This window comes from Lissotriton vulgaris, chromosome 10 (assembly GCF_964263255.1).
Source record: "Lissotriton vulgaris chromosome 10, aLisVul1.2, whole genome shotgun sequence".
Taxonomy (NCBI): domain Eukaryota; kingdom Metazoa; phylum Chordata; class Amphibia; order Caudata; family Salamandridae; genus Lissotriton; species Lissotriton vulgaris.
In genome coordinates, this window is record NC_141698.1 from 306,184,602 (window position 1) to 306,256,690 (window position 72,089).

Below are 72,089 nucleotides of genomic sequence, written 5' to 3' on the forward strand. Positions count from 1 at the left end.
CGTTCGATTCGAAGGAAATCAGGAAGTGTTGACCGCCATTTTGTCACTGCGAGTAAATATATTGTTAAAAATAATTGTTATAAATTAATCCGTATTTATAAACATTGTCTGCGCCATCTTGCCTTTTTTCCAATGCCACACTTTTGTCGTGCACGGCAGCCATTTTAGATGCCTTGACCAGACCCACTCTCTGCACGCCGCTGGTCCTCAGCATGGCCCCCCACCCTCGCAAGCATCTCCCCCACGCACTGGTCACCCCGCTCTCTCTCTCATGCATGGGCCATAAACCTCACCCCATCTGCGCTGCTCTTCCCTGAGAATCACACCCTGTGCCCGCCCGACACCTCCCTTTCACCTTATTCACTACCGCACCCTCTGACACTCCTCTTCTTCTGTGTCCGATTGCCCAGGCCGGTCCCAGGCTATCACCTAGCCCTGCGGATGTAGTTTATGGCCCCAACTGTATAGAATCACCCCTCTTCAAAGGAGTTACAGTAGATCAAGGCCCTCACTCCATGAGATCCGTTACACCACACGCGTTCCTACTATCTGATAACGATCCTGTATTGTGATTGGGGAGGGGATTCTCACTGTAAGGGTGTGTGGGACCGAGCCTGAAGCGGAAGATTCCAGGGATGCCTTTTTGTACATCAAAGTCTTCACAATTATGTGTCACATTAAAAATATATAGCACTCCAACAAAGTAGTAGGATTATAACACTTTAATAACTTATAAATATATACAACGTTCCAACAAAGTAAACACGTTAAAAAAAACATTTTAAACAACTATTTACATGGCAGCCTGCTGCAACATCCATCTCAAAGCAACAATGGGCTGCTTTTGTCTGTCTTTTAGTCGACAAAATCCGTCGGCCTGTGAGGTGGCGTCAGTAGCGGTCCGTTGTGCGAATAGGCCGAAGGCAGCAAAACGCGCCAGGATCCGGACGGCACCCAGGTGGTGTCCAGAAAGTTGCCGCAGTGGTCTGGCCATCCTACAATGCTGCGCCGAAAAACGGCGTGGGGCGCCCCGGGGGGGGGGGGGAGGTGGCGCGAACGGGCCTCCCCCGTCTCCCCAGGTGGAGGCTCCTCTGCTGCAGTGGGGCGCCCCTTAGCGTTTCAGTCGCCATTCAGCTGAATTGCGCCCGCTCTTGCGGCACAGTGCCTCATCCGCCATTCAGCTGAGTTGCGCCCACTCTTGCGGCACAGTGCCTCACCCGCCATCCAGCTGAGTCGCGCCCGCTCTTGCGGCTACAGCGTCTGTCCACCATCCAGCTGAATTGCGCCCACTCTTGCGGTGCAGCAATAGGCGGCTGCAACAGGACTCTCAAAATGGCGGCTGGCTCTTCGGATTTGGGCCTGGTCCACTAAAATGGCCCTGGGACACATTTGAACTCGGACATTTGCCTGCTAGGGCTTGGGCCCCATTCCCGAAAGCGTACCCTCAGCCTTGAAGATTCTACAAAAGTCATCGGGGCCCCCGACTCCCGCAGGCTTCCGGTGGGGAGCGGCTGCCATGATTGCTTGCGGAATGGCCACGACGGAGCCACAAGATGGTGGTGCTCTCATGCTGACGCCAGCTTCAGTCTGAAACATCCAGAAACACTGTAGACTACCAATTCGATGACTTCCGGTGGAGCCCCAACGTGACCCGGTAGGGAAGAACTTCCCCTCTTTTGACTGATGGTTCTTGTTGCCTGTCCCCTCTGTTGTTATCTAACGGAACCTTTTTGGACTGCCGAGTAAGAAAAAAAAAGGTGGGGCTTTCATTATTTGGGGAAAAAAATGTTTCAATCCAATGAAAAGTGTTATTTTTAGGTCATATGATCAAGCCTTCCATCATTAGGAAACCAAAAGTAAAATGAACCAATGAAAAGTTTTATAAACAAGTCACATGACCTGTTATGCGTCTTTGGGCTATAAAAAGCCTACAAAATCCGTTGGCCTGTGAGGCGGCGTCAGTAGCGGACCGATGTGCGAATAGGCCGAAGGCAGCACAACGCGCCGAGATCCGGATGGCACCGAGGTGGTGTCCAGCAAGTTTCACTGGTGTGGCCATCCTACAATGCTGCGCCGAAAGACGGCGTGGGGTGCCCGGGGGGTGGGGGAGGCGGCGGGAACGGGCCTTTCCCGCCTCCCCAGGTGAAGGCACCTCATCTGCAGTGGCGCGCCCCTTAGCGTTTCACTCGCTGTCCAGCTGAGTTGCGCCCGCACTTGCTGCTACAGTAGGCCGAAGGCAGCACAACGCGCCAAGATCCGGATGGCACCCAGGTGGTGTCCAGCAAGTTGCCGCACTGGTGTGGCCATCCTACAATGCTGCGCCGAAAGACGGCGTGGGGTGCCCCGGGGGGGGAGGCGGCGCGAACGGGCCTCCCCCACCTCCCCAGGTGGAGGCTCCTCAGCTGCAGTGGGGCACCCCTTGGTGTTTCACTCGCTATCCAGCTGAGTTCCATCCGCTCTTGCGGCTACAGCGTCTCGCCCAGCATCCAGCTGAATTGCGCCCACTCTTGCGGTGCAGCGATAGGCGGCTGCAACAGGACTCTCAAAATGGCGGCCGGCTCTTTGGATTTGGGCCTGGTCCACTAAAATGGCCCTGGGACACCTTGGAACTCGGACGCTTGCCTGCTAGGGCATGGGCCCCATTCCCGAAAGCGTCCCCTCTTTTGACTGATGGTTCTTGTTGCCTATCTCTTCTGTTGTTATTTAACGGAACCTTTTTGGACTGCCGAAAGGGGTTCTGGTCCGACCGCTGGTTGGTGGAGACATTTTGACTATATCCTGGACCTGCCCGGGCTCGCCCAAAATGGCGCCGGTATAAATGGGACTCGTAACTCCTTGTTGTGTACTGGTTGCCCAACCTTGATATCACGAGATACGTATGCAGTTTTGAAGCACATGGCGGGCGGGGACAAGTACTGATTGAACATTTGGACATCCCTACTGATATTAAGTTTTGATGTGTTATTCATTACTGTACTATTGAAAGTTCGAATTAACGTCACCCATGGTACTTGCCCGCAAATGTATATCTAGATAATTTTATTGTAACTGGCCCTGTCGTACTTTAATTATAAAATGTACGTCCACCGATTCCGCAACTGTTAGACACTTTAGTTCTTGCAACCTAATGGCTTGCCCGTTACGTTCTTCTACAGTGTAAATGTCCCCTCATCATATTTGATTACAGTATGCTCCGTGGCCGGCCCACGTGGTTATAGGCCCGTATTTGTATACTGACATTTTCACAATAAAGGTTTTTAAAACAAAACATGGTAGTAGTACCTAGATTGGTAAAGTTTTGAATAATAGCCACTGTTTTCGAATCAGTAAAAGGCAAGTGAAATAAAGCAGCCCGATTACATGACGGTTAAAAGGTATAATACGCAGGAAAGCAGTAAAGATAAATGGTCAAGGGCTGTTGTGTTTTCCACTCCTGCAACATAAAGTGATCGATAAGAATCCGATATTCATGCCTATCAGCGACTAAGACAGCAGGTCGAGCCTCTTTTGTTCAACGGCTCCCTCATGGGACGAAGAAACGCCCTTTTTTCTCGAAATAGGAATATTTTACTTGCAGGACAGTTGTAAATTTCCCGGGAAAATACATTAGCCTGGAACATTGTTAGTGATAAACTGTAAATGCATCTGGGTCCTTTGCTTTACAAGTCAGAGTGAGAAAAAAAAAGGTGGGGCTTTCATCATTTGGGAAAAAAAATGTTCTAAACCAATGAAAAGTGTTATTTTTAGGCCATATGACCAAGCCTTCCATCATTAGAAAAACAAAAGTAAAATGAACCAATGAAAAGTTTTATTAACAAGTCACATGACCTGTTATGCTTACGTTAAGCGCTGCGCGCCGCGCCCTGGATCGCTTTCGGGAAGCTGCGCCTCGCGCACCGGAGCACTTCCGGGTGCGCTAACGCGGTGCATCATATGACGCATTACGCGACAACGCAGGTCCAGAATATAGTCAAAATGTCTCCACCAACCAGCGGTCGGAACACAACCCCTTTCAGCAGTCCAAAAAGTTCTGTTAAATGACAACAGAAGGGACAGGCAACAAGAACCATCAGTCAAAGAGGGGAGGGCAAGTTCTTCTCTACCGGGTCACGTTGGGGCTCCACCGGAACTGATCGAATTGGTAGTCTACAGTGTTTCTGGATGTTTCAGACTGAAGCTGGCGTCCGCATGAGAGCACCACCATCTCGTGGCTACGTCGTGGCCATTCCGCGAGCAATCATGGCAGTCGCTCCCCACCGGAAGTCTGCGGGAGTCGGGGTTCCCGGTGACTGTTGTAGAATCTTCAAGGCTGAGGGCACTCTTTTGGGAATGGGGCCCATGCCCTAGCAGTCAAGCGTCCGAGTTCCACGGTTGCCCAGAGCCATCCTTGCAGGCCAGGCCCAAGTCTGTGGAGCCGACCGCCATTTCGTGAGCTGCGTAGCAGCCGCCTGTCGCTGTACCGCAAGATTGGGTGCAATTCCGTTGGATGGTGGGTGAGACGTGTTAATAGCAAGAGCAGGCGCAATTCAGCTGGCCGAGCGTGGCACTGTGTCGCAAGAGCGGGCGCAAGTCAGCTGGTCGAGTGAAGCGCTGGGGTGTAGCTGAGAAACCTCCACCTGGGGAGGTGGGGGAGGCTCGTTCGCGCCGCCTCTCCCTTCTAGTGCACCCCACGCCGTCTCCTGGCGCAGGTATATGTGATGGTCGGACAAGGGCACCGCAGGACGTGTCTTCAGGTCAAACGGATTGTGGGACAAGTTGTGGAGCAGGCGCAGTTATCTCGGGGGCCTCCGTCAAGCGGTTCAGGGAGGCACCGTATCACATTGTTTTCCAATGCAGTCAGGTCTACAAACAGCCCCCACTTACTTTGAGAATAGTGAAGCTGCAGCAGGTGCAAATAAGCTTCAGATTGTGTTACAAGCGCTGCTCGGAACCCTCAACTATGGCACCCAACATCCAGGACTTATGCCATTTGTGCAAGGCAGTGGCATCGAAGCATCTCAGGGACCAAGCAACATACTATATCCAGAGTCCTTCCCAAAACCTCTGCCTTCCTTCTTACCTTGTTATTGTTCTTTCACTCCCACTCCAGGCTTTTAGTCTGTGGATGGAAAACCATGAACCTACACTCACCTATGAAAATCTTAATATTGATGGTTGATTTTGAGCCACAAACACAAAGGCTTGTTTGGATCGATGTTGCAGCAGGCTGCCATGTAAATAGTTATTTATTAAAACGTTTTACCCTGTTACTTGTTGATTTTGAGCCCCAAATACAAAGGCTTGTTTGGATCGATGTTGCAGCAGGCTGCCATGTTAATAGTTATTTAATAAAACATTTTACCCTGTTACTTTGCTGCTGTGTTGTATATATTTATAATATTTGCATAGGGTTTGTCGTTATTTTGGGTGGGGTGGGCGGCGGAGCCGAGCTGTCTTGCAGCCATCATGGTGTCGAGCTCAGTTCCTCTCACTAGTTTCGTATTTCTCATGAGGGGTTGTTCATAATGTTTCTATTTTAGCGAGGTCAAAAAGAGATCCCATTAGTGGCCTACTGATTTTGCTTGATTCCTTTTGTTTTTTTAACGATTTTTCACTATCTGCAAAGACTAAACAGAGTATTGCGACTCTGTGCTTGTTTGTAAATAGAGAATGAACGAAAGAGAACCAATTCCAAAACAATAAATGCTAGGATAACAATCAATCAAATGGAGAGGGAAGCAGGCACGACGGATTACAACGGGTCAAAGGCCTGCGTTACCTACCCTTCACTATCTGCAAAGAGAGAATACTCCTAAAAGAAAAGAGAAGGGGGGGGGCAGCGTTCAAAGCACATCAGCGTGCATAAACACGAAAATGTTTTTACCTACCACGTACTTGACATTTTAAAGCTTTTGATATTTGCTATTAAAAAACCATTGAAATTCACTGAAAAAACCATAGGTTATAGACCATATATAGTTAGGAATTAGCATTTACAAAACCTTGAAAATTCACTGAAAAAACCATGGGTTATAGACCATATATAGTTAGGAATTAGCATTTACAAAACCTTATTATACTCACACAAAACCATTTAAATTTCATATATAGTTAGTTGCACTAACTATATATCGTGCACCCGCAATCCACTGCTGATCATGTCACATATTACATCATTCATGACATGATCAGTGACATCACTGATGACATCACTGATGACATCTCAAATGACATCACTGATGACATCACTGATGACATCTCATTTGACATTACTGATCATATCACTGATGACATCATTCATGTGATAATACGGTGAACCTCTTCAGACTCTAATATAATCTTAGATACACTCTGATTAAATAGACACTCACAGACTGTCACTCATCCATGGAGTTACTCACACACCTAGTCAGTCATGCAAAGAATCAATCACACTTACATTTCCTCAACTATACAGTTATACACACCTTACTTATTCAAACATATACTAACACATATTTACTCTCTTATACAATCCCTGATACAAGTTCACAATGATCCATACAGCCACTCACAAATTCACTGGCTCTTATGCACAGTTATTTATATATGTCAACTCTCACATGTACTGTGTTTTACATATGTACTTACTTTGACATGTAGCACTGAGATATCCATTCACTCACCAATACACTCATGCACACAGTCAACCGCCCATACAGCTGTTTCCACATGCACTTTTGAACCCATACATCTAGTGAATCAACTGCTCACACATCTATGCACAGAGTCATACACCTCCCAGCCACCCACACACACACTCAGTCTCCCATACAAATACTTGGGCAACCAATCAATAACCCATATACTTAATTATAAAGCTACTGATCAACACATGCAGCAGTTTACAGAACAACAGACATAATGATGCACAAATTAAGACAGTTTAGTCACTAACCCATGCACTCAGTGAGAGACATTTAATCACTCACTCATACAGTCAGTCATGCACCTACTAAATCCTTCATCCAGACACTTATACATCCACTCATTCTTCAATATGTAAGACATATTTTGACTTTTCAGAAACATACAGTCACTGGATGTTGTCATCAGTGATGTCATCAGTGATGTCATTTGAGATGTCATCAGTGATGTCATCAATGATTTCACTGATCATGTCATGAATGATGTAATATGTGACATGATCAGCAGTGGATTGCTGGTGCGCGATATATAGTTAGTGCAACTAACTATATATGAAATTTCAATGGTTTTGTGTGAGTAAAATAAGGTTTTGTAAATGCTAATTCCTAACTATATATGGTCTATAACCCATGGTTTTTTCAGTGAATATATATATTATATTACCTACTGGCGGTCGCCAGTAGGTATATATAGTTAGGATTTTTTCTCTATGGGATTTTTGAAAATTCTATGTCTAATAACTTTGGCGTTTGTGGACGGAATTGGCTGAAATTTTCAGGAAAATGGAACATTTTGTTTCTGAGCAGCCCCTGACAATTTGGGGGGGTTTCATCAAGGGGGGGCCGAGAAAAAAGGGGGGTCCCAAAACGCATTTTTCCCATGTTAATTTCCATAGGGCGGTTGGCCTCACTTTTAGCTCGAACGGCTGAATGGATTTGCACGAAACTTGGCAAAATTGTAGGGACTGTTAGCCTGATGTGCCTTTGCTAGGTCTCAATATATGTGCTCCAGTGGATTTTGAGTAATTTAGGTTCAAAAAAATATATATATCTGGGCGGAGCCTAACCACACATCTGATCTGATTGGCTGTCAGCACTTCATCCAAGAAGTGTTGGCAGCCATCTTGGGACCAATATACATGATAGCACCTCATTAAAAAGCATTGTAGTTAATAGAGGGTTTTAGGACTTTAGTTACATTATAAATCATTTGTTGATGGTACCATACTCGTTTTAGGAATTGTGGTGGGTTCTAAGGTGATTTTACCATGTGAAAAAACCTTCTGCTGTGATATCATGAATATTGTTTGAAAGAAAACTAATATCTCATGATTTTCCCACAGTGGTTTGGAAGGGGATCTATAAGCTAAACTGAAAGCATATTTTCTGTAAATTCACATTATCTTTCTCAGTCATGTGAAAATGAAGTCTGACATTCTCAGTAAAACATGTACATCCAACAAGGACAGAGACTGTCAGTTGATTCCTGTGTGTTCTACTGCAGCCTCCTAGAGTGTTCTAAAGAACAACTAGAGCGCTAACAGTCCTACTTATTACAAAGGTATGGCACACCTGAAGCCATCTTGATTGGAATAAAGTGGTAACTCTTAAAACATTTAATTTAAAAAGAAACAACATGAGGGGGTATATTTTGCCATAGAAAGTATGATTAGTGCTGCAGAATGAAAAATTAGGGCACATTTTGAGTGACTTCTCAAATCCTTTTCTATTTCATTAAAACATTCTGACATGCAGTCTCCCAAAATGGCCACCAGAGACAAAAGAGCCCAAATGTAGCCCAAATATCACCCAGATGTAGCCCAAGTATAGCCCAATGACAGAATGTCCCAGAGTGTTCTAAAGAACAACTAGAGCGCTAACAGTCCTACTTATTACAAAGGTATGGCACACCTGAAGCCATCTTGATTGGAATAAAGTGGTAACTCTTAAAACATTTAATTTAAAAAGAAACAACATGAGGGGTATATTTTGCCATAGAAAGTATGATTAGTGCTGCAGAATGAAAAATTAGGGCACATTTTGAGTGACTTCTCAAATCCTTTTCTATTTCATTAAAACATTCTGACATGCAGTCTCCCAAAATGGCCACCAGAGACAAAAGAGCCCAAATGTAGCCCAAATATCACCCAGATGTAGCCCAAGTATAGCCCAATGACAGAATGTCCCAGAGTGTTCTAAAGAACAACTAGAGCGCTAACAGTCCTACTTATTACAAAGGTATAGCACACCTGGAGCCATCGTGATGGGAATAAAGTGGTAACTCTTAAGACATTTAATTTAAAAAGGAACAAAATGAGGGGGTATATTATGCAATAGAAGGTATTATTAGAGCTGCAGAAAGAAAAATTAGGGCACATTTTGAGTGACTTTTCAAATCCTCTTCTATTTCATTAAAAAATTCTGACATGCAGTCTCCCAAAATGGCCACCAGAGACAAAAGAGCCCAAATGTAGCCCAAATATCACCCAGATGTAGCCCAAGTATAGCCCAATGACAGAATGTCCCAGAGTGTTCTAAAGAACAACTAGAGCGCTAACAGTCCTACTTATTACAAAGGTATGGCACACCTGAAGCCATCTTGATTGGAATAAAGTGGTAACTCTTAAAACATTTAATTTAAAAAGGAACAAAATGAGGGGGTATATTTTGCCATATGAATTATGATTAGTGCTGCAGAAAGAAAAATTAGGGCACATTTTGAGTGACTTCTCAAACCCTCTTCAATTTCATTAAAAAATTCTGACATAGTCTCGCAAGATGGCCACCAGAGACAAAAGAGCCTAAATGTAGCCCAAATATCACCCAGATGTACCCCAAGTATAGCCCAATGACAGAATGTCCCAGAGTGTTCTAAAGAACAACTAGAGCGCTAACAGTCTTACTTATGACAAAAGTATGGCACACCAGAAGCCATCTTGATTGGAATGAAGTGGTAAGTCTGAAGACACTCAATTTAAAAAGGAACAACATGAGGGGGTTAATTTTGCCATAGAAAGTATGATTAGTGCTTCAGAAAGAAAAATTAGGGATCATTTTGAGTGACTTCTCAAATCCTCTTCTATTTCATTAAAAAAATTCTGACATGCAGACTGAAACATGCACTTTGAATACCAGCAGCAGACGTCCCTGGTGAGCAGTAGCTTTACTACAGTGATCTAATGTGCAACTAGAGTGCTAACATTCAGAATTTATGGCAAATGTGTGACACATCTGAATGCCTTCTTGATGGAACCAAAGTAAACAAGCATTGAAAATGCAATAGATCTCGCCCTCGTTTAAGTTAAAGCCATTCTGTTTGTAATGAGATGGCTTTTTAGCTTTGCTTTTATTAGTGTTTTTTCAACTTTCATGTAAATAACGCACCGTTTTCACCAAATCGACTTTGCCCAATCACACCCTTCCCTTCGGCCAACAAATCCCAAAAATTCGGCACACCTGCCGATCCACTCTCCCTACAGCTCACCCAAGCCCCGTCCCTCTAGCGTAACTGGAACACCCCAAATTCACCTTCTCCATGCGCACCAAAAACTCCCTTTGAATAACATGACAATTCGCTACTCCGCACAAAAATTGCTCTTTAAAGCACTTCCACTGCTCCGATCCGCTTCAAACTTGGCTGGAAACTAGTTCCAGCGATTCCCTAACATCTCACCAAAAATCAGCCCAATCCATCCACTGGAACGGGGACGAATTTCAACCCGAATACGCGCCCCCCGCAAACACAAAAAAAGCCATAAAACGGCCAAATCTCGACCAAAAACCGCCAAAATCCCTCAAAACCTTGCCAACACCAATACGCACGAAACTGAACCGGCCCCTCAGCCCTAGGCTCCGGGAACCCTACTTAATTGACCCAAAAGCCCTAAAAAAGCAACATAATACACACGAAAACGCCCTAACAACCCTAAAATGCATATAAGTATATGTATGCATGCATTTATGTTTGTATTTATATAGATATACAGATGATATATGTTTATATATGTATGTATATATATATATTCACTGAAAAAACCATAGGCTATAGACCATATATAGTTAGGAATTAGCATTTACAAAACCTTGAAAATTCACTGAAAAAACCATAGGTTATAGACCATATATAGTTAGGAATTAGCATTTACAAAACCTTGAAAATTCACTAAAAAAACCATAGGTTATAGACCATATATAGTTAGGAATTCGCATTTACAAAACCTTATTTTACTCACACAAAACCATTGAAATTCCATATATAGTTAGTTGCACTAACTATATATCGCGCACCCGCAATCCACTGCTGATGATGTCACATATTACATCATTCATGACATGGTCAGTGACATCACTGATGACATCACTGATGACATCTCAAATGACATCACTGATGACATCACTGATGACAACATCCAGTGACTGTATGTTTCTGTAAAGTTAAAATATGTCTTACATATTGAAGAATGAGTGGATGTATAAGTGTCTGGATGAAGGATTTAGTAGGTGCATGACTGACTGTATGAGTGAGTGATTAAATGTGTCTCACTGAGTGCATGGGTTAGTGACTAAACTGTCTTAATTTGTGCATCATTATGTCTGTTGTTCTGTAAACTGTTGCATGTGTTGATAAGTAGCTATATGAGTAACTATATGGGTTATTGATTGGTTGCCCAAGTATTTGTATGGGAGACTGAGTGTGTGTGTGGGTGGCTGGGAGGTGTATGACTCTGTGCATAGATGTGTGAGCAGTTGATTCACTAGATGTATGGTTTCAAAAGTGCATGTGGAAACAGCTGTATGGGCGGTTGACTGTGTGCAGGAGTGTATTGGTGAGTGAATGGATATCTCAGTGCTACATGTCAAAGTAAGTACATATGTAAAACACAGTACATGTGAGAATTGACATATATAAATAACTGTGCATAAGAGCCAGTGAATGTGTGAGTGGCTGTATGGATCATTGTGAACTTGTATCAGGGATTGTATAAGAGAGTTAATATGTGTTAGTATATGTTTGAATAAGTAAAGTTTGTATAACTGTATAGTTGAGGAAATGGAGGTGTGATTGATTCTTTGATTGACTGACTAGGTGTGTGAGTAACTCCATGGATGAGTGACAGTCTGTGAGTGTCTGTTTACACTGATTGTATCTAAGGTTATATTAGAGTCTGAAGAGGTTCATCGTATTATCACATGAATGATATCATCAGTGATGTGATCAGTAATGTCAAATGAGATGTCATCAGTGATGTCATCAGTGATGTCATTTGAGATGTCATCAGTGATGTCATTTGAGATGTCATCAGTGATGTCATCAGTGATGTCACTGACCATGTCATGAATGATGTAATATGTGACATCATCAGCAGTGGATTGCGGGTGCGCGATATATAGTTAGTGCAACTAACTATATATGGAATTTCAATGGTTTTGTGTGAGTAAAATAAGGTTTTGTAAATGCGAATTCCTAACTATATATGGTCTATAACCTATGGTTTTTTCAGTGAATATATATATATATATATATATATATATATATATATATATATATATATATATATATATATATATATATATATATATATATATATATATATATATATATATATATATATATATATATATATATATATATATATATGCATATTACCTACTGGCGATAGCCAATAGGTATATATAGTTAGGATTGTTTTCCATAGGAAATCCGCAACATTCTATTGGGAATAACTTTGGCCCTGGTTGATGAATCTTCGCAAATTTCTCAAAGAAGATGGCTCGCTCTGCTCCGCTCCTTCCCTGAAAATTTGGGGGGGATTCGTCAAGTGGGGGCTGAGAAAAAAGGGGGGTCCCAAAACGTGTTTTCCCCATGTTAATTTCCATAGGACCTTTAGACTCGGCTACAGCCCGAACGGCTGAACGGAATTACTTGAAATTTGGCAAAATGGAAGAGACTGGTTCGCAGATTACGCTTTTCTTTAAATGGTGTAAATCCGTCCAGTATTTGCTGAGAAAATTGCATTTAAATTCAATTATATATCTATAAGCGCGCACGCGTGCGCGCACTGTCCCCGCCTGCCTGCCTGAAATTGGGCCGCCGCGCTGCCCGCGGCGACCCGGAAGTGCTGCGCGGCCGGCTGGAAAATGTCCGCCCCCGCCGCGAGGGGGAAGAAGGATGATGGCGGCTGACTCTGCAGGGCTCCCGTGATGGGAGGGAGCCCTGCCATCGGCAAGAGAAGCGGCTAAGTGCCCACCTCGTTTTTGTCTCCGCCTGCCTGCCTAAAATCGGGCCGCCGCGCTGCCCGCGGCGACCCGGAAGTGCTGGGGCCGGCCGGCCAATCCCAGCGCGGCCGGCCGGGAATGCCCGCCCCCGCCGCGAGGGGAGAAGAAGGAAGACGGCGGCTGACTCTGCAGGGCTCCCGTGCACGGTACCGAGGCCGGAGCTGCTGAGCCAGTGGCGGTTCGTCCAAACCCTCAGGCACGTTTACTTTTATAATTTTTTATGCTGATAAATTTGTATTCGGGTCGTGGGTGGGAGGGGGCCTCGCAGCTGATGGAGCCCTGAGATGCAGAGCCAGGCTCCTGTTCCCGAGCGCCCATCAGACGGAGTCCGCTTCCTGCAGCGCTTTTCTTTGTTCTTTCTTAACTTCTTCCTGTCTCCGCGGGTCTGCTCGCTAAACGGGGGGGTCCGCGCCGGGTGGGAGGGGGCCTCGCAGCTGATGGAGCCCTGAGATGTTCCCGAGCGCCCATCAGACGGGGTCTGTCTTCTCCTACAATGGACGTGCCTAAAATATCATCAGAAACGTGTGATCCTGAACAAACTGTGCACTTCTCTCAGTGACCCACTGCCTGCTTCTGAGAGGACCTCGGAGGTGACCGTGCGCCTGTAACACCCAGCGCATCCACCCTTGCCCCCCGTATCTGCTCGCTGCCCCCCTCTTGCTTGTACCACCAGTCCTGACCCTGCGCACCGGTCCCTGTGCCTGCACCCTGCTGCTGCTTTCAGGGTTCCCAGGTCCATGAGAGGAGGTCAGCGTCCTTGCTTTCTAGGTCTCTGATCACACCCTTATTAAATCAGGACTACAAGACAATCAAAGCGATGTAAAGCAGAGCGAGCAAAATAAGAAACTGCACAGAAAAAAAGTTCAGGTAAAGAGTAGTAGGGAAGAGAGAAAGACAGAGGGATTAAGAGTAGAAAGAGAATAGTGCTATAAAGTCAAAAGAGCCTCTACAGAGCAAGAGAGGTGAGGTTTACACAGTGATAGAAAAGTGCGAGAAAAAGAGATGGAGAGCTAGTGAGATCTATAAAGAGAGAGTGTGAGAGAGATAGTTGAGGTGGAGAGGGTGAGTTGAAATGGAGAAGGTAGTCCTATGAGAGATACGTGTATATATATGAGTGAAAAAGAGAGACAGCATTAGAGGAGGTGATGATGGGGAAAAGGTGCATAGGTGGAGAAATAGCGCTAGCCAGATAGGAGTATAACACTCACCCACCATTTACTACGCACAGTCTTCCTGACATTGTGCAGGCAGTCTGATACTGCTCACCCACCACTCACACAGTCCACCATCCAGCCACCCATCCATCCAGCCTCCCATCTAGCCACCCATCCAGCCATCATACATCCATCTATTATTCATTCATTCATGCATGCATGCATCCACCTATCCATCCAGCTATCCACCCAACATGCATCCACCCATGCATCCATCCATCCACCCTGCATCCAACCATCATGCATCCACCCAGCATTCATTCATCCACCCACCCACCCATCATGCATTCACCCATCATGCATCCACCCAACAATCATTCATCCATCATACATCCACCAGCCATCCATCCATCTTCCAGCTACAATCATGCATCCATCTAACACCCAGCCACCCTCCCACTCACCATTCATGCACCCCATCCATCCACCCACCCATCCATCCATCCTGCATCCATCCATCATTCATGCATCCATTCACCCATCTATCATGCATGCATCCATCCATGCATCCACCCAACAATCATTCATCCATCATGCATCCAACCATCGTTCATGCATCAAAAATCTGATCCCTAGGGCTGCTCAGGTGGTCCCACAAGGATATTAACATATTTAAACGTTATCCGCTAATAGAATTAGCATTTTCAAAACCTTGCAAATTCACTGAAAAAACCATAGGTTTCTGGCCTTATATATATATATATTAGCTTTTAAAAAACCAATGAAATTCACTGAAAAAACCATAGGTTATACACTATATATAGTTAGGAATTAGCCTTTAAAAAACCAAAGACATTCACTAAAAAAACCATAGGTTTTAGGCCTTATATAGTTAGGAATTAACATATAAAAACCATTGAAATTCCTCCTATATAGTTAGCTGGACATTTTATTGACATAAAACCCAATGAAATTCCATATATAGTTAGTTGCAATAACTATATATCGCGCACCCGCAATCCACTGCTGATGATGTCACATATTACATCATTCATGACATGGTCAGTGACATCACTGATGACATCACTGATGACATCTCAAATGACATCACTGATGATATAACTGATGACATCTCAAATGACATCACTGATGACATCATGACACACCAATACCAGTTACTACATATGCACTCACTGATTCCTACGTCTACGCACACATTCACTCATTCACCCATACAATCACTCGTACATACAGTCACTCATTTTTACAACACTGTCATATGCACTCATACACCTATGCAGACACTCACACACAGCCACTCATCCATGGAGTTACTCACACACCTAGTCAGTCCTGTAAAGAATCAATCACACTTCAATTTCCTCATCTATACAGTTAAACACAGAACACCTTACTTTTCCAAACATATACTAACACATACTTACTCTCTTATACAATTACTGATACAAGTACACATTGATCTGCACATAGTCACTCGCCTCCCAGCCAGTTACACACACACTCAGTCTTCCATACAAATACTTGGGCAACCAATCAATAAGCTATATAGCCACTCATATAGCTACTGATCAACACATGCAGCAGCTTGCAGAACAACAGACATATTGATGCACACTTTCAGACAGTTTAGTCATTAACCCATGCATTCAGTAAGACACATTCATTCACTCGCTCAGTCAGTCACGCACCTACTAAATCCTTCATCCACACACTTATACATCCACTCATTCTTCAATATGTAAAACATATTTAAACTTTACAGAAACACACAGTCACTGGATGATGTCATCAGTGATGTCATCAGTGATGTCACTGACCATGTCATGAATGATGTAATATGTGACATCATCAGCAGTGGATTGCGGGTGCGCGATATATAGTTATTGCAACTAACTATATATGGAATTTCATTGGGTTTTATGTCAATAAAATGTCCAGCTAACTATATAGGAGGAATTTCAATGGTTTTTTATATGTTAATTCCTAACTATATAAGGCCTAAAACCTATGTTTTTTTTAGTGAATATTATATAAAAGTGGTTATTTTGGCAGTGTGGGTACAAGTCATAGGCTAACATAAAGAATACTGAGAAAGAAGTATTCTCTATTGCTGTATTAAATAGTGTACAAATAGTGCAGGGATGAGATCTACGCTCATTATTGAGGTGTAGGGGTCAAACATATTCCTTTAAACCCCATAGGATCAGATCCATAAATGCTGAATAAAAATGGGGCTATCTGTCCATATACTTAGACATCCATTCACATTCTCAGGCAAACCCACATTTCAATTTTTACTGATGTCACTTAAGCAAAACCGTGGGGAGTTCCAGTTTCTGAAGTTTGACTCACATAAGACCAATATCTGGCTCCCCACTTACCTTACAGAAAAGCTTACCATGTCTGGTGGTAACCAGGACACTATCAGACTGCAGACTAAGAAGCAAAAAAAAGAAAACACAAGACAACAGATCTTTTCCATCTATGCACCCAGGATCTGGAACAACACCCCCATATCCATCAGTACACACCAGAGATGCTCCAATTAAAGAAAGAGTTGCAGACTCACCTCTTTAAAGAAAGCAATTTTTCAATGTTCAGCCATCCACAAACCGGCTTCCAGTCAGTTTTTCAGCTAGGCCCCAAGACCCCACAGGGTTGGCCAAGTCAGAAGGCGCATGTTTCACTTATGTCCATAGTCGCTTTGCTAAAAGACTAAAATTGTCTTAAGATAAGTTCCCACTGTGGCCTTAAAATGCTTTAAAAAACATGTGGTCTTAAACATGGCATGCTGCCATTTAGCAGCATCAACAATTTGATAAAATATGTATTACTGTAAAGGACAATTTCATTTTAAGCTCAAAAGACTCCTTATTACTTTGTTATGAAGGAGGTCAATAATGCCAAACACTTGCAAGAAGACGCAAAACTTCATGGATAGTGTCCATCATAGAGCAGAGACAGACAATAAAAGGGGGCTCCATCCAAGACTAGTCTTTAGTCAATGAGCATTTCCCCTCGCAGTACTTGTGTGTTGAAAGAGTGTCCTTGAAATCTTCTAGTTCCGGCATAGAAGGTACCTTGGTGAACAAAGGTGAAAGTTAATTGCAGCGTGGAACACCTCCATCATTAAGGTGCACCTCGGCTGGCATGGAGCATCACATCTCAGCTCATAGGTTCCTACAGGTACCTGAACTCTAAAAATGACAGCAACCTTAGACCAGAAGCGTTTGATTGACAAAATCATTGTTGTGCATCAAAGATAATACTTACCTTGTTTTTTTTAACAATACCTGTTTCAATCAAAAGGAGCAACAGGGTTTGGTTCAAGATAGAATGCAGGGGCATATTAGCAATAACCTTGTTAACATTATCCAATAGAAGCCCAGGTATGAGGTCCTGCACATCTAACCTGCGTTTCTATTAGAAATCTATAACGCATATTAGCAAGCCCATTATCGCCATTTTAGTGGCAGTTTCCTGCCGTTAAAACCCTGATAATTTTAACAAGGTTCTTGCTAATATGCCCGCAGTGATTATGCAAAAAAAAGTTTGAGGCTATTTATGGGACAAGACCTAGAAATAGTCTGCAAGAAACATTATTGTTGAATGCAGTGCTCTTTTCAGCCATTCTCAAGTCAAGCTGAACAGCACAGTACAAAATTAATTGCGATTCTCCTATTACCATGACTAGAGAATCTGGATTTCATTAAAGACACGGAGGCTGACATTATGCATATTTCTTTCAATACAGTCCAAGCAGCCACATACATCACAATATTAAAAGGTTGCAGAACAGAACATTATAAACACATAAAAGGCATGAGCCATCAACAATCTGTCTCTTTTAAATGCGACTCCGAGAAGATAAGTTTACTTTATTTTTACTTCAATATACGGTTCCTTATGCTACTCTTTCTTGGTACCTTTCACCCCCCTCACTCCTGCCTCAATAAAAATCCAAATTTATCCAATAAATCCAATTTATGGAGATTTCCTTTGTGTTCTTTCCCTAACGTGGGCACCCCCACCCTTCCTTCTGTTAACTTGTATTGTTTTACCCTTTTTAACATGTCACTCTCTTTACCTCATATTCGCCGTCTTATCGATTTATGGTACTATTGCATTTATTACATTGTTTAAATGCTCCTTTTGCGCATACCTATTTCTTCATCATAACCCCAGTTTTGCCCGATCCCCACCATCGAGTTCATTTTGACTTGATTTCAATGTGGGGAGCTGCCTCTTCGCTTCCGATGCAGTTCGCCTGCTCCAGCCCGGCCCTGCATCCTGTGAGGTATTAGTGGAAGGCGCCTTGGCAACGGGGGCGTCACGTCCTCCTTGCCAAGAGCCTTTCTTCCCCGCTCCCAGAATCAGCCTCCATGCTGCTCGCGTAGACGAACAGCTCGAGGCCTCAAGTCTCCATAGTAACAGGCGATTGCACACGAGCATCAGTTGCTCGATCTACTGCCATCATGAGTTTTATTAATAATTACTGCTGCATAAAAAAAGGCTAATTTCTAGCCCATTTTAACTTGGCTTCTCTAATAATTATAAAGGTGACCTTTCTGTGACTTGCCTTTCTCTTTCTAACGCTCAGACCTGAATACTGCTAACTTTATTCATAAAGTGTGACATTGTCCAACTCCTCATCTTAAGGTCTCGACTTGCGCCATGTCTGACTATGAATCAGATGACTCTACCGCCCAACCCTTAACACAGAAAACAAAGCCTTTAAAAAATCCTACACAAGGAAATTAGGTCCTGTATGATGAAGACCTTGAGTCAGGTCATGTCCTCCAAAAGGTCACTGCCCACTGAGGAGGACAAGCTTACTGAATTCACCAACGATGATACCATTGAAATAAGGGGTAAAAGAGTAAAGAAAAGTAAGAACATTAATGAAATAACCCCTAAGAGCACTTTGGCAGGTCCAAGCACCTCATCGAATCCGGGAGGTCTTAGCACCTCAACTAATAATGGAGGTCGCATCACCTCGAACTCCCTGGGTGTCCTTGGCGGCACAACTTATTTGGGTGTCCTTGGCGGCACAAAACATCTGGTTGTCCCTAGTGGTACGAAATAGCATAGTGCTCACTGCAGCATGGGAGATAACAAGTTCAATGAGGATGACTCATCAGATATACCTGACAAATACATCCTTGATTTAGACGAGGACAACCAAGAATTCTACAGTCATGAGGAAGAACTCCTATCATCCTCAAAGGACAATATCCTTGACCTCTTGGTGGAAAAAATGTTTTTGCTATTAAACCTCAAACACCCCAGAAGCTCTGAGTGGTGGCCGCAGGACCACGTTGCCAAGTTCATCAGAAAATGGATAAGGAACCTCCTGGAGAGGGACACTCGGAACATTCTTAGAGCTGAGTGCTCAAGACCATCAATGGAGGACAAAACCTGCCACACTCCCAACCTGGACCCGGAGCTGAATAAATTACTTTTCAAGCTCGGACGGGATCCAAGGAAAGGGATGGAAGTGGTGCCAAGACCGCCTTCTCAACGTCCTGGGACCCCTAGCAAGAATCATAGACTCTGCTGACTAAAGCCACATCAATGGCACACCACTTATTACTGAGCTAATTAGGGCTGGATTCAGAGAGCTCTAATTCTACTAGGTAATGTCAACGCAAGCCTTAATGCCGCGAGACGAAGAGTAATACACACAAAAATCAATCCTAAACTCAGCGATAAGGCGGACAGAGAGCCTTCACAAAACCCCAAAGGGTTACTTTTCGGTGAGGATCTTAATAAATCATTGGGAAAATATGCATCGACATTTACGGCCTCGGACAAGGCCCAACAAAATATGCAAAAAGTGTTTAACCCCAGCCTTTTTGACCGACCCGGAAGAAGGGGCCTCTCTTGCGGCTGCTTCAATCAAAGGCCCTACGCAAGATCCTGTGGCTACGGCAGGGGTTACCAGCAGTACAACATTCCCCAATTTTACCCCAGAGAGGTAGAGTACCCCTTAACAGAGGATTTAGATCTCGCAGACCATCCAACAACAGCAATACTTTTATCAGAATTGGAGGCTAAACATCGTTAGGAGATTTATGATAGATTTTACGCAAACACCTACGCAAACCTCTTTCCCGAAAGACATGTCTCTCTCTCTAGATAAGCAAAAATAGTAGAGGAGGAGATCTCCTCCATGCTTCAGAAGGGAGCGATAAAAGAGGTCCTCTTAGAAGCTTTGAGATTTATAAGCATACTCTTTCTTGTGGGAAAAAAGGACAAGGGCTGGAGACCGGGATCTACTATTAGAGGGAGGCTGGCTAGTCAAACTGGACCTAAAAGATGCTTACTTCACCATTCCATGGCTTAAATCCACAAACCCTTTCTTCAATTTGTGTGGAAAAAACACCTATACCAATTTCAGGTACTCTCCTTCGGACTTTCTTCTGCCCCTTGGTGTTTCACCAAGGCCATGAGAACCAGCGTCTCATCCCTAAGAGAAAGGGGCATTCGTCTAATTATATACCTAGACAACATTCTTATATTGTAACAAGACCTTTCAAGATCTGAAGACTGTAATGGATCTCCTAGAAAGTTTAGGTTTCATCATAAATAAAGAAAAATCAATCTTGACTCCTTCAAGAACTCTGGAGTTCCTAGGTTTCACCCTAGATACATCAAGATGTCTCCTTCTACTCCCTTCCAAGAAAATTGCCAAAATCAGGAAGGAAATAAGACATGTCCTGAAACAACGAGATTTATCTCTGAGGGAGCTAACCAAATTACTGGGTCTCCTCTTCTCCTCCATCCAAGCCATCTTTACCGGCCCCCTAAACTATTGTGCCCTCCAAAGGGAAAAAGTGAGAGCCCTAAGATCTGGCCTCTGGTACGGAGATCGGAATACTCTGGATCAGGAAGCCCAATCGGAACTAGCCTGGTGGCTCGAGAACCTAGATGCGTGGAATGACAAAGCGATCTTTGGGTCAAAACCAGAATTTGTTTTAGAGTCAGACGCGAGCCTTTAAAGCTGGGGAACTTGCCTTCTCGATCAGAACACAGGTGGTATTTGGTCACAAGAGGAATCCTCTCACCAAATAAATTATTTGGAGCTAACAGCTGGTCTTTATTCCTTGATGAGCTTCAAACACTCTCTCAAGGGCTGGTCAGTCATCTCAAAGATGGATAACATGTCCACGGTAGCCTATATAAATCGGCTGGGAGGTACCAAATCAGCGGACCTCTTGAACTTAGTCAAGAAACTCTGAAAGTTCTGTCTGGAGGACAAGATCGCTCTCAAAGCAGAATACCTCTTGGGAAAAATGAACATCTCTGCGGACTGGAACTCCAGATTCCTGTTAGATCACAGTGATTGGAAACTCAATGTTTCCGTGTTCAGGACCCTGAACAGGATTTGGGGTCCCCTAGAGATTGACCTATTTGCGAGCAGACTAACGTTTCATTTGGAAAAATATTTCAGCTGGATGCCCGACCTGGGGTGCTCTGGTAGTGAACGCCTTTCTCCAGTCTTGGAAAGGAGTCAAAGCATATGCCTTTCCTCCCTTTGCCATGGTCCAAAGAGTTTTACAGAAAGTGAGACAGGACCAGTGCTCCCTTGTCCTAATAACTCCCTTCTGGCCATCTCAGGTCTGGTTCCCCACCACTCTGGAACTAGCTTTCAACCCCGCCTTCTTAGTTCTTACCCCAGAGAATCTTCTAACAGACATGGATGGAGGAGGTCACCCCCTAATTCAAACAGGGAGTTTGAGCCTTCTTGCTTGGAGAGTGTCAGGAGATCGAATGAAATCTTAGGGATTTTGTTGACAGCTGCAACTCTACTCTTAGAGTCTTGGGCCCCAGGCACTCACTACAGATATAACAACATTTGAAAAGCTGGGTTCGTTGGTAAATGGAAAGGTACTTGGATCCCTTGGAGGCACCTATTGTTGACATTGTAAACTTCCTTGTTGAACAGTTTGAAAGTGGTCTCAGCTATAGATCTATCAATTGCTATAGATCGGCTACCTCTGCTGGCCATGTCCTCGTCAACGGTAAAATGGTAGGTAAAAACGTCATTGTTTGCACAGGGATGAAAAGTATTTGTTTAAGAAGGCCTCCTCAACCCAAATACGAAAGTATCTAGGACGTTAAGCTAATTCTAGATCTTTTCAATAACTGGCCGGATAATTCTCTCCTGAATAGGAAAAATCTTTCGATTAAGCTTGCAACTCTGCTATGCCCAATTTCCTGCAGAAGGGTCTCAGATGTCTAAGCCTTGGAGGTTTCAAATAGATCCTTTAACATATTCTGTGTCAAATCCGAGATTTATAAAAGAACGAAAACTATGTCTGATTCAATCTTTTATCCACGTTTTGATTTATGCCCCAAACTTTGTGAAGTGAACTGTATGAGAGAGTTTGATCGCAGAATGTTTGATCTTCGTGCCTAGGGTGTGAACCAATTACCTATATCCTTTGTTAAACCCATTGAGTGGTATAACCTCAATCTCTATTGCTAGATGGGTTAAAACCGTCATGAGCTTAGCAGGTATTGACTTCAGGACATTTCAAACTCACTCTATTAGAGGTGCTATGGCCAGTAAATCTCTCTGGTCTGGAGGTAAGTTGGATAACATTCTCAAAGCTGCTGACTGGTCGAATGCTGGCACTTTTACACAAAATGATTGCAAACCTATCAAACATATGTCTGATGTAGTCTTACAAAGCTATCCACATGCATAATGTAGCCTTCGTTCTTGTAATGAAATTGCGAGTCTCCTATTAACATAAGTAGAGAATCTGGATTTCATTAAAGACACGGAGGCTGACATTATCCCACCCATCCCACCCCTTGGATGACTGGGCGTACAGTGAATAAGTGCTCATTTAATTAACAGTGCTCAGTACTAGTAATTTCTCATATCTCACTTATTAGCTTGTTAGGTTTTATACTATGTGTTACGTTCAGAAGGTATTTACTTCGCTCTCTTTTCAGGTAACCCTTCATAACTGCGAGGCGTCTGGCCCCTGGTTCCTCCTTCGTTTCCTTTTCTCCTTATATATGACCACCTGAGGATTGTTTAGAAGCTTAGAAGTTTAGAATTTTTAAAATCCATGGACTTATTATCTTCTCCACATTTAAAAGAGGCAGCCTGTTGATGGCTCATGCTTTTTATGTGTTTCTAATGTTCTGTTCTGTTACATTTTTATTTAGTGATGTATGCCTCTGCTTGGACTGCATTAAAAGAAATATGCATAATGTCAGCCTCCTTGTCTTTAATGAAATCCAGATTGTCTCAGGAGAATAAAATCACAGTATAGAGTAAGAATGGAGTCATGCTGATTGATAACACTGTTTCTTCTTACTGAGTACTATTCATGGTGTAAAATACAGCCATTTCACCACCTCTGGGAAATCCACACAACCCATTACGATCTCATGGTGCATCTTCTATAATACAAAGCTACCCCTGTTGAGAGGTAGACCCCCTAGTGCACAGCGTTGAAAAGACACACAGGTCTAATGATTTGAAGCAGAATTCACAAATGTTCAATCCATATGATTTACTGGTTCATCAAAATTCAGTGCGTATACATTAAATTCCATGTATCAAACATCGTGATCCAAATTCAAAAGAAGTTTATCATCAACAGAATGAAGATCAGCAATTTATGAATCCCAATGCATTTCGGGCTAAACCAAAAGCCCTTCCTCAGGGGATCACTCTACAAACAAAAGAAATAGCCATCATCAAATCCAATTCAAGTGTCATCAATAACCTGCATAAGCAACCATATGCCATCTTACAAACAAACAAAAATAGAAACAAAAATAGAAACAAAGTGTGCTCAATAGAACAGCCAGATTTCCCAAGAAGCATGTAATCACAATAAACGGTGAAAACACGAGTGTGAAAACGGACAGCCAAGTGAACTCAAAGGATGAAAAATCCCAAAGAATGGAAAGGCTCAAACCAGCTAAGTGACAACAGAATGTCAGACCCAGTGAATATTGTGCGCTGTCTTTTATACCTTTACTGTTCCGGCACGTTTGCTTCGTGATCCGGCTCCTTCAACAGGGTTTGCGTTTTCCAAACACCCACTGTAAGTACCTCTGTCCGGGGGACTCATTTACTTGTAATGAAACAACCTTGACGGTCTTTCCGACCGCGTGCGTTACAGTGTGGCTATTCTGGCGTTTAACGCTCTGGTTAGCGGGATCTTGGTAAATTTTTCCTCACGCCCACTTAACATGATTTATCACCGCTCCGTTTTCGTACGGTGATTCACTGGGTCTGACATTCTGTTGTCACTTAGCTGGTTTGAGCCTTTCCATTCTTTGGGATTTTTCATCCTTTGAGTTCACTTGGCTGTCCGTTTTCACACTCGTGTTTTCACCGTTTATTGTGATTACATGCTTCTTGGGAAATCTGGCTGTTCTATTGAGCACACTTTGTTTCTATTTTTGTTTGTTTGTAAGATGGCATATGGTTGCTTATGCAGGTTATTGATGACACTTGAATTGGATTTGATGATGGCTATTTCTTTTGTTTGTAGAGTGATCCCCTGAGGAAGGGCTTTTGGTTTAGCCCGAAATGCATTGGGATTCATAAATTGCTGATCTTCATTCTGTTGATGATAAACTTCTTTTGAATTTGGATCACGATGTTTGATACATGGAATTTAATGTATACGCACTGAATTTTGATGAACCAGTAAATCATATGGATTGAACATTTGTGAATTCTGCTTCAAATCATTAGACCTGTGTGTCTTTTCAACGCTGTGCACTAGGGGGTCTACCTCTCAACAGGGGTAGCTTTGTATTAGTCCTTAACCTCACGCTGACCGGTCCAGACAGCGTCCACCCCTGGTTGCACGCTTCACCGCTCAACCTCATTGGACATCTGATTACTAACAGCTGTGCAAACACCCATCTTTCATACTTTGTGAGCATCTTCTATAATCTCAGGAGCCAGGTAGGAGAGTTTACAATCCCTATTCAGAAGATGTCTGAGTTTATGGTTAATTTTGGTGTTTCATCATTTACCGGAACTATTCCCAGTTGTCTCCTTCCAAATTCCCTCCACTTTCATCTTACCATGGTTGGCAACATTTTTAAACCATGGCTACGGCATCAAGCTAGAGGCAGTGATTGATACCTTTTTGCTAGACCATGAATACACTAATCTGACACTTTAAGCCTCCCTTTGACCATGTAAAATGGTCTGCTCACTTGTGGATAGATTTGCCATGTATAAGTACCATATACATTCCTACATGAAGTTGGTTGTAAAATGTATAAAAGTGCACTGAAGTGGCAAGGATTTAATTGATAGCTGCATTTCTATGCAGACTCTCCATGACTAAACACATAAGAATTGTTGATAAGAAACCTTTTCACTGGAGTTAATGGGAGAAACAATAGGTTTCATGGCTAAATAGAAATGCTCTTGAACTTACTTTTTTCTCAGAGGGGGAGTTGAAGAGTTTTAGGAATGGAGCAACCAGATTTTACTCCCTTGCAGAGATTATGTTATGTTATGTTATGTTATGTTATGTTAATTGTACTTATAAAGCGCACTGTTACCCTGGGGTATCCTGGCGCTAAGTACTGATTACCTGGTGAGCGATAGCCGGTTAAAGAGAGAAAAAACATGTTTTCAGATCCTTGCGAAAGGAGGCAAGGTTTGGCGCATTTCTAAGATGGAAGGAAAGTTCATTCCAGGCTTTGGAGGCACAGTAGAGAAAACTTCTAACTCCCCAATTCATTTTCTTGAAGGTGGAGGTTTGGACTAGTTTAGATCCGGAGAAACGCAGAATTATACTAGGAACATACCATGTGAGCCTAGATTGAAGAAACTTTGGGCCAACCCCATTAACAGCCTTAAAGACAACACATAGGGCCAGATGTAGGTAAATTAGATTTACCGATTTTTAATTACCGAATTTTACCGATTCGGTAATTAAAAATCAGTAAATCTAAAGTGTGGATATGTAGGTATATCCAGATGTTGAAATACCGAATCTTTAACAATCGGTATTTACCGATTCTGTAAATACAGAATCGGTAATGCCCATTTATTCCTATGGGCTTCAAAGCCCATAGGAATGAATGGGCATTACCGATTCGGTATTTACAGAATCGGTAAATACCGATTCACACAAGGGTGCAGGGGGTGTCACTTTGACACCCTCTGGCACCCCCAAAACAGGCACGGGTGCCATGTGGCAGGCATACCTGCCCTAAGGGCAGGTCTGCCTGTCACATGGCATAGGTGTGCATGCACACATGTGCATGCACACCTGAATTGGTATTTTACCATCAAATTGGATTTGATGGTAAAATACCGATTCGTTAAGGCTCCTGGGACTCTGAAGAGTGCCACCTACATTGGAGAATTACCGAATCGGTATAAATACCGATTCGGTATTTTACAGAATCTGTAAATTTACCGAATCGGTAAATTTACCGATTCTGTAAAATTGAGCCCCTACATACCATTTCAGGTATACCGGTCGGTAACGGCCGAAAATACCGATTTTCATCCGTTACCGACCGACCTACATCGGGCCCATAGTGCCTTAAAGCGCGATCTAAGTGGGACTGGGAGCCAATGCGGTTTCTTGAGTTCTCCTTTAATCGAAACAAACCTAGGGGTTCCCATCAGCATTCTTGCTGCTGCATTCTAGACCAATTTCAACTTGTTCATATGTTGTTTCTGAACATTGAGATAGAGACTGTTGCAATAGTCCAGACGGGACGTAATAAGAGCAGTGATGACCGTCCTTAGGTTATCTGCTGAGAGAAGGAATTTGATTTTTTAAATAATTCTAAGGACCATGAAGCATGCTGAGGTTACCTGATTGACTTGGTCCCCCATGGAAAGTTTGATGTCCACCAGAATTCCCAAATTCTTACCTTTCGTGATAGTAATGGGCAAGATCCCAGGTCCTCCGGCCATCAGTCAGGAGTCTAGATTTGCGGATTATTTCCAAATTGCAGCACCTCAGTTTTGGCTGAGTTGAGTTTTAAGCAATTGGACGACATCCAGGTAGAAATCGTGCTCATACAGTCATGGAACCTTGTCCCTGCCTCCCTTTCTGCTCCCTCCATCAGCGACAACACAATTTGTGTGTCATCAGTGTAGGAGGTGAGCTGGAAACCAAAGGACTGGATGGCACTTGCCAGGGGTGCCACACAGATGTTAAAAAGCGTGGGGCTCAAAGCCGAGCCTTGTGGCACCCAGCAGGGGAGTGAAAAAGGTTCCGAGATGTTCCCATCTAAATCCTCTGAACTCTATCAGATAAGAAGGAATGTAACAGTTTCCCGGCAACACACCTCATTCCAATATCCGAGAGCCTATTCAACAGAACCTTGTGGTGAACCAAATCAAAGGCCACGGATAGGACAAGGAGGATTAAGATGGCATTTCTTCCCCTATCCACAGCTTCTCTGATTTCCTCGGTTGATTTAATTAACGCCAGTTCCGTGCTGTGAAAGGCTCTAAACCTATTTTGTGATGGGTCCAAGGAGTTATTGACAGAGATGAAATTGCTTATTTGAACGTTCATCTCCTTCTCCAGAATTTTGACCGGTAAGGGGAGCCTGGAAATGGGACGGTAGCGATTCACCTCCTCAGGGTCAAGGGATTGCTTCTTTAGGAGAGGAAGCACCGAGGCCTTCTTCCAGTATTTAGGAAAGATACCTGCCCGTAGCACTGCATTAAGCAAAGGTGTAAGAACCCTTCCAATATATGATCCATACTTAGTGAGAGGAGTGAATTCTCAGCCACACTGATAAGTTGTAGCACAATTCATCCAATCCCTAATTGTTGAGGCTCTCTGACTACATATACAACAAAATAGTAACCATAAAGAAGCAAGTAAATGTTTTGCATATAGTGTATAAGTTATAGAAAGTACTTCACTTCCTTTGAGGACTACGCTACTCTTGGTGCCACTGGTATTGATGTTAGGCTGAGTTACTGTATGATCCTTATTTTGGGCTCCCCACCTACTTACTCGTGACTTTTCCACGGGGTCAACATTTTACAATGAAATAGTAAAATAACTTTAAACATATGCCACAAATCTGCCACTCACAGAGATCTTTATTGACTAGTCACTGAACTTAGGTATAAATTAGGGGAAGTCATAACCCGCGTAAACAGCTGCAGAATGGTTTATGAAAATGACAGAAAAATTATGCAAGATTACACAGAATTATGAGAAGAGCATAGCCAGCATTTGATGATATTTTCTTAGCGCAAAATGCACCTTTGCATCCAAAATATATCAAAGAACGCATTTTGCACTTGGAAAATAGTGCAGAATGAAACAGAACATGAACAGCAGGAGCCAACAGATGCTCATGCTACCTAAGTGTGTTTCTCCTGTGAGCCTGCTCTAGGATCATTGCTCCAAATTACTCCTAGTTACACAAATGAGAGGGAGAGGTTGTGACCTTATGGCCAGAGCTGCTGACTTTGGGGCTGGGGAACCAGGTTCAAGCCTTGCTGTCGGCTCAGCTTCCTATGATTCTGGACAAATCACTTAATCTCTCCTTGCCTACCAAAAAATGAATGTGTGCTTATATAAAATAATTGCTGCTCTTGTAAAGGACTCCAATACCTTTGGGTCGAGTTCGCGCTATCTAAATTACCATAAAAAACTAGCATAATTGCATCATTTTCAGTAATTTCGTTAAAAGGAGTAACACAACGTTTCCGAAATTACTCTGCATAATTAAAATTTCACCTTGGTCTAGTATAGCTCAAATATGCGTCCTGGTTCCTAAAAACTTTCATGATCAAGAGAAATCTGACCTCTACACCCTGTTTCAAAATTGCCCACAAGGACATGTTTTGCGATTATTACACTTTCTCCAATTTTCGGCTCCTATGATTAAAAGAAAATGAACTAGGGGACGTTCTTTCGATTATCAAGCTCTAAACTTTTAGAACTGGCTGGCACTAGAAATCAGGCAATGACCAAACTGCATGCCTTTTTGGAGGCAAGTAAAGCTTACGCTTTTTTGCTACATTTTTTCTGCTAGAGTTTCTTTGTGTTTTAGTTGTCATGGCACTTTTGTTTTCCTCCTATCTTCATGCCATGAACCCGCCAAGGTGCCTGTGTGCTACATACGAGCTGAACAGAAATTGAACTAAAACTTGACTTACATAATGTTTAACCAACAGTCAGTAGTCATTGGATGATGGAAGCTGTCAGTCATGGTGTAGGGTATTTTTCCTCTTCACCAGCTTATAGCCATTTCCTTGAAACTGTAGTTACATAAGTCCACATAGTGAAATGCCCAATCATTTTCCTTTGTCTTGTGCAGTTAGAGTGACAACTTGTAAAGAATTTATAAGGAAGAGGGAACTTTTGTTATTTGTTATTATACCAATACAGGACATCTGTAAAAAAATTGAGTTGGTCTGTTAAATCCGTGTACAAAAGGTTATGACAACAGTTCCACCTTACTCAATTGAAGTTAAACAACAAGTGTTGCTATGTATATCTTTCAATCAAGCTGCAATAACCCATTAATCCATGTACTGACTTATCAGCTTACCCTTTCATCCAAACCTATGCTCATGCACGTATCAATTCATGAACACCTTCACCTATTCCCAAATACATGTAATCATTAATTCGTGTAGCCATCTAGCCATGCACTTACCAATTCATCTATGCACCCATGTACTGATCTTTCCAGATTTACACTCATCCATACATTCACTCATACTTGCATACATTCTACCAACCATTGACTCATTCATCCACTCACACTTTCCAATCAATAAAGAAGCACATTAGCTTTAAAAATAGACTCATTGGTCTTGTCAGTGCCTGTGGTTTTCTTCTAATGAATGCTCAATGGCAAGAATATAGATGTCAATACTGGTCTGACAAACATAATTGATTAGGTTTTCTAATGCAGTTGTCTCTTAACATTTACAAGTTACATGCATTGATTTATTTACTAATGAAAGTGAGTGGATTTGAACGATTACTGTGTGGGCTGTTTTAATTTACAGTAGATTGGAAAGAACACTCTCCAAATCAATTACAAAATGTTTTTCTTTCTGGCTTGGGAAGAAAGTGACCCGGTCCTGAGCTTTTAAATGTTGCAGCTCACTCGTGTTCCGCAGCACAGAAATGTTAAATTTTAAATAAATGTTCAATTATTTATACATGTACTATTTTTAATTTACAGTTCTTGTAGGATTCGAGGGAATCGTTTCTTCCTTCTGCCAGAGACTGTTCTGTGATAGGCAGGGAATTCTGTTTGTCAAGCAGACTGCTGTATGTATTCAGCCTTTTTGAGTTCCTCTATGCTGATCTTGTGTTTGCCTTTGATATTTGGTCCCTGACAAAAGTGTTGTTTAATCAACTGCAAAAATGTTTATTCTGTAGGAAAATCTTACCAAATTTATTTTTATATACATCAGAAGATCTTGTTGTCTAATTTGGAATATCTATATTAAACTGGACAAAGCACATATCTTGTAAGATGAACAATCAGGTAGCAATTAAAAATATAAGATATTAATGAACTAAGAAAGTATATTGTGCCTAAATGATTGAATAAAAAGCAATATTGGACAAGAATTGAAGCAATACTTACATGGCTCATTACCCACAGGGAATGTGTGATATAACAGATTGCAAGTGACATTCAGCTGTGGCCGGCACAGATAAGCGCGCTGGGGTGGTGGAGCGGGGCGGGGCACAGCAGTGGTGGGAATCCGAAAGACAATGAAATAGGTATTATTTATTTGTTTAATTATACCTATTCCATCGTCTGACTACCCCCTACTCCCCGCCCCGCCCCGCCCCTTCGCCCCAACACGCTTACCTGTGCCGGTCACCGCTGGTGACATTGAAGGTCTCCTTAATATGTGTTGGTTTTATTCACCATATGAAAGTGTTGAAAATGCAGAGTAAAAGAAAAGGCTGCTTAAGAAACATACTTTAAAAGGGAACGGTGATTCTGAAATTAGGAGGTGGAACGCTACCTTTCCCGTTGGTGTGTCTCTCCCACAACACAACATGATTGGAACGGTCAGCTGTGTAAACCTTTAGATGAATCTTCCTGAAAACATGGGAAGTTCTGCACTATTTTGTGCATCATCACCATGCACCCACCTTTAGACAGTGTTGTACTATCCATAGTGCAGCAGGTGCAGTGGTACCGGGGTCCACTTCATTGCAAATAATAGGTATAATGCAAAACTCAAGGATAGGGGCATGAATATCTGTCATTGTATTGGGGCCCAGGGAGCTCTTGCTACGCCTCTGCCTAGAAGCAGACCCTGTTCGAATTTGTTTACTTAACCTTATGCACTCCACTCATTTGGTGGAAAAAAACACAAAGCGTTTGCTCTTGCCCAGTGAGGTAAAAGGTTGATTCAGTGCTTGCAATGTGCCCACACATAACCAACTGGCACACTTACCGAGGTGCACCCCTGGATGCTGGAAAATTGATTCATTGACACTATTTCACTCACTGATTGTCTCACCAAAGCCCCAACAGAAGGGTTTCCCTCCAACTTTACAAAGTCACTAATGCACCCCACTCAAAGCACACTCAGATATACTTTTACATGCACACTCAGTGACACATGTTGCGTCCCCATTCATAAAGCTTACTCACAAATCAAACGTACAATCACCTATTTCCCACACATTCACCCACACCGTTGAATCACACACTAACACATGGAAAGCACTCAGGCTTTTCTCACCAACATTCTCCTGAGCTCAGTCACAGTTCTTACAATCACCTGTAATCACTCACAAACACACATACACACACATACAAACACACATACATATCCCAACACCCTCTTTCCCTGGTTCCGGTGTCACACACTCTTCTCCACCAACATCCCTATTTTATCTTGTGAGAGAACCACTTAACCCCTTGTATGCTCATGACGGAGCCGCTCCGTCATGAGCATCGGCTGAGCTGTGCTCATGACGGAGCGGTTCCGTCATGGCCCTGCCGCCGCGCCTGCGCGGCGCGTTCTATTAAGCGGGCGGGGCCATGACGGAACCGCTCCGTCATGAGCACAGCGCAACCGCGGCTCGTGACGGAGCGGCTCCATCATGAGCATGCGGGCGCCGCTCGGGCCCCCCCCCAGCGCTGCGGCGGAATTGCCGCCGCAGCGAAGGGGTTAATGGTTGTGGGTGGTGCAGGGTCTGTGTATTTAGGAGTTTTTCTGATGTACCCATTTTAAGTGACAAAGTATTTGTGCGAATTAGTAATTTTAATGGTGCATATCGCCGTTACCGAAGAACTCTTTATTTTTTACTTAAAACATATCATTATCTCATTAAGAAGTGTGATAAAGGATTTAATATAGTTATGCCAAATTTTCTCTTGAGACACCATTTAGTTCAAATGGTTGCAGTTTCTGGTAGCTTGCGCATCACACTCCTTCTTGTTCCCCCCACCCAATCAGCTACCAGCTTCGAGTCTTCACTCTGGACCGTTCTATTTCCATGGAGCACAGAGTTCTATGACGCAAATAGATTGTTGTAATGGAAAGCATTATGTTAAATTAAACTTTCCATTGTGTTCTTGGGTTATCACTTTGAAGGATTTCTGCTGAAAGCTATGCTGAATACGCACAGAAAAGCATAATTCTATGAGCTGTTGTTGAGAAATGTTTCATATTTGATTGTACATCTCTGGAGAGCAGTTGCTAATGAAGCAAGCAGAAGATTTCTCTTACTTTAAGAAATTGGTTAGTGTTAAGAACCTTTCAGATTTATGAACTTGTTTTTGATGTGCCAGTGCCATCAATAGAGGCTTTAGCACCATTTGTGCAAGATAACCAGGATTTCCTCTTGGTAGGGGATTTTAATGTCCATAGTGAGTTAGAGAACTGCAAGGAGGCAAGAACTCTTTTAATGGACCTAGACTCCCTAGGACTGAAAAAGATCAATGACGGTCCTACTCATGAGGCAGGCCATACTCTGGATTTGGTAATGTCCAACTCACCTTTAATTAAATGTATGCCTCCTAAACAGGTAGAAAGGACAGATCATTTCATCTTAAAGTTCCATACTGCCATTAATAATAAGCTTCAAAAGCGGAGTACTCTGGCCACTAAAAGGAGACCCTGGCATAAACTAACGGTGGAAGCCTTTAGAGACCAGTACAAAGTTCCCCTGTATGAACACACCACAGGAGATATAACAACAGAGTTGTACAGGTTTGAGGAGGCAGTAAGGGATGCAATAAATATTACTATCCCTCAGAAAATCTAAAAACCCCGCCCAGCTAAAAAGCAAGAAATCTGGTTTTCTGAAGAGTTAAGATCTTTGAAACAAAATACTAGAAAACTGGAAAAATTATGGAGACAGTCTAGGAGGCTGGAAGATAAAGTACTCTACAGATCCTCTCTTAAGTTGTACCATAAAGCCATCAGGACTGCTCAGAAAAATCATATTGCAGCACAACTTATAGAGGCAGGGAAAGATTCTAGAGTTCTGTATAACATCTTAAAAACCTTTACTAGACCAGCAGCCTGTGAGACTGTGGAGGTAGCCACTCAAGAGCTGTGTAATGAGATCTCTGCCTTCTTTATGAAGAAGATAGAGGCTATCTATGAGAGGATAGTGGCCTCAAAAACGGCTGAGGGAATGAATAATAACAACAGATCCCAGTCGAGCGTACAATCAGGACCACTTACCCAATGCCTCTCCAGCTTTCCTCCTATCGCCTTGGAGGAGGTAAACTCATTGGTTGCACAAATCAAGAGTGGCAGTCCTCATGATAGTATCCCTGTCCGTATCTTGCCTAAGCTGGTAGAAGTTCTTGGACCAGAAATCCAGAACTTGGTTAATCTTTCCCTCTGTACAGGGCAGGTCCCCATGGACTGTAAGAGGGCGCTAGTAAGACCACTGAGGAAAAACACTGCCATTCCCTGGACGGTGTTGGCGAATCTAAGGCCTATTTCTCTTCTTCCCTTTCTGGGGAAAATTATAGAGAAACATGTAAATCGCCATTTATCCAGCTATACTGAGCTAGTAGGCGGTCTGGATCCATCCCAGTCGGGCTTTAGACCAAGACACAGAATCAAAAAAGGGTCTTGACTCGTTACTCAGTGAGGCTGAGTCCAACTAATATTAATAATCAAAAAAGGGGGCCAAAACTGGGGTTTCAATGCAAGAACTGGTTTAAATTAGGGTTATTTCGATTGAATCAAAAAAACCGGTTGACTTATTGAACCGAGCAAATTTTATTTGTTGCAAACGGTCTTGTTTTCAAATATTAACACATTGTTTTTAGTGCGTGAAAAATACAGAAATGAACAATGAAATACATTTTATATACAATATATACAGATATATAAATGCGACATATCATACACACTTGGCCATACATTCATACACATACAATACAGAAGAAATGAAAAATACAAAACAACGCTGTGTCCAAGCAACTAGCAAAAAAATCAGCAGAAAAGAATATTTTCTGTTTTATAATGTCGTTGTGTTTGTCATGAGATCCCTCATGAAACCAAGTGAATGAACACTCTATTTCGACAGAATAAAGGTAGCCAGAAGCGGGACAGAAAAGCTGGTCGACGCGTTTCAAACCCCTAAGAATAAGTGGGGTTCTCCTCAGGACCGGATGTTGGTTCTCAATCCATAGATTCAATCGACAACGTGCGGGTGGTTAATCAATGCCGTATTTCCCAGCAGGATTTTGCAGCAACTGAAAGCGGGCGGTTTTAATGGCGCTGCTTTGTTGTTTGCTTTGAGCGGCTGCTCGTATTCGAGGTTGGAGCAAGGCAGACGTCCCTAGCTAACATCATGAGATCTTATGGATTTATTCCTGTGTCATATGCAGATGACACCCAACTCCTCTTTCCTTTTGAAACCCTTACGGTGGAGGTCAGGAACTCCTTTGCTCAGGGGATGAAGGCGGTGGCACACTGGATGGCATCCAACTTCCTGCAGTGCAATGTTGCAAAGACGGAGGTGATGCTGTTCGGTGAGGCCAAACTTCTGTGGACTCCAGACTGGTGGCCTCAAGATCTTGGCCCGGCTCCAGAGCCTAAGCAGGTAGTGAAAAACCTCGGCGTCCGACTCGATCAGGAGCTTTCCTTAAAACATCATGGTAATCAAGTGGTGGGCTCCTGCTTTCATATCATCGGGATGCTATGAAAGGTATTTCCCCTACTACCAGACTCTACTAGGAGAACTTTGGTGCAGGCCCTAGTATTGAGTCGCTTGGACTACTGCAATGGATTGCTGCTGTCAACAAATGAAGCAGTAATCTCTAGGCTCCAGGTGGTCCAGAATACCGCTGCCCGTCTGGTTTTGAACCAGCCCTCTCGCACCCCCTCTAAACCCCTTCTGAAAAAGCTGCATTGGCTACCCATTAAACAGAGGGTGAAGTTTAAGATCTGCTGTATAATCAGACCCTCCAGCATTTCGCGATTTCGCGATTCACGAAAAAATCGCGAAATCGGCAGATTAGCGCAATGCCCGCGATATTTGCTGATTTGGCCGCTAAATAGGGTCTCCCTGAATAAAGGAAATAATTAAGGATTCGTATTGGTTGCAATGTGGCGCACACGTCACTAGGTGTCGCTGTGCAGCCATAAGATAGCTGCTTCCTAATGGTTTGAATTCTATTGCTAACTTTTACAAACCTTCTCCACTCCAACTTTCGGCAGTGCTTATGCTGACTCGATGAAAGCACTTGGGTCAAAAATCTAATGCTCGCTAGATTTACTTGTTATCGTGTCACACACAGCTCATTTTTTATTCAGCAAAACAAAACCTGCAAGTGGGGGGCCCGGAGAACAACAAAATATGAGAGTTTTCTCTGGGCAAGTGGATGACTTTTCACCCTATGGCTCAACTCTGGGGTGCCAGGGCCTGGAATCGAAGTGGGAGGGAATTTTTAATGTAACTTGGGTTTCGTTTATATCCACAATTGGACCTGTTTATTGCCTCTGGGTCAGGTTGACGGTGCTCACCAAGGGACAGAAGGGACTGTTTTGTTCCCTATTTGGGAATTGTTCCAGTAACGTAACAAGAGAATTCTGTTGGCCTTTGCAGATTGACTTTTTTCAGGGCGCATGGCATGGTTCACAGTGTGAAAAGGTTCCCGGTTTAGAGAGGGAGCTGTAATCTCGCTTGCTGAGAAGCTTGAAGATGGTGCACCTCCACTTTGTGTGCGCATTGCTTCTTCTTCTGTTTGATCGTAAAGGGGAGTCGGGAACCTTTTAGTTAAAGCATGAGTGTATTCCTCTCTCAAATTTCTATACTTACAAAATGGCCTGTTTGCTAGCAAATAAAAAAACAAAGTCAAACGCTGCAAAAAGAATACTTCAAACTAACATGTGGCTCCCTGGTTGGTGATAAACATTGGAGTGCAGACATTAGGAAAAAGTAGTCGAAAAAATGTGAACTTGTTCCAGCATACCTATATTAAGGTCCTTTGAAAATGTTTTTATTTTTTAGTCCAAGCTAAGTCTAGCGTCTCCAGTCCCTAGACTTCTTCATTTACTTATCGTTGTATTGTACTCTAGAACTATTCCTGTAATTCTTGTCTATGCACCTGTGATTGGAGTGTTGTTTTTTTACCACTGTTATACTGTGCCCTTGAACAACTCCTGTAATCCTGTCTTTGCACTTGTAAAGCGCTCTGATACCCCCGGGTCTAGCCAGCGCTATATTAAACCTTTCAAATAAATAAATAAAATAAAGTATGGGTGTACGTGTTCCAGCGCGCAGAGGGGTGTAGATTAATAACAAAAAACACAGGGCTTGCTAAATGTGAAACTGGTGCCAGCAGGTTGGTAGCAGCTCTGTTTATCTTCTAATAAATGCATAGGAATAATTTAAACAGGCAGAGATAATTAAAGAAATAGCCTTTTATGTCTAACCATGTGTTTATTGGAATGGCTTCAATAAATCTATGCACTTCAAATTAACAGAGAAAAATAAAACACTAAAAAGGGTAGGATCAAGTAAAAATATATATTTTGACAGCCACTCTGTTCATAATTTACCCAGCACATGGGAAAAGCAAACTGAGGTGCACCAATATCTGCATATTTCAGTAATTCTCTGCATTTTTCTGTTAGTTAGTTTTTGAGAAAAGAAATTCATGTACTGTGGGCTCAGAGCCTGTTTTTTTGTTCCAAGTTTTTTTATGTAGGCCAACATGGGCTTGGCTAGCATTGGTGCAAAGCTCTGCGGGCCTACTGAGTCTTGACAATGCTGCATTTTACTACTCCAACCGCAGTCAAATAAGCTATTGCCTTTGCTTGCACCAGGGTGTGAATTTGCTGTATGCTTGTGAATTTGTAGTTCAAGAAGTTTGATAGGTTGTTGCAGAGTTCTTGGGAGGGTGTGATGCTGTTGACGCAGGCCGATGGTGTGTGGTAGTCCTTGATGATGGAGAAGATCTCCTTGCAGCTGTTGGGGCTCCCTTTGATGTGTACTCGTTTTTTTGGTATCTCTCATTTGCTGGTAGTTGTGTCTTAGTGCAGCTTTGTAGGTGGTTGTGTCGGTGGTTTTGTGCGTGGCTCTCCATTTCCTTTCTAGCTGTTTGCAGGGTCTTTTGGAGTCTCAAAGGTCCTCTGTGTAAAAGCTGGCGTACTTTTTGGTTCTTCTTTGCCTGTTCTTGAGGCTTTCAAAGAGTGTTGTGAAGCAGGAGTCAGTTCTATCTTCTAGGTGAAATTTGAGGTCGCTGAGGAGTATGAAGACTCTGGAGTCGATTGTAAGCCGGAGCAATGAAGTCCACGATGAGGCTGGTGAAAGTAGCTCGTGGTCCCGGGTGGTCAGTAGACAAGAGTTCCATTTAGGGATAAGTTTTAAGAGACTTGTAGATTAAAGTGCAGTTGAGTCCATGAGTGGGGTGGTGCTTTCCATGGACGTTAAGCACTTGATGGAGCCTTTGAAGAGGTTATAAATTGGCTCCACCATTTTTTTAAACGTGAAGATTGCACCTGATAATGTACATTTACACAAATTGGTGAAATAACTAGTAAGCAGGAGGTGACCTCCCTATACAGTCTGTCTCACTTATTTGTATCAGCCACTACGATCCTGTGCCCTAGGGAGCCTGAGGAAGAGGTTTCCTGCCTCACAGATCAAGGAGGGAGCGGTACACGGCAGGGGTACATACATGGGCACTAGAACATCCCAGGGAGAAATCCAGCTCCTTCCTGCGAGGTTAGGACCAGAGCTGTGCTTCTGTAGAGTTGCAGACACTTTAAACATGCCTATTGCAAAGTGGAATATTCTGCTGAAACAGTTTCCATTGATTTCAGACTGAAAATGAATGATTTTGAGTAAAATAAAGTGCCGCAAAAATGCAGCTAAATTTCCATATTTGTGCCGCTAAATTTCCATATTTGTGCCGCTAAATTTGCTAATCCATGCCGCTATATCCTGGGGGGTCTGTATAATGCATAAGTGTCTACAGGGGAAGGGCCCAGCATATTTGACTAATAAATTCTCCTGCTATATACCGACACGCTCCTTGAGATCCAGTGAGCAGGCCTTGCTACAGGTCCCAAGATTTAAAAAAGTAAGACAAGGGGGAAGAGCTCTCGCTGTTGCTGGTCCAACCTTGTGGACCAGCCTCCCACTGTTTTTGAGACTGTGCAAGGACCACTTTCCTTTTAGGAAACAATTAAAAACCTTCCTTTTTCAAAATTGATCCATACCTATGGCCAAGCCCCGCTAGTTGTTTTCTTAGCTGCCAAAGGCGCGGAGATACTCCTTTGGGAGGTGATCCTAGCGCGGTATAAACATGCAAATAAATAAATAAAATAAATAAATCTAATCATGATCATACCATGCTGAATTGTCAGTTTTATTACTTAATATGCATAAATTGTGTATAAAAAAAACCCTGGTTTTGAAGGATTGGGAATGACTTTCCTCCCAAGACCCTATCCTATTATTTGGAGATTTTAGTCACTCACTTGATTTTGAAGGGATCTGTTATAAGTAGATTTCAAGGATGACCAGAGGTAGCCATGAAGTATTTCAAGTAGAGGTTTATTAGCTGTTCCAGAAGATATAAATTGTAAGTCTTGTTAAGTTCATTAGACGTCCAAAGGGAATCTCACCAGTGTGTTTGGAATGTGAGTGTGCTTGTTGGTATGTGAGGAATGACAGTTGATGAGTGTAGGCTGAGCAGCAACCATCTAGCTCCTGGTGGGATTCCCTTTGGACGTCTAATGAACTTAACAAGACTTACAATTTATATCTTCTGGAACAGCTAATAAACCTCTACTTGAAATACTTCATGGCTACCTCTGGTCATCCTTGAAATCTACTTGTAACAGGATCTTTATTAATTAACTAGGTCTCATTTATTTGATGTTTCTGTATTTTGTATGAGTCTTCATGACATCAATTGCATTCCACTGTAATGCTTCATTAATAATTCTGCATTAAACTTTTTGAACTACATTTTTGATCTAGGACTCAGTTCTTGACTGATCCCGGTTTCTCATTATGGGTTCACACTACTAAGTTTGAGTTACTGATTGGGCAGGTATTCTCTTAAGGCTAGATCGATGAGAACACTCACATGACTGAACTGTATGAGGTGAAGGAAGTGGTTCATAGAATATTGGGGTTCAGGAGAGTATTAGGGTTCGGCTCCCACAACGTTTGGTAGCAGAGGGTGGTTAGCGTAATAGTGCTTCTTCTTTAAGGGGTCCCCAAAGATTTTTCTAGTTTTTGAACCATTTATGCCAAAATTGAAGGAGGAAAGAGTTTTTGAAATGTTGCTGATCTTTTAGTGCCGGATCCTCCTGGGAAGTGACTAGCTGTATTGGCTGAGCCTTCCTGAATACAACTGGTGTAAAGTATGAATAGAGAGAAATGGAGCTTGGAATGTGTTATAGAATATGATTTATGACGATGGATTTCTGTTTCTGTGTTGATTTTTTGGGATATGTAATAAAGATCTTGGGTTGAATTTGTGGATTGAGTACTGTTGTGATAATGTATTATTCACATTTGTAAACCCCTTTGAACATTCATATGTAAATGTGAAAAGTCACATTTGTCGTTATTCTAAGATCTCAAAATATTGATTATTTGTTTGTATGGTGAGGTGTAGTGCAAAGCGCTGCTTACACATCTGTAGGGAATCCTAATTAACACATTTTTCTTTTCAGGTTTGAACGTTTAACTTGAGCTATTCTGCTACCCTGAGTGTACAGACTGAAGTACATTATTTAAGAAGGTAGATATCTTCTGGTCAGGATTTGCTTAGTGAGACTTTGCAGGATTGTTGGGATCCTTTCCTTCATTGCTCATATACAAAACTTTAGGGATTGCAATTGTTATTTCATTAAAGACACTGACTTTATTTCCTTTCTCTAGAGTAAACAGACAAATGGTTCATTGATTTTAAAATGGTTTAAAGAGGTTCCCTAATTATTTTTCTTTTCACAAAAAAGTCATGCTGTGATTGGTTGCTCAGTCAGGGAGCCATGCTGGAATTGGTGGGATGTCATCACAAAGCTACGCTCTGATTTGTTGGTTGTTGGCATGGCTGAGCTGTGATAAATTGACCTTTGACAGAGCTGTACTGGTATTGGCTGTTCTTTGCTCAGTTTGTTTATCAAGTTTTATTTGGATTCAGAGTTTGTTTTGATTTGATTATGTGTAAAAAATTAATAGTATATTTTCAATGCCTAATCCAAAAAGAAAGATACCTAGAGAGGGTCAGGTATTACTGAGTGAATGATCGCCACCTTATGAAATGATGATGGTAGAGCTCAGGTATTACACATCCGCATGGATCTCTGAGTGGAATAAATACACCTCACATGATGAGATTTTACAATTTCCACTGGAGGGCACCTTTATTAATAATAAGTTCGGTTTTCTAAAACAAACCTTGTACAATATGAAGTCAACGGCCAGTACTGCACAGTGTAAGTGCTTAATAAATGGAATCATATGAGTACTGAATAGAAAAGAGAAAACCATTAAAAAAAGCCATTGAGGCGATGGCTAGAAAGTAAACTGGATCGCCAAGAGAAAAGCTGGGGGCAAGACATGATGAAATTTGTCAAAACTTTTCTGCTGTTGTTGATGGAAAGGAGTAGGATAAAGAAACAAATTAAAAAAGAAAGATGTGAAGTCAGATGATGATGATCAAGTCATAAGTGAACTGTTGAATTCTAGACCTCGTTCATATATGGATGGATTCATGGAGGCAACCCAGGCTGTTATGGCGCTAATAAGGATGCTGGGCAAGAAAAAGGAAGGACACAAGCCCCTACTGTGATTGCACCAAGTACCCCAACGTAAGCTTCAGCCGTTTTGGTAGTGCCTAATACAAGTGGAAGCAGGGTAGAGGATTATAAACAGGTTGTGAGAGTAGTGGTGGCACAAAAAGTGGTAAAGAAGCATGAAGAAACCTGAAGATGTTTCCCAAAACAGGTTGGGAAAAGGCCACAACAGAGAGAAAACGACAAGCGCAACCAAGAGGTACGAGACAAAAAAAACTGGAGCCACAAGAAGTACAAGACAAAAGAAACAGCAGAAACATAAAGAGCCACAAAGAAAGGTGCCACTAAGGGAACATCAGCTCGCCAAGGAGCCCCACCAGTGTCCATCAGACCGGACAGCCCCTGCCCAAGCGTGCTGTGTGTGGTTCACCTTGTACATATGGACATTATTTTCACATTCAACAGAAGTAAGCATGATTTATTTACTTGTATTTGGCTCTTGTCAATATAATGAAACCTGCAAAAGGACATTTTTTTAGGAGAGATTCTGCGCCAGCTAAAGCGTGTTGTACACTGTTTAGAGAAGCCAATGACACTGCGCAGAGTGAAGTTACAAGTGTTTTGGTCCTTTTCATCTACTTCAATGATGCTGCGCTGATTGACCTTTCAACTGTTGTGAGGTTTCCAAGTTTACTTATAAAGGCTGCGCAGGGTGATGTGCCTACACAACGTTTTCATGTGTTAATTTCTATGAGGAGCTTCATGTACTCTGCGCAGGAAGAGCTTCCACACATAATATGCCTTTCATTTCGCTTCATGATTTCAGCGCAGAGAGTGACTTTCATGTACATTTTAACAAGCCTAAAGCGGTTTGTCTGACACCAGAAGACACATGTCAGTACCAGTCAGTGAGACTTCTACAGAGTTTTTCTTGGAAATTTAAAAAAAACCTGTTTTTATGGAGACTCTCATTGGTGTCAGGTGAGAGCTTGTCACAGAGCAGTGCTGCTGGTTACAGATAAACTCACGCATTTCCATCATCACGATTCCTATGTATTTTTTAAATTGGAATGGTGATTTTCAATCTGCCTTTTCACTCGTTTTTGTTGTTAAAAAAAAATTATTATTTACATGGATTCGGTCTACATTAACTATAGCCAAAAGCAGTTGGGCTCGAATTTGTAATTCAAAAATGCCTCGTGCACATTACATTTGCTCCAGAGGCCTTCCTGACTTCATCTGTGACGCAGTCGGATCATTGCAGATCTTACGTCGCTCTTTTGTGCTGCTGTTAGGCGTTTGGAATTGGAAACGAGCTGAGAGCCACTCGGTACGAAGTGTAGCAGTGTACTGCCATCTTCTGTTTGTCACGTCTGCCATAATTACCTTTGCCAGCGTTGCCAACTAAGTCACAAGAAAGACGGTTGAAAACCTCTCAGCCCAGCTTAGATTGTTTATGCACTGCTTGTTGTGATATTGTCTACGAGTTGACAGGAACGCAATTGTTGTGGTTGTTCTTCACATCATCACATTTTTTTAACCTCTGGTGCGTGGTAAAGAATCCGAATTACTTCAGGTACTTAACTTTGTTAAAATTCAGTCTTCTTTTGGAGCATATTTACAGCAACATTAAATCGAATCTCCAACATCAAGACGTTTTTTTCACAATGGGGAAAACATTCATGGAAAGCTCATCAGAGTACTTGCTTTCTTGAGTGCAAGTGCAGCGTGGTTTTGTTCACAAATCAGGAATGTACTATGGAGAATGTCTTATTAATTGGCAGTTTACAGTTTTTCAGTCCTATTATTTCTTTTACAGTTTACAGCTTTACAGTATTACATTCACGATCATTTCTAGTACAGTTTTACAGTCATGTTTATTCCCTTAAGTTAGGGTTATGTAGCTTTCTTTACAAGAGTACTGCATGTTACATGGCGCCTACACAGGGGTTAACTCTTACACAGGTTAAGTGTACCCTTACATGAGGGTTGGCTCTACGCCAGGGTAAGCTTTGTTTTTTTTTTATATCCAATTTTACAGTTTAAATAACAATTTACATTACGTTTTTACCCTTACGTGAGGGTGGTCATTTATACAGGTTGCAGGGGTGGGTCCCTGCGTGCGTAGACACCTTGTGCCGCACGATAGATTGATGCAGGGTTATATTCCCTATGTGCCTCCCCACATGGAGAGCAGTTTACATATTACGAAAGATTGATGCAGGGTTATATTCCCTACGTGCCTCCCCACATGGAGAGCACTTTACATTTTTGGTGTCCCTTAGTGCTTAGTTTGGGGCAGGACTTAGGGTTTTAGCCCCTTTGTTCACATTACTTGTCTTCCTACACGGGAGTACACATCATATTGCATTGGTGTCCCTTATTTTAGTTTGGGGCAGGACTTAGGGTTTCAGCCCCTTTGTTCACATTACTTGTCTTCCTACACAGGAATATACAAACGGTTGTCCCTTGTTAATGGTGGGGGCAGGATTTTGGGTTTCAGTCCCATTATTCAACATTACATTTTCATCTTTATTTATTTTATGCATTTGAGAAGGGGGATGGTTATATTGTATTCAGTAGCCGGATGGTTATATTGTATTCAGTAGCCATCTTTCCTTCCTGTCTTGGGTACCTTTCCCTCTCGAGGTGCAGTGTTTCCGTCATCCCTGGGTCTGGACTCTTGCCTCTGTTTTTAAATTGTTCATTTCCTCTTCATGATGTTCTCTTCATTTTTGGGATGTGGACTATTTATGTATGATGTACATTTATGCTTATAGTTAATTGCTTGTTCATTGTTTTGCATTCTCTCTTTCTTCTATTCATCAGGAAAGAGGTATGTAGTATCCTCACATGATGTTTCATTCCCTATGTTTCTTCTCTCTAGCTGCTCAGCCTGTGTGTGTGTCCTCTGTATGGAATGTTGGTGCGTGGACCTTCACTAGAATGCCTGAGTGACTGGATGAGGTGTGACAGTTGTGAGAGAGGCTGAGCAGCTAGCAGGCTGCTCCTGGTGGGGCTGTGATTTACCACCTGTTAACTTACTTCTGAATAAACCTACTTGGTTACAACATACCAGCGTAGAGTGGTTACTACAAAGGTGAAAATGATTTTGAGCTGGAAAATGACTGTACAAAAGTGACCAAATTATGCACAAATCTAAGGCTAGACAAAAAGGAAATTGCATTGGAACTGGCAGATATCACATTATTTGTTGATAGTTCTTCTTTAGGAGATCAATGTGGAGGATTGAGTACTGCTTCTACAGTATACTCTATCAGATTCATCCTCCATACCAAATCTGACATCAGCACAAGTGGCAGAAATAGCTGCTTTAATAAGACCTTTCTGCTTTGCAGAAAATTTGAATGTAACTGTAATGTTCATGATTAAGGACAGGTGTGTCACAAAGGTGATTTAATACATCTTCAGGAGATCCAATCAAAAATGGTATATATATTTTGGATTTGTTGGGTTTGAATCAAAAACAAAATGAAGTGGCTGTGGTTAGGTGCGTAGCATATAAGGCTGGCAAATACATGGTTTCCTTGTGAAATAGACATGCAGATCAGATGGCCAGATTTAGTGCCCTACAGGAAAAGTCAATTGTTCAAGGAAATGAAAATGGTGATTTCACTAATGATATTGTACAGGGTTAAAACTGTGTACATTGTTTCTTTATGGATTCAATGCAAACACCTTTGAGTGGACTAAGACACTTACAGAAGGATGCTCCTAAAAATGAGAAAAGAGAATGGGAACAGTTGGACTATGAAAAGATTTATTATGATTCATATGTAAATTCATCACAAAATGATGTTCTTCTAGAATCAATGTTACAGCCCATGCTTACACATTTGCTTAATCAGACTCATGCAGGAAGAGATAGTCTGGTTGGAATTTTCCAGAAATATTAGGGGAACTCAACATTTCAACCTATTGCTGAAAATGTCTGTAGTTGTTGCTTCACAATGACACTTAAATAATAAGGGCAAGAAAACTGTTATGGTTATCAATCATGTTGGGGAATTGGAAGGCCTATATTTTGAGGCTGTGAGCAGACTTTATTGGTATGCCTTAATGTAATGGCTTGAAGTATGTCTTGGAAATTGTCCATCTGCTCTACAAAATGGGTGAAAGTATTATCCACAAGGAGAGCAGATATCCTTACAGTTGCCAACTTGTTGTTAATGGAGTTAATTCTAAGATTCGGACTCCTAACTTCTTTCGAGACCGATTTTTGGTGCAAACTTCAAGAACGAAGTGTCACAGATAATCTGCACAGCTTTTGTTTTGAGATAAAGCAGATATTGTTTTCTAGTTATCAATCACAATCCTCAGGTTTAGTGGAGCAGACCAATGGTACACTGAAAAATAAACTGCTGAAGGTTTGTGCCTCAACTTGTTTAAAATTGCTTGATGCTCTTCTTATTTTGATCAAGATCAATAGTACTCCAGAAAGAGAGACAGGCTTAACCCCTTTAAGATACTGATATGAGGGGCAATGAGAATTGCATTTTTGCCCTCAGCAGCACTAGTTCCAATAACTGATGACATCATTGATTATTGCAAAGGTCTGGCTGATATGGTGAAATCTGCCTCTCAACAGGTGAATGTGTCAACTGAAGACTACAAGGATACAGTCTACCATGGCCTGAATGTGAGGGGTTTCTATTTTTATCCAAAAACACACTCATAAGGGTTGTCTAGATGAAATATTGAGAGGCCTTTAAAAACAAATATGTTGTTGGGTGAACAGATGTGCAACAATGGATCCAGGCTCTTCATATGAAGAGTGCAAGGGTAGCTGAAACAGGGAATAAGTGGATTTTCAAAGTACACAGTCTGTTCAACAAGCTCAGAGTCATTAATTCATTATAAATCTTTATTCAGTAGATATAATCACCATAAAATAATACAGATTGAAGACATGAATATCAAATTCATAGTTAATAAATACAACCAGTATAATTACTGATAAAACTGTGGGCAATAAGACAATTAGTCAGGTCTTATCCTCTTGGGCACCCAGGCTGCTCGCAAAAAAGAATAAAACAGTAAAAATCACATACTCAGTGGGAAGGGTCTGAAGATACATCAACGCTGGCCTAATTTGTTTCAAATAAAAGATTACAATAACAAGGTTAAAAAACGCTCCGCCAGCCAGCTAAAATAAGAATAAAACATTGTAAAATGTAGCATGTCCTGCTGAGACAAATTGTCACAGCTGCAGTGTATCCTTATCTCAGGCTGTACCCACCCACATGGAGTTGCAAAACAATCATGCAATTCATTGAACATAAACCTGCCCAATAAGAGCCTATCATGCTGTGAGCAAACCATGATGAGATACCCCCTCAATCCTCTGCACAGTTTTTAACAGCATGTGACCTTGAACTGATGGCTTCTGAAGTTCTAAGCATTCTCTCTCCAAATGTGAGCTTTCCAAAAACAACCTTTTTACACTCCACAGCTCACACACCGAGATAAAGGTGGAGTCCACAAAAATATTGGACCTACCTATAGAGGAAAACGCTCACTTAACATGAGCTATCCGTGGTATTCTCTTTACCCGATACAGGCCAAATAGTCTGCGAGGATCAACTGGCTTATGTTCACTTCCACTCCGCTCCAAATCTTAATCCAGCACAAGAGAGTGTTTAAGGATATCAGGTCTGAAACTTGTTCAAGCTTAAGCTCTGCATGCATGTAACAAGCTGGGATAGACTGAGGGACCTGAACCATCTTGCGTAATAAATTATTCTCCACTGAATGAATCCGATCTAACTTGGCGAAGATCCAGACCTCACTGATATATGAAGCTATGAGATGCACTTGATCTGTAAAAAGATCCCTTGGTACCCTGGAGCCAAGCCTGGGTGCAAAACTAAAAACCACCCCCATTGTTATTAAAAACTCAGATTTCTTTTGCCTTGACCAAAGGTTTCCAGCAACTAATAACGTCAAATAAAACACCCAAATAATGGAACACCTTAACTTTACCCAGGGTAAAATTAGCCACCTTAAAAGTTTTGCTACTTGTCAATTTAGGGCCCACTACCATTACATATGACTTGTCAAGTCAAGTCAAGTCAAGTCAAAAGATTTATATAGCGCGCTACATACCCATAGGGTCTCAAGGCGCTTGAGGAAGGGTGGGGGAATTACTTGTCGAATATCCAAGTTTTAAGTTGCTTTCTGAATGCTAGGTGGTTCTGAGTAAGGTGAAGGTGAGTAGGAAGAGAGTTCCAAGTTTTAGCTGCCAGGTAGGAGAAGGATCTACCTCCCATGGTGGTTTTGTTGATGCGAGGTACAGTGGCAAGGGCTTGGTTGGAGGATCGTAGTTGACGGGAGGGGGTGTAGAAGGACAGTCGTGTGTTGAGGCATTCGGGTCCAAGTTCGTAAAGTGCTTTGTGTGCGTGGGTTAGGAGGCGGAAAGTAATCCTCTTATTTACGGGGAGCCAGTGGAGGTTTTTCAGGTGACCAGAGATGTGTTCTTTACGCGGGATGTCTAGTATGAGCCTGGCTGAAGCGTTCTGGATGCGTTGAAGTTTTTTCTGGAGTTTTGCGGTGGTACCGGCGTATAGGGTGTTTCCGTAGTCCAGGCGGCTCGTGACCAGTGCGTGGGTGACCGTTTTACGAGTTTCGGTGGGGATCCAGCGAAATGGTTTTTTGAGCATGCGAAGAATGTTGAAGCAAGATGATGAAACGGCGTTGACTTGTCTGGTCATCGAGAGTGAGGAGTCCAGGATGACGCCCAGGTTCCGTGCGTGGTCTGTTGGGATGGGTGCTTTTCCAAGGGCCTCTGGCCACCAAGAGTCATCCCAGGCGGAGGGGGAGGTGCCTAAGATGAGGACTTCTGTTTCGTCTGAGTTCAGTTTCAGACGGCTGTGCTTCATCCACTCGGCTACTTCTTTCATTCCTTCGTGTAAGTTGGTTTTGGCGGTGTTAGGGTCTTTGGTGAGTGAGAGGATCAGTTGAGTGTCGTCAGCGTAGGAGATGATGTTGAGGTTGTGTTGGCGAGCGATGGCCGCAAGGGGGCTCATGTATACGTTGAAGAGGGTGGGGCTGAGAGAAGATCCTTGTGGCACGCCACAGATGACTTCAGTGGCATCTGACTTGAATGGTGGGAGGCGGACTCTCTGGGTTCTTCCGGTGAGGAACGAGGTGATCCATTCCAGTGCTTTTCCTTGGATTCTGACGTTTCTGAGGCGCTGTAGAAGGGTGCTATGGCAGACTGTGTCGAAGGCAGCGGAGAGGTCGAGGAGGATGAGGGCGACTGTGTCTCCGTTGTCCAGTACAGTTCGAATGTCGTCTGTTGCAGCGATTAGTGCGGTCTCAGTGCTGTGTTTGGCTCGGAATCCGGACTGTGAGGAGTCGAGGGATTTGTTGGTTTCGAGGAAGGCGGCGAGCTGGTTGTTGACAGCTTTCTCGATGACTTTGGCCGGGAATGGAAGAAGCGAGATGGGGCGGAAGTTTTTGAGTTCGGTGGGGTCAGCTGTGGGTTTTTTCAGAAGGGCGCTGAGTTCTGCGTGTTTCCAGCTTTCCGGGAAGGTGGCGGAGTTGAGGGAGCAGTTGATGACATCTCGGAGGTGTGGTGCTATGATGGAGTCTGCTTTGTTGAAGATGTGGTGAGGGCATGGGTCAGTTGGGGATCCTGAGTGGATGGAGTTCATCAGGCGGATGGTGTCCTCAGTGGAGATTGGGTTCCAGTTGTTAAGGATGTTCAAGGGGGGTGAAGGTCCTGCAGAAGGTTGGGTGGGTTGGTCTCCGGGTCGGTTGTCGAAGCTGTTGTGGATGTCTGCGATTTTGTTGTGGAAGAAGGAAGCTAGGGAGTCGCAGAGGGCTTGGGAGGGGGTGATGTAGTTGGAGTTGGCTGATGGGTTGGTAAATTCTTTGACGATGTTGAATAATTCCTTGCTGTTGTGGGCGTTGTTGTCTAGTCGGTCTTTGAATGCGGCTTTCTTGGCAGACCGGATTAGTTGGTGGTGTATGCGGGTGGCGTTTTTGAAGGCGTCCCTGGTGCTGGTGTTTGGGTCTTTTTTCCAGGTCTTCTCGAGGGAGCGACAGAGTTTCTTCGATTTCTTAAGATCATCGTTGAACCAGGAGGCGTTTTTGTTGCCTAGTTTGATTTGACGTTTTTTCAACGGTGCTAGGATGTCGGCGCTGTTGGATAGCCATTGAGTGAGGTTAATGGCTGCTTGGTCGGGATTTGAGGAGTGGGCGGGGGGGTTTAGAAGAAGCGATGAGGAGATCTAGTCGATGGTGATTTTGTTCCAATTTCTTCGCAGGGTGGGTTGAGGATGGTTGTGGATTGTGGACTTATTGTAGATAAAGTGAATGCAGCTGTGGTCCGTCCAATGAAGAGCTGTGGTGTGACTGAATGAGACATGTTTGCTGGAGGTGAAGATAGGGTCGAGTGTGTGACCTGCAATGTGGATGGGGGTAGTGAAGAGTTGTTTGAGTCCGAGGTCGGCGAGATTGTCCAGAAGGGTGGTGGCGCTGCTGTCATTGCTCTTTTCCAGGTGAAAATTGAGGTCTCCCAATAGAATGTAGTCCTCGTAGGGGAGGACGTGTGGGGTGATAAAGTCAATGATGTCGTCACTGAATTGTGCACGGGGTCCTGGGGGCCGGTAGAGGAGGGTGCCTCTGAGTGTGGTCTTGGGGTCGGTGTGGATCTGGAAGTGGAGGTGTTCGGCGCTGGCAAGGTTGACGTCTGAGCTGGTTGAGATGCGGATGGAGTTCTTATGGACGATAGCGATGCCTCCTCCTGTTTGGATGGTGCGGTCCTTACGGATGATCTTGTATCCTTCCGGGATGGCGATGGTGATGTCTGGGGCTGAAGAGGCATTCATCCATGTTTCTGTTAGGAAGGCGGCGTCCGGAGAGATGGTGTCTAGTAGGTTCCAGAGGTCAATGGCGTGTCTGTGGACCGAGCGGGTGTTGAGCAGGATGCATTTTAGGTGGTTGGTGTCAGGTCTCTGTATGGTGTTGGTGGAGGAGTTGGTTTCGGTGCCGTCGAACTTGCAGGAGTTGCAAGAGAAGGGTCCATGGGTGTGACCAGGAGTGGCCTGGACGCAGTTGGGGGAACGGCCGGGGTTAAGGGCTAAGAGGGTGGTGGCATCGTAAGTGATGCGAGTGGGCTGGGCATTGCGGGAACCAGGGGGAATGGCGCTGGGCGCGGTCCAGGCGCGAACGGGCGTGGACGCTGCGCGTTGGGACATCAGGCATAAATGAAATCTGGAGGGGGCGGAGCGTGGGAGGGTCAGCTGGGAGGCGGGGCCTGGGAGGAGACACAGGAAAAATACAAACAATCTGAAATGGCCGCCCGGTGAGAAAACGAAACTGGGGCACAGCCGGAGCTACACTCAATGAATACAGATACTAAGTACACAATAAGACGCTTCATCCACAGTTACATCAGCCGCTATGCACAGTGAATTACTATTAAGCAATGCGAGCATAGACGATATCAAGCGCTCAACCTTAATGCATTAATTAGTAACAAGCAATGCGAGCAAAAAACGATACCAAGCGCAGTGAAATGAGCTATGCGCTGTGACAGGGCGGCAGGCAGCAGGTATCAGGGCAGGCAATGCAGGCAGCGAGGAGAAGGCTTCCGTTTTGCGAGAGGAGAGCTGGGGGAGCGACCGTAATGGAGGGAATCCAGACGGTCACAGCTTGGAGTATTTAATACTTGGAGTATTTAACCGACAAGTCAAGGTTCCCCATAAAAAAACACATACCTGGCCAGCAGTAAATCCAACGTGTGTGTAGTCGGAGCCATAAGGACCAAATCATCCGCATATAATAGAACAGGGAGAAATCTATAAGCAACCATAGGGCAATCAGCCAAAACTGATAAAAGCACAGATTCAAGCCTGTTCACATAGAAGGTGAACAAAAAAGGGCAAACATGCACCCTTGACGAACACCAAAGCTTGTCCAAAATGAACAAGCACAGGCTGAACCCTGACAAAAACACACTGAGGCTGAAGTATTTGAGTGGAGATTGACTTAAAGGACAACAATACTAGGATCAACGCCCATCTGGCTAAGGAAAGTCCAGAGTTTCACTCAGTTCAACCTGTTGAATGCAGATGTCAATTCCATACATGCTAGATGAAAAGATTCAGACCTGGCCATCGTGTATTTATTAATGATTAGATGGAGGTTCAGCACTGGTCTAAAGTCAACCTCCCCACCCTAAAGCCATATTGAACATTGCTCAGAATGTTGTTTTTCTCTGCCCAGTCACCCCGCCTATGTAAAATTGCCCACCGCAATACCTTGACCATTGCATCCAATAAAGATATTGATTAGTAACATTGTGGGTTCTCTTTGTCCACATTCTTAAAAAAGGGAACAATCACTGCAGTGGACAAGGAGGGTAACGTCCCCTACTGTGCAGCCGCATTCAGGACCTGCATTAAAACTGGAGCCCAGACCTCCATATTTGCTTTGAACAGAAATTGTAGTATACTATCTGAGGCCTTATTTATAGAATTTATTGAGCGCAATAGCTACCCATAATGGTTTCCTGGCGCTAAAAGATAGGTGCAAGAAAACTCAAGCCAGAGAATTTTATTGTTCAAAAAGCCAGGTTTTCACGGCTCTGCGAAAGTGAGAGTGACAGTTCTCCATCGGAATGTCCAAGGGAAGTGAGTTCCACAATCTGGGTCCCAGGTTTGCAAAAGAGCCTCCGCCCATTCTAGAGAGCCTAAACTTGGGTACACTGAAGAGATGATGCGATGAGGAGCGGAGTGAACGAGCAGGGGTATAGGGAGTAACAAGGGCCTGAAGGTATAAGGGAGCTACCCCAGTTTTGATCTTGTGCATTAAGCTCAAACCCTTGAACTTTACACGATTTTTGAAACGGAGCCAATGAAGCTCCCTCAGGCGTTCTGTGATGTGGTCACGTTTCCGGCAGCCACAAAAAAGCCGTGCAGCAGCGTTTTGAACCAGTTGAAGGCGGCGTGTGACAGCCTTGGTAGACCCCAGTAGAGCACGTTGCCGTAGTCCAACCTCGAGGTCACCAAGGCACTCACAACTGATCTCTGGGTGTTGGAGGGAAGTATCCAAAAGATTTTACGTAGCCACCGCAGAATGGTAAAGCAGGTGGCTGCTACTTTATTTGCTTGATCGTTCATGGACAGTCCCCTATCAATAATTACTCCAAGGTTCCGCACTCGTTCTGATGGAATTGGTAAGGTGCCCATAGCAGATGGCCAATGTCTCAGGCCTCCAAAGGTCAGGTTTATTCCCGAGAGCCAACACCTCGGTCTTCCCACCATTTAGTTTCAGCAGGTTGCGATTCATCTAGCCAGATATTTCGTTGAGGCCTGCTTGCAGAGGGGAGGGATGGGTGGAGTCGATAATGGAAAATCAATTTGGGAGTCATCTGCATAAGTAAACAAATTAAGTCCAGAACGTTGTGCATCATAAGCCAAGGGAGTAACGCAAAGATTAAAAAGAAGGGGACTAAGGATTGATCCCTGGGGCACACCATACGGGGAGGGGTAACTTTTAGAAGTGGATGAGTGCGAGAAAATTTGGAAGGTAGGATCAGACAGGAAGGACTTCAGCCAGTCCAGGGCTTTACCGCCAATGCCAATGGAAGCCAGAGACCTGAGAAGGATGCTGTGCGATACAGTATCAAAGGCTGCACTGAGGTCAAGTAAAATCAGTGCAAATGTTTCACCATGATCTAGCAGCAAGCGAAGGTTATCTGTGACGCCCAAGAGGGTAGTCTCCGTGGAGAAACCCGGATGGAAGCCGGACTGGGAAGGATGCAAAAGACTATTTTCTGTCACAAATGTAGACAAATGGACATGAAATGGGGTGGAAATTAGAGGCTACATTGGGGTCCGCAGAGGGTTTCTTTAGTAGCGGGGTAACCATTGCGTGCTTCCAGCACCTCGGGACAATAGCCGAACTGAGTGAGTGGTTCAGCAATGTACAGATCGTAGAAAGATGGGGAGAATCCAAGGAGCGAAGTATCGGGATAGGCAGAGGGTCGAGCGGTGAGCCAGACTTAACTTTGCTCAAGATCTCCAGAAGAGTTGTGGGGCAGAGATCCAGCCAGGACAACAGTTGGGCCGAGGGCGGAGCTGAAAAGTCAGCGTCCTTCCCCATAGACAAGAGAGATCATTGTTATTGCCTTTGACAGAAATGTTCTGGTATATATTCACAATTTTAGAAGTGAAATAATGGGCGAGTTCATCGCATTTACTGCTCGATAAAGGGGGAAGTGCCGCCGTGGTCTGTGCACCGGCAAGGTCTCTAACCACATTAAACAGTGTTTTGGATTTGTTCACTGCTTCATTGATTATTCTATTGACATGATTAGTCCTTGTTAGGGCACACGCATTGTGGTAACGTTTCAGCTCTGTTTTATACATGATACCGGCTGAGATGGAATAATCCCTTCTCCAGACACGTTCTAATTTTTTGCATTTAGATTTGTCGATGCGGAGTGTCTCGTTGTACCATGGGGCAGGAGACTTATGAATGATCCTTTTCTTATGGACAGGAGGAAGGCAGATTTTAATGGCTTCAAAGAGCCAAGCGTTCACAGAACTAGCCACAACGTCCATGTCATCCAAATCAGATAAATTAATGGGCTCAAGGTCGGTCAGGGCTCTATTAAAAGCGACAACGTCAAGCTTTTGCTAGTCCCTCTTCCGTGTACTCAAGGAGGGTCTATGATTAACTAAGGCCTCATTACTCGCCACAGTAAACTTAATTAGATAATGATCAGACCAGATGACCGGCACCGCCGGAAGGCACTGTAATTGAGCACTTTTAAAAAAAATCGGATCTAGAAAATGTCCACCCCTGTGGGTAGGACCCTTATTTTGTAGAATGATATTCACGGAGGCAAGGTCGGCGATGAGATTGCAAGTGATACTATCCTTAAGGTCCTCCAAGTGCACATTAAGATCACCGACAACCAAAAAGTTGCTGGACAGTGTAAGAACTGAGGCTATAAATTCAGAATTTTGCACCTGCCAAGGATTAGCAGAGCCTGGGGGACGATACACTAATAGTCCAGAGAGGGTGAATTTGGGATGGAGAAAAAGCTTAAAATACGCTGCCACACAGCTGCCTAGGGGTCCGGGTCAAATTGGCATTGGCAAATGTTTTTGAATATTATTGCCACACCACCCCCTACTTTCCTGGACCGATCATTCCTCACAATAGCATACTCACCAGGTAAAGCTTCTGCAATGTCTGGGCCAGAACTGTCATTAAGCCAGGTTTCCGTAATAAAAAGCGCGTCAGGAGAGTCATCAGTAAGGAGGTTGAAAATCTCATGTTTATGTTTGGGCAAGGAACGACAATTCAAGCTAAGAAAAGTATAATTAGGAAAAGAAGGAAGCACCGTATGTGGTGCTAGGCTACGGCATAGTTGCGGAACATCTAATAAAAAGGACAATCGGGGCAGCATTGTGGGAACTGTTCCAGCACGTCAAACGTGGCCATCGAGCGATCCCTCACGGGCCTTAGAGCAAGAATTTGATCGGCGTCATAACAGAATCTAGGTCGCAGTAATTGTCCAGGGGTTGTGGCCCCTGGGCCCATTTGTGCGCGGACGGGCACGCCTTTGGCGCGCCCGCTGCGCCCGCCCGATGCGCAGACGGGAAATGACACACATTTATTACTAGACAAGGCAAGAATACCTGTGTGCTTTCATCTAGGGTAAAGACCACTGGGTTACAAACTATGACTGGTGCAATGGGGGGTTTACACCCCCACCAGCCCCCTGAATAAAAGTACTCTCAAAATGATCTGCCAACTGTTGTTTGAAATGTGATGGCATAAAAGTGTGTCAGAGCCCTCAGCAAAGCAGGGCCTGTTAACTACTCTCCAAAAGAGAGAGATTTTCCTGTCTCATAAGCTTGATATACAGGTGATTATTAATTATATGAACGTGACAATGTTTTAAATATTGTATTGTTTTTTAAGATGTTTTATTTATAATGATTTTTATTAATCAAGCAATAAAGAATTACTTACTTATATTATAGATGAGTATATTAAAAACAAGCACTGGCGTTGCCAATAGGTCTCGCATTAGGAAAGTGTGAGCTATTGGTATTGTAAATGACAATTATTTTTTAATATGTGTTGGCATTGAAAATATATAAATTAATAGCATTGTTATTTACAAAGCCAATAGCTTACACTTTCCTAATGCGAGTCCTATTGGCTATGGGAATGCTTGTTGTTAGCCAGCAAGGACAGTGCTGTTGTGGTGCTGAGTGATGCTGTTATGGTGCTGAGTGATGTGGTGGAGTCCCAGAGTGATGTGGTGGTGTCCCAGAGTGATGTGGTGGTGTCCCAGAGTGATGTGGTGGTGTCTGTGAGTGATGTGGTGGTGTCCCAGAGTGGTGTGGTGGTGTCCCTGAGTGGTATGGTGGTGTCCCTGAGTGGTGTGGTGGTGTCCCTGAGTGATGTGGTGGTGTCCCTGATTGATTTTGTGGTGTACATCAGTGATGTGGTGGTCTCCCTGAGTGCTGTGTTGGTGTCCCCAAGGGGAGAGAGGGGGCCGGGGCAGATAGCACGGAAGTGAAGCAGAACGGTGAACTGGGACACCCGAGGTAGTTGGGGAACCCAGGAGTCAGGCAGCGATTGAAGTCTGCGTGAAGCTGCTGCAATTGGGACGCGTGCAGCTAGGACAGCTGGGGAGGTAGGAGCCAGGGAGCTGGGGCAGTTAGGAGGGCAATGGGGAAATATCAGGGAGCTGGGCGGACAGCGGGAGCTGGGCAGGTAGGAAGCGTGGAGTTGGAGCAAACATGAGGGTGAGTGCAGGGTTCCCTGCAGCTGCAGATGGAAAGCGTTCGCTGAAGAAGATAAGAAACAGGAAGTTGGGGTGAGGCCGGAGTAAAACACAGATGCTTTTAACATCACCAGCGGTCACCACTGGTCTGAGCATGACCTTTCTAGGATTGTCACTAGATATCTCCCCACCACCCCTTCTCTAGCCAAAGAACAGATCCTGGGCATCTATATTGCCTCAAACATGACTCCTGATCCCATATATCTCAAATAGCATAGACCTGCTTATTCCAAAATAAATTATAATCTAAGTAGATTAATGCCATGTCTATGGGAACGCTGCTGCCAGACCTGACGTTTGGCCTAAGGAAGCGCGACTCTGTCCCCCCTGGTCTAAGGGATTTACATTGGCTTCAGGTTCATAAAATGATTATTTTGAAAGTCCATAGTGTAAAAGTGCGTTTACACAAAGAATCCGGAATTGCTTGCAACTCAAAGTGTTTGTTTTAAACCAGTAGGACATTTATTGTACTCGGAAAGAACATGCCTTCTTCGCCTTCCACGAGTCCGCGCGGTCACGCACGGTGATGAAGCATTTTCTTCTGCAGCTGCTGGGATCTGGGATTCCCTACCACTATCGCTGCGCGCGATTTGATAAGATCATAGGGGCAGATAGGGGGAAGATAGAAGGGAGGAGGTAGAGACAAATAGAATGGGTAAGGGGCAAATCGGTAACTGGGGAGAGAGGGGGCCGGGGCAGATAGCACGGAAGTGAAGCAGAACAGTGAACTGGGACACCGGAGGTAGCTGGGGAACCCAGGAGTCAGGCAGCGATTGAAGTCTGCGTGAAGCTGCAGCAATTGGGACGCGTGCAGCTAGGACAGCTGGGGAGGTAGGAGCCAGGGAGCTGGGGCAGTTAGGAGGGCAATGGGGAAATATCAGGGAGCTGGGCGGACAGCGGGAGCTGGGCAGGTAGGAAGCGTGGAGTTGGAGCAAACATGAGGGTGAGTGCAGGGTTCCCTGCAGCTGCAGATGGAAAGCGTTCGCTGAAGAAGATAAGAAACAGGAAGTTGGGGTGAGGCAGTAGGCGAAGATGGAACAGACAGGAGGCAGGGACACAGAAATAACAAGAGCGGCAGGGAAACTGAAAGTACGGCCGGCCACCGGCCAGCCATGAATAATTAGGGGAGGAGAAGCCGCACAGCACACGCTGGGAGAAGCCCTTTGATGTGCTGTGCGGCCGTGAAAAAATGCAATTAGGAGGGAGGGAGGGAGGCTGATGCGCGTGCTTGTTTGGTCACGTGATTCACGTGAACTTAAAGAAAACCGCACCAAAAAGCCCTTGGTTTGACGAGCATTTTGAGCACTTGAATTCTCGCTCCGCTCAATGCGCTTGCGCGCATTGATAGGTCGCGAGACCTAAAAAGCTTGACAGAGCGCCACCTAGGCTAGTTTCTGTAAATTATGTTTGCATGTAATTTGTGCCTGATTATAAGCCCCCCTACAGTCTTTGACCAATTACCCATCCATAGTTGACCACTTCAAGGTCTCTTTCAGGTAGCACAGCCTTCTCAAACATTCCCTATCAAACCTTTGAGGGTTTTCTGATACATGGGTATTAGAAATTGTAACAGTCGTTAGTTTACAAACCAACATGGCTATACCTTTAAAAGCTTCCAATATCGCCCTGATCCCTGCATCCCTATCAAGACAAAATTAGATTTCTCGCAAACAGGTTGCAAAGAGGGGAGCTTGGGACCATTTAAACCTTCTTCCCTCGTCAACAATGGAGAGCCTTGTTAGAACTTCCCTTAGCTGTGGGTTAGGGACTGTGACGATATCTAAGGTTAAAGATAATGAGTTGTGATCACTAAAAGGACTAAAAATTATGTTAAAATGAGAAATGAGCAGGTATAGTGGAGCTGAGAAAAATATAAAGTCAATAAACAAGTTACATCCCTCCCTTTGAAAGATGGCCAAATTGCAGGGTTCAAAGAGTTCACCAGTTTCTCCATGCTAAAAACCAAATTACGAGAATCTAGGAGCTCTTTATGCTCCCAACCTTCTTGTGAGTGTACAAAGTGTAACCCTTCTCTCAAGTCACAACTGCAATTTAAGGTGTTGCCATCAAGGAGAGGGTTACATAAATGACAATTAAAATCACCAACAAGGACAATATGAGCCATCGCCGGTCACTGAAATGGAGCTCAAAACACAGTCCAGATGAGAAACTCTGCGGGGCTCAGAACTACCCTGCTTGCTGTTATAAAAATCAATTAAAACCATTGGAAAACAGCTAGGCAGTGATAACCGTACCCCTGCCTTGTGTACACTTGCCAGTGGTGCTCCAAAATGTAAGAACTCAATTCAAGTGTACTAATAAACATATTTAAGCAAACCCTTCACCTTTCCTGCCGTTGAGGGTACAAGGGGTTCAAAGTAAGTCATGTATCCAACAAGGAAGAAGCAGTTATCAGTTTCCCAAGTTTCTTGAAGACAAATTATGAGAAAAGAGTTAAAATGCACCCACATTTGATCCCTAAACTTAAAGGAAAGACCCACAATAGTCCATGACAACATTGTGTAGCCCTTTGGGTGCTGGATGGAACTACCGCAGAGACATTTCAGGTTCACAGTGTTAATCCAGAGAAGGATGAAGATTTTTCTGGAACTGATTTAGTTAAGGTAAGCCAAAGTGAGCAAAAGGTTTAGATGAGCAAAAGTTCAAATGAAAAACCTGAAATTCCGGAAGTCCAGTTACAGAGTGAACAGAGTAAAGAGGTACTAACATGCTGGAAAGCAATGGATAGTGGCAGCAAAAAGAAGTAACCTCTGATCAAGGCAGTGGCAAGTTGCATGTAAAAATTTAAGCGAAAACAGACCCTTTTTCGAATAAAGAGATTCACTGTGGAGAGATCAGACAGAGACACATTTTATCAAAGAGTAAGCTTGAGTTACAGTCAGAGCTGCTCAGGAGTGGGTTCAAGCCATGGTAAAGAAAAAGACACAAATTAGAAACCCGCTGTAAATAAATAGAAAGCTAAAGACTTCCTAAGAAAAAGAACCTAAAAACAAAAGCACTGTGTTGCTAGGAAGAGTCTCAAGGGGCCTCATTTATGATGCTGTGCGTCACTTTTACGCCGCCGGTGCGTCACTTTTTGTGACGCACCAGTGGCGTAAAAAATGCACCTTGTTGCGCCATATTTACAAAGTGACGCATCTAGGTAGATGCGTCACTTTGTAAACCCCTGCGCCACATTATACCTGCGCCAGGTATAATGTATGCAAGGGGGCATATTAACGCAAGGAAGGGTCGTAGAAGTGACGCAGTGAAATCTATGAGATTTCACTGCGTCACTTTTAGGACGCCGTTGCGTCAAAATCTTGTGCCTGCCTCACAGCAGGCGTAAGACTGATGCAGGCCCTTTCACATTGGGCTTGCCCCATGTGAAAGGACGCATTGCTGGAGTTGGGTCACTTTTGTGACACACTCCAGCAATGCGTCACTTTTGCGCTTACAGATACTTCAGAAATACTGACGTATCTGTAACTCCTTGCGACATGATGCGTCATACATTAAATACGACGCATCAGAAATGTCGCAAGGAGTGCGCACTGAGAAGTGACGCATCGCTGCTTTCACGCAGCGATGCGTCATTTCTCATAAATGAGGCCCAAGATACTTTGAGTGACAGCTGATTAAAGAAATCAGTGAGAGTGATTCATCAGTTACTAAATCAGCAACTATGATTAGAATTCGAATTTGAGAATATGGCTAGCCTGCTACAGTATATGCTGAAGTAAAAGCAGATAAATGAATGAGCAAAAGTCAATATTGTTTTGACAGCGGTTCAGACACAGAGACTGAAACAGAAAAAGAGCCACTTTGAAAAGTGCAATTGGGATTTTAGTTCTAAAATCCTGTTGAAGAAGATCCTTAAAATAATGAAAAGTGATTTTTTTCACTAGGAAACTGGTCTGGAAACTTTATGACAGATTGTTTACATTTTTGAAATGCATACTTTGCAAATACTGAGAAATTGATTATTGTTTATCTTCCAATTTTCTTTGTTTTATAAATATTGTAATGAAATACAAAGAAAATATTGTTATTGTAAAGAAACTTTTGGATTCATTTGGATTTTTGCCGCGAAAGGGCTTTTGGTCTTAAATGAGAAGATATGAAATGGCAAATTCTGTAAAATTGTAAGGATGGCACTGCTAATTACAACCTTATTTGTATTATTTGGCTTATTGGTATGCTTAAAGAGTCATGTCGGAAAGTTTTCAACTTATATGAATAATAATGTTGACGTTATAACTAATTATGAGACGTTTAAACAAATTATACCTATAAAGGAAGAACATTTAACTAGTTTATTTATTTATTTTAGAAGTTTTATATAGCGCTTGCCTGACCTGAGGGTATCGGAACACTTTACAGAAGATACATTACAGAGATTACAACAAACGAGACAAGAGAACGTAGTGTTTTTTTCAGGATAATGTGTATTCTAAAATGGTATGAGGGTAAGTGGATATCATGAAAATTAATAGATATTACATTTGTGCATACCTTTCTACCTCAGCTCGGAAGGGTTTGACATATGTACAATCAGAGATTTAATACTCACTGTTTTGTAACATTGAGTAGCTATTTTTACCCATGATAAATTCCTTTCTCCTTATGTGACTGAATTTGATGTGTCTTTAGAGAATTTGTTTTTTGATGAGAATGATAAAATAATTGAATATGGTGAGTATTTGAGGGTAAGTGCACAAAACAGGCAGAGTAACAAGAAGTGTGATTTTATTAAAGAGCGTAACGAAAGAAAAGTAAACAAAGTTATAAATTTAGACAAGCAGAAGATTGGTGTAGAACAGGGGTACTCATAGTACGGCCCGCGGGCAGGTGGCGGCCCGGCAAGCCTTCCCTGGCGGCCCGCGGACCTTGCAGACATCGTACCCGAGTTTTTTTTTTTTAAATGTCTGCAACCTGAGTGCAACTCAGACTCTGCTGCTCTGTGGGGGCCGGGCCGGGCATTGCCGTCATAGTCAGAGTGGGGCTGCAGGGGCGCTGAGAGGTGAACAAAGCCTCATGAACATACCAATGGTCTTTTAAAGACCTGTCAAGTGCTTGGGTGCAGCTGTGTGTGGGCACCTGGAAGCTGTCACAGCCCAGGCACACACAGGCAGGGTGAGGAGGGAGAGTGAGGGAGGGAGAGCATGCAAAGGAGGGAGGGAGAGTGAGGGAAGGAGAGCAAGCGAGGGAGCGAGGGAGAGGGAGGGAGGGAGAGCAAGCGAGGGAGCGAGGGAGAGCGGGGGAGCGAGGGAGAGCAAGGGAGGGAGGGAGAGCGAGGGAGGGAGGGAGAGTGAGGGAGGGAGAGCGAGAGAGGGAGAGCGATGGAGGGAGAGCAAGCAAGGGAGAGCGAGGGAGGGAGAGAGAGGGATGGAGAGCGAGGGAGGGAGAGTGAGGGAGGGAGGGAGAGTGAGGGAGGGAGAGTGAGGGAGAGCGAGGGAGGGAGAGCAAGCGAGGGAGCGAGGGAGGGAGAGCAAGCGAGTGAGCAAGCGAGGGAGGGAGAGCAAGCGAGGGAGAGCAAGTGAGGGAGGGGGAGCAATCGAGGGAGAGCGAGGGATGGAGAGCCAGGGAGGGAGGGAGAGCAAGCAAGGGAGCGAGGGAGAGCGAGGTAGGGAGAGCAAGGGAGGTAGAGCGAGGGAGAGAGGGAGAGCGAGGGAGAGGGAGCACCAGGGAGGGAGAGCGAGGGAGGGGGAGTGAGGGAGGGAGAGCAAGGGAGGGAGGGAGAGCGAGGGAGGGAGAGCGTGGGAAGGAGGGAGAGCAAGCGAGGTAGTGGGGAAGAGCGAGAGAGAGGGAGGGAGAGCGAGGGAGGGAGAGCGAGGGAGGGAGGGAGAGTGAGGGAGGGAGGGAGAGCGATGGAGGGAGAGCAAGCGAGGGAGAGTGAGGGAGGGAGAGCGAGGGAGGGAGAGCGAGGGATGGAGAGCGAGGGAGGGAGAGTGAGGGAGGGAGAGTGAGGGAGAGCGAGGGAGGGAGAGAAAGCGAGGGAGCGAGGGAGGGAGAGCAAGCGAGTGAGCAAGCGAGGGAGGGAGAGCAAGCAAGGGAGAGCAAGCGAGGGAGAGCAAGCGAGGGAGGGGGAGAAATCGAGGGAGAGCGAGGGATGGAGAGCGAGGGAGGGAGGGAGAACAAGCAAGGGAGTGAGGGAGAGTGTTCGCTGAAGAAGATAAGAAACAGGAAGTTGGGGTGAGGCAGTAGGTGAAGATGGAACAGACAGGAGGCAGGGACACAGAAATAACAAGAGCGGCAGGGAAACTGAAAGTACGGCCGGCCACCGGCCAGCCATGAATAATTAGGGGAGGAGAAGCCGCACAGCACACGCTGGGAGAAGCCCTTTGATGTGCTGTGCGGCCGTGAAAAAATGCAATTAGGAGGGAGGGAGGGAGGCTGATGTGCGTGCTTGTTTGGTCACGTGATTCACGTGAACTTAAAGAAAACCGCACCAAAAAGCCCTTGGTTTGACGAGCATTTTGAGCACTTGAATTCTCGCTCGCTCAATGCGCTTGCGCGCATTGATAGGTCGCGAGACCTAAAAAGCTTGACAGAGCGCCACCTAGGCTAGTTTCTGTAAATTATGTTTGCATGTAATTTGTGCCTGATTATAAGCCCCCCTACAGTCTTTGACCAATTACCCATCCATAGTTGACCACTTCAAGGTCTCTTTCAGGTAGCACAGCCTTCTCAAACATTCCCTATCAAACCTTTGAGGGTTTTCTGATACATGGGTATTAGAAATTGTAACAGTCGTTAGTTTACAAACCAACATGGCTATACCTTTAAAAGCTTCCAATATTGCCCTGATCCCTGCATCCCTATCAAGACAAAATTAGATTTCTCGCAAACAGGTTGCAAAGAGGGGAGCTTGGGACCATTTAAACCTTCTTCCCTCGTCAACAATGGAGAGCCTTGTTAGAACTTCCCTTAGCTGTGGGTTAGGGACTGTGACGATATCTAAGGTTAAAGATAATGAGTTGTGATCACTAAAAGGACTAAACATTATGTTAAAATGAGAAATGAGCAAGTATAGTGGAGCTGAGAAAAATATAAAGTCAATAAACAAGTTACATCCCTCCCTTTGAAAGATGGCCAAATTGCAGGGTTCAAAGAGTTCACCAGTTTCTCCATGCTAAAAACCAAATTACGAGAATCTAGGAGCTCTTTATGCTCCCAACCTTCTTGTGAGTGTACAAAGTGTAACCCTTCTCTCAAGTCACAACTGCAATTTAAGGTGTCGCCATCTAGGGGAAGGTTACATAAATGACAATTAAAATCACGAACAAGGACAATATGAGCCATCGCCGGTCACTGAAATGGAGCTCAAAACACAGTCCAGATGAGAAACTCTGCGGGGCTCAGAACTACCCTGCTTGCTGTTATAAAAATCAATTAAAACCATTGGAAAACAGCTAGGCAGTGATAACCGTACCCCTGCCTTGTGTACACTTGCCAGTGGTGCTCCAAAATGTAAGAACTCAATTCAAGTGTAATAAACATATTTAAGCAAACCCTTCACCTTTCCTGCCGTTGAGGGTACAAGGGGTTCAAAGTAAGTCATGTATCCATCAAGGAAGAAGCAGTTATCAGTTTCCCAAGTTTCTTGAAGACAAATTATGAGAAAAGAGTTAAAATGCACCCACATTTGATCCCTAAACTTAAAGGAAAGACCCACAATAGTCCATGACAACATTGTGTAGCCCTTTGGGTGCTGGATGGAACTACCGCAGAGACATTTCAGGTTCACAGTGTTAATCCAGAGAAGGATGAAGATTTTTCTGGAACTGATTTAGTTAAGGTAAGCCAAAGTGAGCAAAAGGTTTAGATGAGCAAAAGTTCAAATGAAAAACCTGAAATTCCGGAAGTCCAGTTACAGAGTGAACAGAGTAAAGAGGTACTACCATGCAGGAAAGCAATGGATAGTGGCAGCAAAAAGAAGTACCCTCTGATCAAGGCAGTGGCAAGTTGCATGTAAAAATTTAAGTGAAAACAGACCCTTTTTTGAATAAAGAGATTCACTGTGGTGAGAGCAGACAGAGACACATTTTATCAAAGAGTAAACTTGAGTTTCAGTCAGAGCTGCTCAGGAGTGGGTTCAAGCCATGGTAAAGAAAAAGACACAAATTAGAAACCCGCTGTAAATAAATAGAAAGCTAAAGACTTTCTAAGAAAGAGAGCCTATAAACAAAAGCACTGTGAGCTAGGAAGAGTCTCAAGGGGCCTCACTTTTTGTGACGCACCAGTGGCGTAAAAAATGCACCTTGTTGCGCCATATTTACAAAGTGACGCATCTAGGTAGATGCGTCACTTTGTAAACCCCTGCGCCACATTATACCTGCGCCAGGTATAATGTATGCAAGGGGGGCGTATTGACGCAAGGAAGGGTCGTAGAAGTGACGCAGTGAAATCTATGAGATTTCACTGCGTCACTTTTAGGACGCCGTTGCGTCAAAATCTTGTGCCTGCCTCACAGCAGGCGTAAGACTGATGCAGGCCCTTTCACATTGGGCTTGCCCCATGTGAAAGGACGCATTGCTGGAGTTGCGTCACTTTTGTGACACACTCCAGCAATGCGTCACTTTTGCGCTTACAGATACGTCAGAAATACTGACGTATCTGTAACTCCTTGCGACATGATGCGTCATACATTAAATACGACGCATCAGAAATGACGCAAGGAGTGCGCACTGAGAAGTGACGCATCGCTGCTTTCACGCAGCGATGCGTCATTTCTCATAAATGAGGCCCAAGATACTTTGAGTGACAGCTGATTAAAGAAATCAGTGAGAGTGATTCATCAGTTACTAAATCAGCAACTAGGATTAGAATTAGAATTTGAGAATATGGCTAGCCTGCTACAGTATATGCTGAAGTAAAAGCAGATAAATGAATGAGCAAAAGTCAATATTGTTTTGACAGCGGTTCAGACACAGAGACTGAAACAGAAAAAGAGCCACTTTGAAAAGTGCAATTGGGATTTTAGTTCTAAAATCCTGATGAAGAAGATCCTTAAAATAATGAAAAGTGATTTTTTTCACTAGGAAACTGGTCTGGAAACTTTATGACAGATTGTTTACATTTTTGAACTGCATACTTTGCAAAGACTGAGAAATTGATTATTGTTTATCTTCCATTTTTCTTTGTTTTATTAATATTGTAATGAAATACAAAGAAAATATTTTTATTGTAAAGAAACATTTGGATTCATTTTGATTTTTGCCGCGAAAGGGCTTTTGGTCTTAAATGAGAAGATATGAAATGGCAAATTCTGTAAAATTGTAAGGATGGCACTGCTAATTACAACCTTATTTGTATTATTTGGCTTATTGATATGCTTAATAAGTCATGTCGGAAATTTTGCAACTTATATGAATAATAATGTTGACGTTATAACTAATTATGAGACGTTTAAACAAATTATGCCTACAAAGGAAGAACATTTAACTAGTTTATTTATTTATTTTAGAAGTTTTATATAGCGCTGGCCTGACCTGAGGGTATCGGAGCACTTTACAGAAGATACATTACAGAGATTACAACAAACAAGACAAGAGAACGTAGTGTTTTTTTCAGGATAATGTGTATTCTAAAATGGTAAGAGGGTAAGTGGATGTCATGAAAATTAATACATATTACATTTGTGCATACCTTTCTACCTCAGCTCGGAAGGGTTTGACATATGTACAACCAGAGATTTCATACTCACTGTTTTGTAACATTGAGTAGCTATTTTTACCCATGATAAATTCCTTTCTCCTTATGTGACTGAATTTGATGTGTCTTTAGAGAATTTGTTTTTTGATGAGAATGATAAAATAATTGAATATGGTGAGTATTTGAGGGTAAGTGCACAAAAAAGGCAGAGTAATAAGAAGTGTGATTTTATTAAAGAGCATAACGAGAGAAGAGTAAACAAAGTTAGAAATTTAGACAAGCAGAAGATTGGTCTAGAACAGGGGTACTCATAGTACGGCCCGCGGGCAGGTGGCGGCCCGGCAAGCCTTCCCTGCCGGCCCGCGGACCTTGCAGACATCGTACCAGAGTTTTTTTTTTTTTAAGTGTGTGCAACCTGAGCGCGACTCAGATTCTGCTGCTCTGTGGGGGCCGGACCGGGCATTGCCGTCATAGTCGGAGTGGGGCTGCAGGGGCGCTGAGAGGTGAACAAAGCCTCATTAACATACCAATGGTCTTTTAAAGACCTGTCAAGTGCTTGGGTGCTGCTGTGTGTGGGCACCTGGAAGCTGTCACAGCCCAGGCACACACAGGCAGGGTGAGGAGGGAGAGTGAGGGAGGGAGAGCGAGGGAGGGAGAGCATGCAAAGGAGGGAGGGAGAGTGAGGGAAGGAGAGCAAGCGAGGGAGCGAGGGAGAGGGAGGGAGAGCAAGCGAGGGAGCGAGGGAGAGCGAGGGAGAGCGAGGGAGGGAGGGAGAGCAAGCGAGGGAGAGCGAGGGAGGGAGAGCGAGGGAGGGAGGGAGAGTGAGGGAGGGAGGGAGAGAGAGAGAGGGAGAGCGATGGAGGGAGAGCAAGCGAGGGAGCGTGAGGGAGGGAGAGCAAGGGAGGGAGAGCGAGGGATGGAGAGCGAGGGAGGGAGAGTGAGGGAGGGAGGGAGAGTGAGGGAGAGCGAGGGAGGGAGAGCGAGGGAGGGAGAGCAAGCGAGGGAGCGAGGGAGGGAGAGCAAGCGAGTGAGCAAGCGAGGGAGAGAGAGCAAGCAAGGGAGGGGGAGCAATCGAGGGAGAGCGAGGGATGGAAAGTGAGGGATGGAGGGAGAGCAAGCAAGGGAGCGAGGGAGAGCAAGGTAGGGAGAGCAAGGGAGGTAGAGCGAGTGAGAGAGGAGAGCGAGGGAGAGGGAGCACGAGGGAGGGAGAGCAAGGGAGGGAGGGAGAGCGAGGGAGGGAGAGCGTGGGAAGGAGGGAGAGCAAGCGAGGTAGCGAGGAAGAGCGAGAGAGAGAGGGAGGGAGAGCGAGGGAGGGAGGGAGAGTGAGGGAGGGAGGGAGAGCAAGGGAGGGAGAGCGATGGAGGGAGAGCGATGGAGGGAGAGTGAGGGAGGGAGAGCGAGGGAGGGAGAGCGAGGGATTGAGAGCGTGGGAGGGAGAGTGAGGGAGGGAGGGAGAGTGAGGGAGGGAGAGTGAGGGAGAGCGAGGGAGGGAGAGCAAGCGAGGGAGCGAGGGAGGGAGAGCAAACGAGTGAGCAAGCGAGGGAGGGAGAGCAAGCAAGGGAGAGCAAGCGAGGGAGGGGGAGCAATCAAGGGAGAGCGAGGGATGGAGAGCGAGGGAGAGCAAGCAAGGGAGTGAGGGAGAGCGAGGTAGGGAGAGCAAGGGAGGTAGAGCGAGGGAGAGAGGGAGAGCGAGGGAGAGGGAGCACGAGGGAGGGAGAGCAAGGGAGGGGGAGCGAGGGAGGGAGAGCAAGGGAGGGAGGGAGAGCGAGGGAGAGCGAGGGAAGGAGGGAGAGCAAGCGAGGTAGCGAGGAAGAGCGAGAGAGAGGGAGGGAGAGCGAGGGAGGGAGAGCGAGGGAGACAGAACGAGGGAGACAGAGGGAGGGAGACAGAAGGAGAGAGAGGGACACCTCAGAGAGAGGGAGACCTCAGAGTGAGGGGGAGGGAACGAGAGAGAGGGAGACCGCAGAGTGAGGGAGACAGAGGGAAGGAGAGAGAGGGAGACCTCAGAGTGAGGGAGAGGGAAGGAGAGAGAGGGAGACCGCGGAGAGAGGGAGAGCTCAGAGTGAGGGGGAGGGGGAGGGAAGGAGAGAGAGGGAGACCTCAGAGTGAGGGAGACCTCAGAGTGAGGGAGACCTCAGAGTGAGGGAGAGGGAAGAAGAGAGAGGGAGGCAGAGGGAATGAGGGAGAGGGAAGGAGAGAGAGTGAGACAGAGGGAAGGAGGGAGAGGGAAGGAGAGAGAGGGAAATAGAGTGAGGGAAATAGAGTGAAGGAGAGGGAAATAGAGTGAGGGAGAGGGAAATAGAGTGAGGGAGAAGGAAACAGAGAGAGGGAGACAGAGGGAATGAGGGAGAGAGAAGGAGAGAGAGGGAGACAGAGGGAAGGAGGGAGAGGGAAGGAAAGAGAGGGGAATAGAGTGAGGGAGAGGGAAATGGAGTGAGGGAGAAGGAAACAGAGAGAGAGGGAGACAGAGAGAGAGAGAGTGAGACAGTCAGGTTGAGTGAGACAGAGGAAGAGAGGGAGTGAGACAGTCAGAGTGAGTGAGACAGAGGGAGACAGAGAGATGGAGAGAGAGGGAGGGAGAGAGAGGGAGAGAGAGAAAGGGAGAGAGAGGGAGAGAGAGGGAGAAAGGGAGGGAGAGAGGGAGAGAGAGAGAGAGATCCGGTGGCTCAGTGGACGAAGGCGTCTGCTGCAGGGATCTGTGATCAAGCTCATGGTCACAGTTTTTTTTTGCTCTAGACCCGCCCCTTTCCCACTGACCCCGCCCCCACCGGTGCGGCCCTCGGACACAAACCACACTGTAAATTTGGCCCCCGAGAGAAAGCTTGTGAGTAACCATGGTCTAGAAGAAATAAAAGTAGATGAATTTCAGCTCTCAGGTTTACATCCTTGTTTAAAAGTAGAACAGGACAGCAAAGGTGGATGTTCTTTGTAAGGTGTAATCCTAAGGAAGAAAGGAAAGTATAATTTGTAGACAAAAGCATGTGGGATAAGTCTTGTAGTTAGTGGGAATCTTTTGTCTCAAGGGGAACCTATTATGAGGGGAATTTATTAAGTTTGTGAAAGGACTGCTTATTTTAAGCTACCACGAAATTGGGTGCATTCATGTTATGTAGCTGCTGTTTAGATGTAGGTTTCCCTAGAATCTATCAATTAGATGAGTTAGATGAATAACATGTCATTGTTACAAATGGTTAGAAATTGGGTTTTTGGATGGCAGAGGTATGGACCCTGTTCAAATAGGAACAACAAGTCTAGACAGGGCAATTAAAAAACACACTTTAAATTAATTTGTGCTCACCCGCTGGCAGCTTGGCATAAAGCAGTCAGGCTTAACTTAAGAGGCAATGCGGAGAGTATTTGTGCACACAGTAACACGATGAGACATCACAAAAAGACTCCACACCAGTTTAGCGAAATAGAGAATAATTTGATCAATAAAACAAGAACAAAACTGCAAAAATCCAAAAAGTAGAAGTCAAGAAATCAATTTTCATAGATTAAATGTAAACATAGTGCTTAGAATCAAATAGCGCTCCGAGCAGTAAAGAGTCACACTGGAATACGACAAAGCCAAGAGTTCAGGCTGCCCACGATGGAGTACAGGCTAGCTAGAGGATCCATGCAGGGCCCATAAAGCAAAAGTACCCTAATCCTTGCTTCAAGCATGAGATTCGTAGTGCGTCAAGCAATGTTTCGCTAATCTCCAACCTGTTTTGAGGTTGTGATGGTTTTCTCCATGCAATTGTGGCAAAGTGTTGGCACAGTGAGCCAAGCACCGGTTCCAAGGTATGGCAGTTCCAAGTACGATGCTCCGGGTCGATCTATGCTAGAAAGTCGATGCGTTGCTATTCTCCACGCAGTGGCATGATGCATTGGCTCTGATAAGGTGGTTTTGGGGCTGATGCGGTGGTTCCAGGTATGATGCACCAGTTCTCAGTGTGATGCACCGATCTAGTCTCTCCAACAGCAGTGATGCTTCAATCCCATTCTCACAGCAGGAGATGCATCACTTCCGATCGAAGCAATGATGTCAATGTGCATGTTTTGGTCCCTGCTTAAACGGTGATGCATCTATCCCAATCTCACAGCAGAAGAAGTGTTGGTTCTAATCAGCGCAATGGCATCAAAGCTCATGTTCTGGCTGATGCAGCACTTTAAATTCATTTACAAGGGCTTTGGACTGCATTGGCACCACTTGGTATAACAAGTAAAGTCCAGGTGCTGAGTTTGAAGATGAAAGTGGTTTTTGGTATCCCTAAGTGTTCAGAAACAGGAGACAAGCCAACAAGCCCTTCAAGAGTACAACACAGCAAAGCAGTTAACCAAGGTGGCAGTCCCTCCTGGGACCACAGCAGTGCTTTTTCCTGGCAGACTGTCCTCAATTCTAGAAGTGTTCTGAGTTGGGGTTGTCAGAGGTCCAGTATTTATACCCAGTTGGGCCTTTGAAGTAGGGAGACTTCAAAGAGATTCTTTGAAGTGCACACAACCCTTTTTATCTGCCCTGGCTCCATACTCAGTCCATGAGGGTATGCAATCCTTTGTGTGCAGACAGGTGACAGCCCTTTCAGGTGTAAGTGTCAGGTCTTTCCTCCCACCCTTCAACATGCATATTACTACACAGTTACACCTACCCATCATTTGTGTGTGGTAGTCTAGACCGAATGCAGAAAGCCAGCTGTCACCCACCCCAAACGTTTATTCCAGAGAAAGGCAGGAGGCACAAAGGGCCATATGCAAAAAATTCTGTTTTTGTATTTCCTAAAAAGCGAATCTTAAGAAATCACTAGTTCATAAATGTAAAATGGAATGTATTGAAATAGCAATTTTCTAAAAGCGATTCCCACAGAGTAGGAATCGCTATTAGGAAATCACAAATTAAGAAATGCAAACCCAAGGGTGGCTTATGGTCCTAAGGCCCTCCATGATGCTCCCCCAAAAAAGTGATACACATGTAAAGCGCACAAATGACCTAAAGGCATGTGCACACTATATGGCACTTTAAAAAATGCATTTTGAGTGCATTTTACCCTTTTGGCATGCTCTGGGTTGTCTGTTTGCACCACAAGTCCTTGGGAGAAGTCAGAGGCCTTGATCACAGGTGCTGTGCATATGACCTCCTTCAGGGTGTGAAAATATTTCTGGAACACCTCTGTCCAGATCACCTGACATGGCTGCTTCTTGGAAGTCAGTTCTGTCAAGGAGCAACAATGGTGCCATACTCCTTAACGATTATCCTTTAATAGCCAGTGAGGCCTAAAAAGGTTCTCCCTTCTGTCTTTGGCAGATTCCCAGCCAGAATGGTTTCAATGTTTGACTGAAGGGGCTGTACCTTGCCAACCCCTACTTGGTGTCTCAAGTAGACCACTGAACCCTGTCCTATCTGGTATTTATTTACTGACCTTGATAGTCAGGCCTGCACTCTGCAGAACCCTAAGCACTTCCTACAGGTGGTGCAAGTGGTCCTCCCAACTAGAAATGAAGTCTGCAATGTCATCTAGGTAGGCAGCACTGAAGTTCTGCAGCTCAGCCAGGACCTAGTTGACAAACCTCTAGAAGGTGGCAGAGGAGTTATTTAACAATGACCCGAAACTGGAACTGCTCTTCTGGTGTTGAGAACTCGGACCTCTTTTTAGCCCCCTCGGTAAAGGCAATCTGCCAGTACCCAGATGTTAAGTCAAACTTACTGAGGAACTTGGTGATCCAAGCCAATATATGAGGTCATCAGCTAAGGAGAAGGGGTGTGCATTGGTTTAGTCCGCACAGAACCGGAGTTCAGGTGTGACACCTGGCTAGACAGCTTTGGGGACCAACACCACTGTGCTGGACCAAGGGATGCTTGAGGGCTCAATAACACCTAACACAAGCATCTTTGAGACCTCATCTTTGATGCTGGCTCCCACTTTTTCATATAACCTGCACATTTTTATTCTTCACAGGCATACTGTTCTCAGTATCAATATCATGGGTGCAACATGTAGTGATCCCTGTGGTAAGGGAGAACATAGAAGTAAAGTGTCCCAGCAACTGGCGACAGTCTTTCTGTTGATCTACGATTAGTGTAGGGGAGAGGCTTACACCCTCCACTGACCCATCCTGCCCCTTGGAGGAAAGGAGTTTGTTGAGAGGTTCACACTCCTCTTCCATCCCATCATCAGTAACCAAGAGCACGGTAAGCTCAGACCTCTCGAAGTGGGGCTTCGAGGCTATTGACATTGACAGTGCTGGGCCAGTATCAGTCTGAGGCTAAAGACGTC